The 72,089-nt window shown below is 41.6% G+C and overlaps 1 protein-coding gene across 3 annotated transcripts; it reads right to left on the bottom strand.

Moving 5' to 3' along the window:
- Positions 1–26,956: 26,956 nt before the first annotated feature.
- ikzf2 (IKAROS family zinc finger 2) lies at positions 26,957–52,235 on the bottom strand. Of its 3 annotated transcripts, XM_021597497.2 has the most exons (9): positions 50,955–51,845; positions 48,944–48,990; positions 45,067–45,223; positions 44,140–44,247; positions 35,899–36,087; positions 34,390–34,557; positions 29,395–29,532; positions 28,938–29,069; positions 26,957–27,852 (listed from the first exon to the last, which is right to left on the bottom strand). In XM_021597497.2, the coding sequence occupies exons 3-9, from the start codon at positions 45,122–45,124 to the stop codon at positions 27,032–27,034; spliced, it is 1,614 nt and encodes a 537-aa protein (XP_021453172.2). In that variant the 5' UTR covers positions 45,125–45,223; positions 48,944–48,990; positions 50,955–51,845; the 3' UTR covers positions 26,957–27,031. The 3 variants fall into 3 exon arrangements, with proteins under 3 accessions (XP_021453172.2, XP_021453174.2, XP_021453173.2); XM_021597499.2 differs by lacking the exons at positions 45,067–45,223; positions 50,955–51,845 and adding an exon at positions 51,894–52,235; XM_021597498.2 differs by lacking the exon at positions 45,067–45,223 and having other exon boundaries at positions 50,955–51,841.
- Positions 52,236–72,089: the final 19,854 nt, after the last annotated feature.

The following is a 72,089-nucleotide window of genomic DNA, read 5'->3' as shown; positions in this document are numbered from 1 at the left end:
AGCCAGTGTACTGTAAGGGGTACTTTCCCAAAAAATCCCAGGTTTTCCAGAACGGGAGGGATTAATAAACAGAAAATATCGAATCCTCCAGCCAGGACTTCTGGAAAATCTTTTTTTGGCAATCCTAGTATTGTATGACAGCGGTCATATATAGTACCGAGATAAAGCCTGTAGGATATAGGATGTGTCAGTGCTGCTGGCTTCTCTCAGTGGGAGGGGTTCCCCCATAATACAATAGACATCCTAATTAAAACAAGAAGAATTGATTCCACCACCGAGACCAAATTCTATTAGAAATTCATCTTGGCAAACATGTGCTGATGTCATTTACATTTTCCCTCAAAATCATTATACTCTGTAAAAATACAAATATGATAATACTTGACTTGAGAGACACACACAGGCATGAACACGTGCGTGCACACAGACACACATGCACAAGAACACACAAACACACACACAGATTCAGAAAAGGGGAAAGAGCATCCCTAGCACCCCTGGGCAGTATTCTTGGCTTTCAGCCCATACTCAGACACCCTGTAGTTAGTGTAAATTGTAATTCCTACACAAAGCCAGCTGGCACACTAAGACTGGCCATGTTGTGAGCATGTACCAGGGTAAATAATGAATAAAAACAAGATTTACTTTCAAAGAGAGGAGAGTGGAACTTCTGAGACCATAGACAGAGCATTATGAATAAGAGGAGAGAGGGAGATAAACAGAGACAAAAAGACTGCAAAAGAGGGGAACTCACAAGGCCTAATCAGAAGCACAGTAGTCTATTTGTCTCATGTAGCAGATTAAGCCGTAATCTCACATACATGATTTGCAATCTCATGTGCAGCAGTAGGCCTAAGCCACATGTGATGAATTACCAACATGTGATGAATTACCAACATGTGATGAATTACCAACATGTGATGAATTACCAACATGTGATGAATTACCGTCCAAACAAAGCGCTGTGGACCTCGGGCTTGGATGGTGCTCATAATTCTATGAAGAAATGATCATCCTCTGCCCCTCCTTGTGCGTCTAGCGACTGCACACGCAGTATATGAGTGTATATGGGGATCCAAATATCAGCTAGGCTACTGTATGTATGTCCTCTCTCTCTCGTGTCAACACTTACTGTATCTAATACTGGAAAAACAACCAACAAACATTATATCTATGCCCTATCACCCCCCCCCCCATCCCCCTTTATAAGCCACTTTATTCACACACACACACACACACACACACACACACACACACACACACACACACACACACACACACACACACACACACACACACACACACACACACACACACACACACACACACACACACACACACACAAACACACACACACACACACACACACACACACAAATGTATCCTGGTGTCACTGTTCTTACTGTTCTCTTCAGCTCTTCAGTTGTTTTGTGTATTGCATGTTCCTCATCTGATTGAGACACTTAACTCAGAGGGCAGAGAGAAGCTAGCGCAGAGCACCTCACAAGCAGCCCGCGAGTCTGCTTTCACTGAGCAGCCCGCTAGTCTACTTTCACTGAGCAGCCCGCTAGTCTGCTTTCACTGAGCAGCCAGCTAGTCTGCTTTCACTGAGCAGCCAGCTAGTCTGCGTTCACTGAGCAGCCTGCTAGTCTGCGTTCACTGAGCAGCCTGCTAGTCTGCTTTCACTGAGGAGCCTGCTAGTCTGCTTTCACTGAGGAGCCTGCTAGTCTGCTTTCACTGAGCAGCCTGCTAGTCTGCCTTCACTGAGCAGCCCGATAGTCTGCTTTCACTGAGCAGCCCGCTAGTCTACTTTCACTGAGCAGCCCGCTAGTCTGCTTTCACTGAGCAGTCAGCTAGTCTGCGTTCACTGAGCAGCCTGCTAGTCTGCTTTCACTGAGGAGCCTGCTAGTCTGCTTTCACTGAGGAGCCTGCTAGTCTGCTTTCACTGAGCAGCCTGCTAGTCTGCTTTCACTGAGCAGCCTGCTAGTCTGCCTTCACTGAGCAGCCCGCTAGTCTGCTTTCACTGAGGAGCCTGCTAGTCTGCTTTCACTGAGCAGCCCGCTAGTCTGCCTTCACTGAGCAGCCCGCTAGTCTGCTTTCACTGAGGAGCCTGCTAGTCTGCTTTCACTGAGCAGCCTGCTAGTCTGCTTTCACTGAGCAGCCCGCTAGTCTGTTTTCACTGAGCAGCCTGCTAGTCTGCCTTCACTGAGCAGCCAGCTAGTCTGCTTTCACTGAGGAGCCTGCTAGTCTGCTTTCACTGAGCAGCCTGCTAGTCTGCTTTCACTGAGCAGCCTGCTAGTCTGCTTTCACAGAGCTACGGAGGGGATCGCCTGGGAATCAAAGCTCACTATTCTTCCAGCTGAGTGCCAGAGACACAGAGGTCACATCATCTTTATAGCCAAAGATTTTAAAGGAATGAATAAGAGGGTCTTTGTGTGACGGTGGTGTATTGCCGTGTGGGCAGAAAATGACACCATTATTTTTTGCTTTGATAGAAAGAAATGGAGGGGAACACGTGTAATACAAGTGACGTAGTTGAGAGACTGTGAAAGCCACAAGCCAAATACATTCCCATTCTCTGCTGTCCAGACTCCCTGCTTGAGTCAGTCAGACCATGTAAACATTTAGATGTACTGTGAACTCAAGATTGGCGTAATAAGAAAAAACAACCAAATGTCAACCAAACAACTCGTCCTTGTCATTTCATCTACTGTCGTCTCTGTTTTTGGGGATAGTCAGCGTAATAGGGACTGCTCATATGGTTTATCAACATTGCTACTTGGTTGTAAATTGGTGATATGGTCACTATAACCCAATGTCAGAATATTGACACTATATGAACCAAAGACATCTTAATGCCAGACATTAAAACATGAAAACTTGAAATTACCTTCATGTTGTGTCCTTAATGTACATTAATTACAATGATATAGCTTTTCAAACATAATACAACCAAAATTACCGGGGGATATAGGCCTAGGCAAACATAAAATACGAATCATGAAAAATTATCAAAACATCCAAGCAGAGACTGCATTCCATTTCCCTTGATAAAGCTCCAAATTAAATGTGAGTTTTTTTGTAATTCAATAAATATTAATAGGACTCAGACTCCATACATTTTTACCTACTTTAATGTTAATTTCCCTTCTTTTAAAGCAAGCAAAAAACAAACAGCATCTGAAGGGAGAAAAAAGGGCAAACACAGCGTGTCTGAAATGGAAACCTAATCTATTCACTTGTCACGGAGCTGATCTCTTACAAGTAGGCCTACAATGTTGACAATAAGTCATATATTAAAACAACTTCGTGGAAATATGATTGCAACTATTTAGGCTACCTTTTCACTCATTAATTAAAAAAAAAAAATTATAGGTCTTTCGGTCCCCAGGACCAGGATGGAAAACCACTGGTCAATGGCATGAAGGCAAGAGCCTCCTCATAGCCTTGCAGCCTGTGATTGGTCTGTGTCAGCATGTGGTCCTGTTTGAAGACAAATGTAGTAGTTATAATGGATCACTATTTAATTCAATAGCCTATCTCGATTTGTAGCAAAATAAATGATTTAAAAGAATTCACCATAAGGATCGAACTTGATCATAATAAACATTTTAGAGCCCAAAACGTCCGTCTACAAAATATTTGGGCCGTTCTGGCGATCGTCATTTATATAGGCTTTCTAGGGCAGACCAGGGCTTTTGGCACTACTAGGTTGCTATGCAGTAGAGACCGTCAGAGCTTGTGACTTCACGCTCCAAACCGGATACTGCGGAAAGGATTGTGACAGAAAAATGGAGGTGAGTCCCATGTTTAACTGTGTTGTGGCGCATTCCCACCTGTTTATTGGTTGATTTCCATGACGAAACGCATCATGGATAAAGGTATTTCAACCCTAACTTTTTGATGCGGTCATTTGGCCTGACAGAGGACAGTCATATTATGAGGCCTGGTCAAGTCTGTGCTTGTCAGTAACGTTGCTCTTCGTCCTGTTTGTTGTTTTGTAAATACTGTGATGAGGTTAGACCTACGTTGTTTTGTAAATACTGTGATGAGGTTAGACCTACGTTGTTTTGTAAATACTGTGATGAGGTTAGAACTACGTTGTTTTGTAAATACTGTGATGAGGTTAGACCTACGTTGTTTTGTAAATACTGTGACGAGGTTAGACCTACGTTGTTTTGTAAATACTGTGATGATGTTAGACCTACGTTGTTTTGTAAATACTGTGATGATGTTAGACCTACGTTGTTTTGTAAATACTGTGATGATGTTAGACCTACGTTGTTTTGTAAATACTGTGATGAGGTTAGACCTACGTTGTTTTGTAAATACTGTGACGAGGTTAGACCTACGTTGTTTTGTAAATACTGTGATGATGTTAGACCTACGTTGTTTTGTAAATACTGTGATGATGTTAGACCTACGTTGTTTTGTAAATACTGTGATGATGTTAGACCTACGTTGTTTTGTAAATACTGTGATGAGGTTAGACCTACGTTGTTTTGTAAATACTGTGATGATGTTAGACCTACGTTGTTTTGTAAATACTGTGATGATGTTAGACCTACGTTGTTTTGTAAATACTGTGATGATGTTAGACCTACGTTTGGCACCTTGAAATTCCCACCTTGCAAATAAAAGTCTTCACGATGGAATACCTGCCTACCTTACGTCACCATATAGCCTAAATGGGATACTTTCGACAAGAGCCCTACCTCTATAGAGTACCGTTTCGGACGCAGCCAAGCAAATCTGGAGAGTGTAACCACCCTCTGTAAAGTGTGTCATGCCAGAGGTGCAGCTGTGGGACATCGGGACACCCAGAGGCACACATGGCAAAAGTGAAGTCAAGTGCTGAGGTAAGCCTCTCCCTCTCGCCTGTCCCTTTTGCCTGTCCCTCTTGCCTGTCCCTGCTGCCTGTCCCTCTTGCCTGTCCCTCTCACCTCACCTGTCCTTCCTGACTGTCCCTCTCACCTGTCTTCCCTGCCTGTCCCTCTGGCCTCTCCATCTCACCTGTCCCTCTGGCCTGTCCCTCTGGCCTGTCCCTCTGGCCTCTCCATCTCACCTGTCCCTCCGATTAACACTGATATTTGTATTCTTCCACCACCATGCAACCATTTTATGTTAACTTCTAAATGTCACAATACTGCTTGATTTAAATGCACAGCCCACTGCAACTTGACAGGATAGACATATCTTCCTTACGTCAAGCAGGATGTTGGATTTACTTGACTGAGACTGAACTGCATAAGAATAAGGCATTATGGATAACAACGCTCTCAGCAAACTGCAGCCGCTGAACCATCACATATATAGAAGCGCAATTGCCATAGGCCTACAACCTCTTTCCAATACAGAAAATATATGAATCAATCCGAGGGCTCCCGAGTGGCGCAGCGATCTAAGGCACTGCATCTCAGTGCTAGAGGTGTCACTACAGACATCCTGGTTTGATTCCAGACTGTATCACAACAGGCCATGATTGGGAGTCCCATAGGGCGGTGCAGAATTGGCCCAGCGTTGATCAGGTTTGCCAGTGTAAGACTTCATTGTAAATAAGAATTTGCCTGGTAAAATAAATAAATAAAACATTATAATATATATGTATGTAATTGCCTGGCAGGCTGGAGTGGAAGCTCGCTAGACAAAATTACTACACATGTTGATTACAACATTTGATTGTTATAATAGGTCTAATGTTCTAATAATTACTAATGTGAACGATAACATTTTAAAAGAACTAGGGCTATCCAATTAAACGGGTCTTATCAGGAATACAGCCGACGGTTTATTTCTTCTCTTCCCTGCTCCCTTCTCTTTGTTTAGTAGACAATTCAATCAACGTCTTGTCGCCCTGGGGCAGTGCGGGTGCGCTGTATTGCACCTTTAGCTCTGAACACACCGCATGCAGGTTGTATAGAATGTGAGGCGCGCGGAACAGAGTGGTGCTGTGGTGGATTGGTTACTTAGAATATGTGATTCGATATTAAACGAGAGTTGAAAAGACCAGCTGCGGTGTATATGCTACCTACTGGACAGAGACAGAAACCCTACACCCAGTGCACATGCAGAAGGGGATAAACACCTGCCAAATACTGTATGTTATACAACATGACAACTTTTTTGTTTTTAAAGAGTGTAAAAATCGTTCATAGTAGATATTGAACGGAAAAACCACTCTGAAATATCGGGGTGTGTTTGAGTTTGTGCGTGTGCGTGCGTCTGTGTATGCGTGTGTGTTGCGTGTGTGTGTGTATCAGCGCGCGCTCTCAGTCCCTTCCCTGACGCGTAGCGGAGAGTGTTTCTCTCTGGTTCATACTATAGACTACCATCATGTGAAAAGCTGCACTGCTCCAAGCACGGCGCACCAAGCGAGCGATTAAAAATCTGATCATAGTCAAATGTATAAAGTATTGTACGTTTGAGACGAGTCATACCCTCGTTAGCACACCACTCAACTAGCCTACTTGCTTTACTATAGGCTAGGCTATTTTATACTATTATGCCTAAAACTAGTCTACTATTAACTGATAATAATACTAGGCTAATAATAATAATACTAATAATAAAGACTAGGCTAATATTAGTATAATAATAATAATAATAGCCGGCTTTGTTATTACCTATGAGTAGAAAGTTAATAGATAGGTGAATTCAGAGAACAAATGTGCCCTTTCAAAGTGACAAAAGTACCTGCGACTTGTAAACCAAAGCCAACAAAACACGATTTTTATTTACCGGAATCGAATGTTGTCTGAGAAAACAAAAACACACACACAGAGACGGACGGACCAATGCCCACTATAAATGCCCACCACCCACTCTCACAGTGCGACGGACGACGCGAGATGAGAATAAAGCAGGAGCCAGGAATCTATGGTGGACTTGGTCTCAGTCTCAGTGAAGTCCGCTCTTTTCCAAGCCAACGGACACGTGTGTCGGTGATTTAATGCTCCTTATTCCCAAAAAAATGAACAGTGCCGCTCTCTGTCTGTGCTTGTGCTCGAGGCTGAGATCAGAAACATGTTGTCCGTTGAGATTCCTCGAATTTCGTTAGAGAGAAATACATAAGGAATTCAGAAATGTTACCAGCCAAACACACGTCACTCTTTCATTTCGGATGGTTTGTCATTGTGGGAATAGAATAACCTAGCTAATATATACTGATATTTCTCAATATTACCTCTTTAACTTAGAAGATAAGTGTATGGGCTACTTTAGGCTACTCTTCAATGTTCTTAGATAAAGTCGGGGTGATTTTAAAGCGGATATGAACGAAAATCAACATAGTGGGTATAGATAATTTGAAGGGCAACCCAGAGAGTTTGTAAACAAAACGGCCAAATTGTGTGGGGACTGTTGGAAGAGGCATACAACACACTACTTGTTCAGTGCGCAGCGCGCAGACAGTTGTGACAAGAGTAGCCACAAACCTCTTGCGCTGTGCACCAGCCAGCCAGACACCGAACTGTCACTCACCTGCTTGTGAAGAGATCCTCCGAAACAGCGCAGAAGTGAGCAGAAAGCCCAAGCAACACAGAACCGATGCTAGTAGCTTCATTTTCAGGGGTTCGCAGTAACTCCTTTGATTCACATGTCCAGAAGCAAGATCCCTTTCGGCTTGACAAATATGAAAATGTAGAAGCTTGTGTCAGTTTGCGGTTAGGTTATTGATTCGAGTTAGTAGTAGACTAATTAGTCCAACTCGGTCTTCTTCTTCTCCTTGTCTGGTTTATGCCTAGTGAATAAATGTGAATAAAAGTTCAAACCGATATTAGGTAGCGTATGTTCCAAGGTAGCGCATTGATATGGCTTGTCAAAAATAGTAAAGCAATGCTCATGCCATTCATTACTCTCTCGGAGTTGGATACGGTACTAAGCGACTGCGTACTGTCTAGAGACACACCCCCTTGCAATTTTGTCTCCTCCCACAGTCAACAGGATTGGTTGAAGGTATCGCTGATTGATGTAAACCCTCCTCCTAGAACCAGGGATTTTTAATGTTGCCATAATCCTTGAATTTGTTGCGTAGGTCCCTTGCAACTGTCTAAATCTACAAAATAATATTGCTTGTCAAAATGATGCGTTATATGCCTACCTGTTTTGGGAGACCTACATTTAAGCATAATAGGCTACTCTAGCATTTATTCTTACCACTTAAAATGTATTTAAATTGTGGACTATCCTTACATTTCTGGAGACATGTCTAAATGGGTCTGGAACCAACAGGACCACGAACAGCTTCTACCCCTAAGCCATATAAGCCTGCTAAATAGCTAGTTAAATGTGCACTATGCAGAAATTGCTCCGCAATTTCAAGGTGGTTTAAATGATTAAAAAATAGCATAATTTCAGTTTATGTGACACAACAAGCAACTATAGGGTAGAGAATCATTGTACCGTTTAAACAGCTGTGAAATATATTTTCCATAACCATGCTATGTTGTTGTCTTTAGGTCTCTCTTTATGTAGTTTTGTGGTGTCTCTCTTGTCATGATCTGTGTTTTGTCCTATATTTAAATTTTTAATCCCAACCCCTGTCCCGGCAGGAGGCCTTTTGATTTTGGTAGGCGTCATTGTAAACAAGAATTTGTTCTTAACTCACTTGTCTAGTTAAATGAAGGTAAAATAAAACAAATTAAAGCATTTAAATATTGTATTTTCTGCTGTTTGAAGCTGGTGTATAAACCCAAAAGTAAAAGAGTCAAAAATGAAACTTAAGACCAGGAAGCATAGAAACAGCACACATGGAAACTATCTACTGCTTCTTAGACTAGCTTTCAATGAGAATGACAGATCTATAACAGTTATAGTTAGTAAATGTTAGTTACTAACATTTTTCTGTGAATTTGGTGGGGTTGCCCAAAAAGTTACATATTGCAGCTTTAAATAGCTAGCTGGACTATCTGCAATGTCCCTTTTTACACTAACTTTGTTTGACTCGTCACAGACTGTACACTGCTGCTACTGTTTACCATCTGTCATCTTATTCCTAGTTATATGTACAGTATACTGTATATCTACCTCAATTACCTCTTTCCCCTGCACATGGACTCAGTAATGGTACCTGTTGTATATAGCCAGGTTATCGTTTCTCATTGTGTATCTACTTTTACTTTAATTATTACGTATTTTAATTTTCTATTATTTATCTATTTTCTTTTTCTCTGCAATTTTGGGAAGGGACGTAACTAAGCTTTTCACTGTTAGTCCACACCTGTTGTTTATGAAGCATGTGACTAATACAATATGATTTGAGTCAACAGACATTCCTGTTTTTAATGGCCTGCCCATCATTTTTATAAATGACCCTGAGAATAATGGGATGTTAATTGATTAAGTCAGAAACCACACCTGTGAAGCACCTGCTTTCAATATACATCGTATCCCTCATTTAGTCAAGTGTTTCCATTATTTCGGCAGTTACCTGTATTTTCATGTTGAAGCCAGTAAAAACAACTAGATCGGCTAGGCTACATATTTGTTATAACTAGGCCTATTGTAGTAGCTACTGTATACTATTTAATAAACTATCTTCAATGGATAGGACAAACATCCATGGCTCCTGCGGAAGAGCCATTAGGCCTACATTGCTTTATGCTCATGGAAAGAGAGATTTATGATATCCTGCTTCTGACCCTATCCTATTTAGAAATATTGTTGTTGTTAAAAAAAAAAACGGATTGATTGTTAGTCCACACCTGATGTTTACGAAGCATGTGATGAATAAAATTTGATTTGACACATATTAACATAATGAGGGCAGGTTATAGGGCAGGTTATTATTTTAGAGTAGGTCTATGTGTTGTCTAGAATTAAACAGAATACATTTTTACTCAACTTTGACTTTTGAACTTAAAAACAAACAAATTGCATCTTAAATTGAAGTGACCGGATAAAATATACATGTGTTGTGTCCACATCAGAACATGACAATGACCTACCTCTCAATAACACCCTCTCTCTCTCTCTCTCTCTCTCTCTCTCCCTCTCTCCCTCTCTCCCTCTCTCTCCCTCTCTCTCTCTCTCTCTCTCTCTCTCTCTCTCTCTCTCTCTCTCTCTCTCTCTCTCACACCCCAAGAGAGAAGAGAACACCCTCTGAGCTGCAATATGCCAAAACATCTGGTCTGAAAAGCACATTTTCTTATGTTTTGCATACATAGGGCGTGCATGGACACACACACACAAGCACACACACACACTCGCAGGCACACGCACGTACAAAGACACATACGCTCACTTTTAAGAAGCGTTGTAGGTCTACTGTAGCCTAAAAGCTTTCTGAACATTTTGCATGTTGTTTGCCCTTAATACAACTGTATTAAGAATATTGATGTTAAAGCGAACTGTAGAATCAAGGTAAACGAAAAGATAGACTGAATTTAAAACTTATGGAAGCCTTATGATCCAAATAGGAACAAGAGGATTAAGTAATGTGTTATTGCATGATTTGTTATTGCATGAAATGTTATGTCAACTAACACTATATTATTGCTTATATTATCATGTTATAGAGAAGCATTACATTTTATGGCATATCTTTTTTAGCATTGGCCTATAATGATGAATGTCATATATACACTATAGTTCAAAAACTTGGGATCATTTAGAAATGTCCTTATTTATGAGCGAAAAACACATTTTTTGTCCATTAAAATAACATCAAATTGATCAGAAATACAGTGTCGACATTGTTAATGTTGTAAATAACCATTGTAGCTGGAAACGGCAGATTTTTAATAGAATATCTACATAGGTGTACAGAGGCCCATTATCAGCCACCATCACTCCTGTGTTCTAATGGCACGTTGTGTTAGCTAATTCAAGTTGATCATTTTAAAAGGATTATTGATCATTAGAAAACCCTTTTGCAATTATGTTGGCACAGTAGAAAACTTTTGTTCTGATAAAAGAAGCAATAAAACTGTCCTTCTTTAGACTAGTTGAGTATCTGTAGCATCAGCACTTGTGGGTTCGATTACAGGCTCAAAATGGCCAGAAACAAATAACTTTCTTCTGAAACTCGTCAGTCTATTCTTGTTCTGAGAAATGAAGGCTATTCCATGCGAGAAATTGCCAAGAAACGGAAGATCTGGTACAACACTGGTACTACTCCCTTCACAGAACAGCGCAAACTGACTCTAACCAGAATAGAAAGAGGAGTGGGAGGCCCCGGTGCACAACTGAGCAAGAGGACAAGTACATTAGAGTGTCTAGTTTGAGAAACAGACGCCTCACAAGTCCTCAACTGGCAGCTTCATTAAATATTAACCACAAAACACCAGACTCGACGTCAACAGTGAAGAGGTGACTCTGGGATGGTGGCCTAGGCAAAGTTCCTCTGTCCAGTGTCTGTGTTCTTTTGCCTATCTTAATCTTTTATTTTTATTGGCCAGTTATTGGCTAGTCTGAGATACAGCTTTTTCTTTGCAACTCTGCCTAGAAGGCCAGCATCCCGGAGTTGCCTCTTCACTGTGGTTCCCAATGTAGAATAATAGTGAAGGCATGAAAACTATAAACCATATGGAGTCATGTAGTAACCAATTCAAACAAATCAAAATATATTTTATAATTGAGATTCTTCAAATTAGCCACTCTTTGCCTTGATTACAGTTTTGCACACTCACTCTCAACCAGCTTTATGAGGTAGTCACATGGAATGTTAAAAGTTAATTTGTGGAATTTCTTTCCTTCACAATGCGTTTGAGCCAATCAGTTGTGCTGTGACAAGGTATGGGTTGTATACAGAAGATAACCCTATTTGGTAAAATACCAAGTCCATATTATGGCAAGAACAGCTCAAAAAAGCAAAGAGAAATTACATTCCATCCATATTTTAAGACATGAAGATCAGTCAATCTGGATAATTTCAAGAACTTTGAAAGTTTCCTCAAGTAGAGTCGCAAAAACAGTCAAGAGCTACGATGAAACTGACTCTCATGAGGACCGCCACAGGAAAGGAAGACCCAGAGTTACCTCTGCTTCAGAGGATAAATTCAGCCTCAGAAACTAACAATTAACCTCACCTCAGATTCCAGCCCAAATAAATGCTTCACAGAGTACAAGTAACAGATACATCTCAACATCAAGTGTTCAGAGGAGACTGCGTGAATCCGACCTTCATGGTCGAATTTCTACAAAGAAACCACTACTAAAGGACACCGATCATAAGAAGAGACTTCCTTGGGCCAAGAAACACGAGCAATGGACATTAGACCGGTGGATATCTATCCTTCGGTCTGATGAGTCCAAATTTGAGATTTTTGGTTCCAACCACCATGTCTTTGTGAAAGGCAGAGTAGGTGAACAGATGATCTCCGCATGTGTGGTTCACAATTTGAAGCATAGAGGAGGATGTGTGACGGTGTTTTTTTTTGCTGGTGACATTATCTGTTATTTGTTTTTAAATGCAAGGCACACTTAACCAGCATGGCTACCAGAGCATTCTGCAGCGATACACAATCCCATCTGCTTTGCTCTTAGTGGGACTATCGTTTTTCAACAGGTCAATGACCCAAAACACACCTCCAGGCTGTGTAAGTGCTGTTTGACCAAGAAGTAGAGTGATGAAGTGCACATCAGATGACCTGGCCTCTACAAGACTGTTGGAAAAGCATTACAGGTGTCTACCTCATGAAGCTGGTTGAGGGAATGCCAATAGTGTGCAAAGCTATCATCAAGGCAAAGGGTCGCTACTTTGAAGAATATAACATATGAAATATATTTTTATGTGTTTAATTTGTTTACTAGATGATTCCATATGTGTTATTTCATAGTTTTGATGCCTGCCTATTATTCTACAATATAGAAAATAGTACAATTAAAGAAAAACCCTTGAATGATTAGGTGTGTCCAACTTTATGAGTGGTACTGTATAAATATTGGTTAATTTTAGAACAGCTACGGCTGAACACATAGTCCAAATAACATTCAGAGATTCAGAGAAAACACAATGAACTCATAATTCTAGAATGATAATGCTATGAAAATATGAAACCCGGGAGAGACTTGTGCCACCTAGCATAAGTGTTACACCTTGAGCCTCAGTTTAAATCCCCTACGCTTCATCTTAAATGTTAAAGCAAATAGCCCCTTTTTACTATGTATCCTTCGTCCGTCCTTTTTTCAAATGTTCCTTGATTTCTTCCCCAAAATGTAGAAAATGGGAAGTCTGCCATTTTTGCTTTTCAGGGTCACAATGGACAGTTTTTTGCTTGAGTGCAGAATAAATAACAATGCATTGAACTGTACGACACTAACTTTTTCACCGAAACTGTAGTTTTGACCTTTCACCACAGGGGAGAGGTAGACTATAACCTAAGAGGTTACCACATCACGACACATTTAGCATAAAGCTAGCAGTGGGATGACTAAATGTGTGCTTTCCAAAGGGTACCCTTTTCACTTTATAGTGCACACATTTTTACCACAACCCCTTGGGACCTGGTGAAAAGTCATCCACTACATAGGGAATAAGGTGTCATTTGGGAGAGTACCATTTGGGACACATCAATGACTCAAGCTGGTACCAACAAGTTTACTGGCTCAGTGCCTCTTAATTTGACACATTGGAGCATCTTATCATTTAGACACATTGTTATTAAAACACGACTTAATGTGACGAGCATTTAATATCGCTGACAACAAGTGATTAAGAAATATAATTCTTATTCCTCGCTCGAAACCATTTCCAATGGCTGCCTTTTATCATTTTCATAACACCTCAAATGCAATTCAGACCACTCTATTATGTTTGTTTGTGTGTAATTTCATTATTTTAAAGATCGCTCCTCTGACAGTATCTTCTTAATGCTGTCAATTACATCATTCTTTCCATGGATTTTTATGAAACAGAAACAGAAAATTATGACGTTCTGTGTGAGACTGTGTGTGTGTGTGTGTGTGTGTGTGTGTGTGTGTTTGTGTTCCTGCCTGGGCTCCCCTGGTTCCAGTGGTGTAGCTAATCTAATACATAAGTCCCTGATTTGTTTAATGGATGAGACTTTGCTGCATGAGGCGAGCCAATAAATCCATAGCAGCCTCCAGAGGGCTAATGCCTAATAATGATTCCACACACACAATGTTCTGCAACTTATGAAGCAACTTTATCATACTCCTCCTCACACAGACACAGTGCTTATTTGTTTCACTGCTACCCTGCAACCAAGGCAATCTCTCCCCCTGCAGCAAGGTTATTCAAAAAGGCCCTGCATCCAAAATATCATCCTATTCCCTACATAGTGTACTACTTTTTATGGGCCTGGGTCAAAAGTAGTGCATTGTATAGGGAATAGAGTGCCATTTAGAACGCAAAAACTGAGCCTGTGAAAAAGTTCCAGTACAAACATTTGTTATTGTCAGAGCTAAACTTTTCTTTCAATATACAGTACCAGTCAAAAGTTTGGACACACATACTCATTCAAGAGTTTTTCTTTATTTTTACTATTTTCTACATTGTAGAATAATAGTGAAGACATCAAACCTATGAAATAACACATATGGAATCATGTAGTATCCAAAAAAGTGTTAAACAAATCAAAATATATTTTATATTTGAGATTCTGCCACCCTTTGCCTTGATGACAGCTTTGCACACTCTTGGCATTCTCTCAACCAGCTTCATGAGGTAGTCACCTGGAATGCATTTCAATTAACAGGTGTGCCTTGTTAAAAGTTAATTTGTGGAATTTCTTTCCTTCTCAATGCATTTGAGCCAATCAGTTGTGTTGTGACAAGGTAGGGGTGATAATCAGAAGATAGCCCTATTTGGTAAAACACCAAGTCCATACTATGGCAAAAACAGCTCATTACTTTAAGACATGGAGATCAGTCAATCTGGAAAATGTAAAGAACCTTTAAAGTTTTGTCAAGTGCATTCGCAAAAACCATGAAGCGCTACGATGAAACTGGCTCTCATGAGGACCGCCAAAGGAAAGGAAGACACAGAGTACCTCTGCTGCCCTGGATAAGTTCATTAGAGTTTACCAGCCTCAGAAATTGCAGCCCAAATAAATGCTCCACATAGTTCAAGTAACAGACACATCTCAACATCAACTGTTCAGAGGAGACTGTGTGAATCAGGCCTTCATGGTCGAATATCTGCAAAGAAACCACTACTAAAGGACACCAAAAAGAAGAAGAGACTTATTTGGACCAAGAAACACCAGAAATGGACATTAGACTGGTGGAAATCTGTCCTTCGACGTGATGAGTCCAAATTTGAGATGTTTGTTCCCAACCGCCATGTCTTTGTGAGACACAGAGTAAGTGAACGAATGATTTCCGCATGTGTGTTTCCCACCATGAAGCATGGAGGAGGAGGTTTGATTGTGTGAGGGTGCTTTGCTGGTGACACATTGTCTGTGATTTATTTAGAATTCAAGGCACACTTAACCAGCTTGGCTACCACAGCATTCTGCAGTGATACACCATCCCATCTGGTTTGCGCTTAGTTGGACTGTCATTTGTTTTTCAACAGGACAGTGACCCAACACATCTCCAAGCTGTGTAAGGGCTATTAGACCAAGAAGGAGAGTGATGGAGTGCTGCATCAGATGACCTGGCCTCCACAATCACCCGATCTCAACCCAATTGAGATGGTTTTGGATGAGTTGGACCTCAGAGTGAAGGAAAAGCAGCTAACAATTGCTCAGCATATGTGGGAACTTCAAGACGTTTGAAAAATAATTCCAGGTGAAGCTGGTTGAGAGAATGCCAAGAGTGTGCAATGCTGTCATCAAGGCAAATGGTGGCTACTTTGAAGATTCTAAAATATATCTGGATGGTTTTTGATGTTTTTTTAGGGGGTTACTACATGATTCCACATGATTTCATGGTTTTGATGTCTTCACTATTATTTGACAATGCATAAAATAGTAAAAATAAAGAGAAACCCTTGAATGAGTGTGTGTGTCCAAACTTTTGACTGGTACTGTATGAATAATGAATTCAAGGTATTACATGTCCTCTCGTAAGTGGATTTTATTTTCACAGAAAAGCGAACACTTTCAATGACAATCGGTACTGTACAGTAGTGTACACTGGCTACATTAGAGTGTGCAGTAGATCAAGCGAACCAATGATGTAGGAGTGTTGCTGTTCACAGTATAAGCATCAGCATTCTTTATCTAAAATGAAAAATAAATACAAATGTGTGTGTGTGACTATAAGGTGCAGTGCCAGCAGTAGGCATTTCATTGTACGGTACACACCCCATTGTATCCTGTGCATATGACAAATAAACATTGCTTAGAATTTTTAGGATATCCCCAGAAGCTGTAGGGTTGGAGGTGTTAAATATTCAGATTAGGAGGAGTTAAAAACTAGTGATGATTCCTATATGACAGGGGTTAATAGTTCCCTCAGAGTCTGTCTCTGTCTCTATTTGCCTCAACTCTTTGGCTCGGCTCAGTGCTACAGCGATTCACTGAGCAATAAGCTGCATTACCACATTACACACACAGGATTACGTGGCCACTTCCTCAGCCAATGACTCTCATCAGAAGTCACTGAAGAACCCACTGACTGTGTAATTGTTTCCCATTAGGGGAAATGTTCACTCCTATCCCATCCCGTCTCACCATAGCTGTGTGTGCTGACAGATGCAGAATGCGCAGCGGCCTGGCAGTGAGTCAAGATGATTCTGTATAAGGAAGGGGTAGTGGGTTGTGGGGTTGTGGACTCTGTGTACAATCAGTGGGTTGTGGGGTTGTGGACTCAGTGTACAATCAGTGGGTTGTAGACGCTCAGTATCCAGTCAAAGGCAGGATTATTGTTTACAATATAGGGGCAGTGAGGTTGTGGGCTCCTTCTGTTTGAGGGGAAGTGGGGTTGTGGGCTCCTTCTGTTTGAGGGGAAGTGGGGTTGTGGACATCATAGTTCCCAATCAGTCCAACTCCTTGGACACCTCCTCCTTGAAGTTTGCAGTTGTATTTAAAAAACACTATTTTGCTCAAAACATATTTTTTACCCTTTAGTGTGTGTACTTTACAGTTGTTATACTTGCAATATTGCTTTTCAATACTAAATGTAAAAAAAATCACTACAGGATGTATTTAATGTGAATGATATTATTGATAGTTGTGAAATACGAGTAAGAGTTTGTACGATGTACACTGCTGCCATCTACTGAAAAAAAATAATAATTGTATCTCTGCTGTGTTGCTGTGTTACTTCTGCAAAATACTGCTATCTATTGGCACCTATATGAACTGCATTCACAGTACAAGTATGGCAAAATATCTCATTATTATCCCAACGACTTTCCAAAAGAGCCTAATCATTCCTATCATTACACTGCTGTAGAGTAATTCAATGACTTTATTCAGATGTTATCTTAATCACCTATCTTCTCTCTTTTTTGTGAAGCCCTTCTTCTCAATGTACTGCCACTGGAGGGCAGCACAAGCGTGAGAATAAGGTATTGGAATAATTCCCTTATTACAGGATTATTGTGGTCTTTACATGATTGTAAAAGTGCGTGTGTGTGGCAGGACTTGCCCACAGCTTGTGTTGATGTCTGCCCTCAAAATTAACCATCAGTGTGGAAACAAGATTGAATTACTGGTTTTATCTGAGCAATACTGAGAGTACAATCTTAATACCACTCTGCCCTTGATGTCAGCGTGTGGGGGTAGGGACCAGAGGACTTTTACAAAGTAGGGTTAGATAATATCAGATTGGTTACATTGACTCATCAATACTATCTGTCACCTGATGTGACTAAAGGAAACTTGATGATGTGAGATCATCTCAGGCAAACCACAGGCTTCCAATACCATAAACAATGACGTCCAGGAATTTAACATGATTATTGTACACATTTTCTTTGAATACGGTTATAGAAGACATGACCGAAACTAGAGGCCTTATAAGCCTACAGATCGATCGTCTTTGAGATTGTAACCCACCAATCCAGGCAAGTTTTACCAGGATCCCATCACTTATACCAATAGCAACAGCCCCACTACACCACAAGACACCTCACTACACCAGAGAAGACCAGTGAGTGGCTAACAACTTAGCTGTCAGTTTCTAGAAGTCAATCCTTGTCCTTGCATCTCTGCCCTGTACAATGCAGTAGATCTGCTCTGTGCATGCATTGAATTGATATACCTATAAAAAAGTTCAGAGGGCTTCATGGAACATCATTTTTACATCTTTCTCTGAGTGTTGTGTTGTATTTAAGCCCTATTCACTCCTCTCTTGACCCCAGGCCCAGCAACCGCAAAACTAACAAGAGCGTTGACATTTAAAAGGGGAGAAAATCTTGCCTAAGTGCTTAGTTGCAGAAATGGCACGTTTTCTATTTTTCTCTCTCTTTTTTTCCAGGGGGGTGTCTCCTTTCAGCAGCCTCAAAGAGAGACGGGTAGCTAGGTACAGTGAAGTCACAGACAGTCTATCTATTGTGGTATTTACATATATTTCCTGTTTTCACTTCAACTCTTGGCAGCTGTGCATCCATTTATGTCAGACATCTGTATCCCTGCATCCCCAAACCTACCTCCCAACTTAAACCCACAGCTCTCTCCAACATCACAACCTCTCTCTCTATCAATTCATTTCAATTCAATTCAATGGGCTTTATTGGCATGGGAAACATGGGAAACATATGTTAACATTGCCAAAGAAAGCATCTCTTTCTTTCTCTCTCTCTCTCTCTCTCTCTCTCTCTCTCTCTCTCTCTCCCTCTCTCTCTCTCTCTCACTTCCCAATAATACAGTAACAAACCTAGCAACCCTGCATCTGTACTTTGCTCCGCCATTTTCTCCTCTTATCAGGTGCACTAATTGCTCTCCTTTCTCATATCTCTCTTTATCTCTTTATCTCTTTATCTCTTTATCTCTTTATCTCTGTCTGTCTGTCTGTCTGTCTGTCTGTCTGTCTGTCTGTCTGTCTGTCTGTCTGTCTGTCTGTCTGTCACTCACACACACACACACACACACACACACACACACACACACACACACACACACACACACACACACACACACACACACACTCCCTCTCTCTGCAAGTTGTTTGGCCCACAGCAGAGGAAGGAAGGTGGAAGTTCCCCCACAGTCCAACATCCTCCCCACATGTAGCTCTCCACCCGCTCTTTGAGCTGCCTGACCACAAACCAGCCCAACATTACACAGAGGCCTTTGCACTGACACCAGGTCTTTGCATTGTTGCTTTATCATATCCCTAACCCTAGACACACAAACTCTCCCACGAAGAGGTTGGAGCACAGGGTGAGTCGCAGACTAGTGCAGCGCCCCTGGAGCAGTTTAGGGTTCGGGTTTAGCCCCTTGCTAAAGGGAACAATGGCAGGAGCTGGTGGCTTGGACACTATGAGTAGTTCAATACCCAGGTTAAATGTAAACATTCCACTGTCACTCTGTGATGGGTTCATTTTTAAACAATGACAGTCCTGTGACAACAGACAACTGTTTCCTGTTTAATCCAGTGTAGCGCCAGATGAATTCCCACACCTGTGGATTCCCCTAACAACGCTCCAACACTCCCCAGTCCTTACAGCTCCTGTCTGGAGGCCCCTCCCCGAACTACTCCCTATCCTTACTGACATGGCTCTGACACTGTGATGTGCTGTGACATCACCTCAGTTTGTGCCCAGTGGGTTGTCTTACGAGTTTGATGTTACAGTAGGAGGTTCCAGATATCTTAAGCCCAGATAAAGCCACTCAGTGGTTGTGCAATTTCTACCTGGTGACTCCTATTCCTGTTTTTCCTGCCTGGCTGTGGGGATGTTAGGGCTGGTCTGCTACACCATCTCTCTCTCTCTCTCTCTCTCGCTCCAAGACACACCCAGCACACATTACAAGACAATGTAGCAACAGGCTGTACACTACTAGAGAAATGGTGCGAGAACCAAAAATGGTTCTACGGCTAACCCAGGTTACTGTACCTCTCTCTCTGTGAGTGTGAGTGTGTGTGTTTGTGTGTGTGCGTGTGTGTGTGTGGTGATTGACTGATGTGATGTCACAGCACATCACAGTGTCAGAGCCATGTCAGTAAGGATAGGGAGTAGTTTGGGGAGGGGCCTCCAGACAGGAGCTGTAAGGACTGGGGAGTGTTGGAGCGTTGTTAGGGGAATCCACAGGTGTAGGAATTCATCTGGCGCTACACTGGATTAAACAGGAAACAGTTGTCTGTTGTCACAGGACTGTCATTGTTTAAAAATGAACCCATCACAGAGTGACAGTGGAATGTTTACATTTAACCTGGGTATTGAACTACTCATAGTGTCCAAGCCACCAGCTCCTGCCATTGTTCCCTTTAGCAAGGGGCTAAACCCGAACCCTAAACTGCTCCAGGGGCGCTGCACTAGTCTGCGACTCACCCTGTGCTCCAACCTCTTCGTGGGAGAGTTTGTGTGTCTAGGGTTAGGGATATGATAAAGCAACAATGCAAAGACCTGGTGTTTAATCAACGTTGTTTCAGCGTAATTTGTCAACGTATTGTGAAATGGAATTTCCACTATCAGAAAAAAAAGAATAGTCATGCAGCACCTCCAACTGGAAGTTGATCTTTCTACAGCTACCTTTTGGTCTCCCATCCAGGGTTTTAACTAAGCCCGGCTTAGCTATGATATTTGTCGCTGACTATAACCAATGAGCTATCGTGAGTATTATTGTTGACTTCCACTTAAAAACAAAATCATTCCAAAGGATAGGTTTAACAGCGCAAACTAAATGTGACCATACTTTAACACTCCTACCATCAATAATGCATGTTATTTAGGCCTATTTACCATTTGCAAAGTCATCAACAGCTATTGTTTAAATTCAACCCAGGATTCAACTAAACATAGACAATAGTTTCAAACTCTGGTTGATTTCAAATGTAACGACATTTGGTGATATCGAATTGTGTTTGGTTGTCAACGCAACCAAATATCAACATTTGAAGGAGATGTATTGTCTGCTCGGATAGTTCCATCTCTGCCACTAAGTCTGACTTTAATTCGAGCTGGTCTACAAATTGGATGTACTGCCAAATTATCAAAAAAGACATAGGAGGTGGCTTATGGTAGAGAAATTAACATTCAATTATCTGGCAACAGCTCTGGTGGACATTCCTGCAGTCAGCATGTCAATTGCATGCTCCCTCAAAACTTGAGGCATCTGTGGCATTGTGTTGTGTGACAAAACTGCACATTTTAGAGTGGATTTTTATTGTTCCCAGCACAAGATGCACCTGTGTAATGATCATGCTGTTTAATCAGCTTCTTGATATCAACACCTGTCAGGTGGATGGATGATCTTGGCAAAGGAGAAATGCTCACTAACAGGGATATAAACAAATTTGTGCACAACATTTTAGAGAAATCAGCTTTTTGTGCATATGGACAATTTTTCTGATCTTTTATTTCAGCTCATGAAACATGGGACCAACAATTTACATGTTGTGTTTACATTTTTGTTCAGTGCACATTACTAATTTGTAGACAAACTGGAATTAAAGCCAGATTAAATCCGTGGCACAGACGAAACTCTCCAAGCAGAAGATCTCCTTCAAATGTTGATATTTGGTTGCATTGACAACCAAACACAATTCAATATCAGTTTTGAAATACAATAAATAGTATACTAACTTGTCGACAAGCTAACATGTTATATGTTGGATTCACATCTCCAACTCAAACAACAATGTAAATTATAAAATGGGATTAAACCAGTGGCTCTAATCAAACTATCCAAGCAGTTTATAGGCCTACAGCTCCATAAAACTGTGATATTTGATTGAGTTGTAAACTAAACACCATTCAATATTACTTTTGTAATACAGTTCATAGACTAAAGTTAACGCTATCTTACAAACTGATGTAACATTCAAACTTAAAAATAGCCACATTTTGAGTTACTGTAACTATATATTTCTTTGTAATCATTTAAAGTGTGCATGTTCCAAAATGCATAGATCATCGCAGGTCTGTGGAGATCTTCACAATTGCTGTAATTACCTTTGCAGAATCTCGACCGGTCTTGATAATTTGCACCATGTACTTTTAATGTAATTTTAACTCAACTGCAATTTAGGTAGTTTGGTTCTGCTATTAGATGAAGCACAGGGATAACACAGTAATCTATTACATGAAAATAAAACACATCTGATATTGTATTTCCATTTGAACTTTACTGTGGTTTAAAATGGTTGAAAGCGCAGCGATAGAAATTTAGTTGACATCTGAACCAAAAATCTGACATTGTTTTTCCATTGGAAATTGGTTGTGCTTTTATGGTTGAAAGCAAAGTGATTACATTGGAAAATCAACTAACTTTTGGCTTTCTTTTTGGGTGGGTGAATATACTGTAGGTTATAATCGCAATGATCAACATCTCAACCAAATATTACCCAATTATCCATGTTGAAACTATGTGTTGTGCCCAGTGTGAATGACCTGCCATCCATCCAAACAAACTGCTGGTTATCTTCCAAGCTTAGACAAAGCCAACCTGCAGTATCCTTTCTGGGATGAGATGAATCAACAGGGTCACATCTTAGATCTGCTCAGTTTATTTGGACATTTCAAGATAATTCAGGATTGCGGAGGTCTTCAGTAGTGTTACTGAGCTACCTGACTTGATGAACTGTCATGGGGTTGATTCTGTCTGATCTTGGCCGAGCCTGACCACAGCACAAATGTGTGTGAATAGCTGCTGTGTCCCCAACACCTCTGAACAACGCTTACTGTACAGTATCTTCACACTGGATCTGCAGCGCATGAAGCAGGCCGCATGTTGCCCAAATGCCAGAGAAACGTCACAGAGGAAGTCTCTCTCAAACCCATGGTTCATCTTAGCACAGGGAGGCCAGGGGCCACTTAGTCTGGCTGTATGGGCCCCTACACACTTGAGTTGTAGCGCATATTTGGAACACGTGCGGCACAACACATTTGGAACAACAGTTGAGATAGAACTGAGGATTTTTATGCACAAACATAAATACTCAAGGGTTGTGGGGAGACACCACACCTTGATTGTATAACAAAAGAAATGTGCAGACTCTCCGTTGTCACATAAATAACCATCGTGTCGAATGTGATGAACATCAGTTGTGCAACCTGAGTGGGAACAGGGTGTGAGAGAGACAGGGTCACAAGTGAGGACCAAGAATGGGTTACATCTTTTTACAATCCTGTGTCCTCATTTACTGTATATGCAGAATTGCAGGTATTAAAATACATAGATTGTATGTGTATATAGTGCATTTTAACATATAGACAGGTAATGCCTTGCTTCATGATATTCAACTAGTACATATTGTAAACATCTTGACATCCATATCAGTCAAATCTATAGTTTAAAAGTGGGAAGCCCATGCCTTATTAACATATATTTAACTATTTCCGGCCCTGTATCGTCTTCTCATGTCAAGGATATTAGCAGCATTGGTTTTGGTAATACCTCAATATTCTCTAGAGGTATTTTAATTTTGTAACATTGTAATATCACATAATCCACCAAATTCAGAGATTGGCCTATTAATTAAAGCAATTAATATGCAATATTGTGTCATATATAGAATTAAAGGAGCAAGAGTCCTTAAGAGATGTATTTCAGCTTTCAATTAACATAATTTGAAGCTGTAAACGTGTGTGTATACTAGCAGAGTGGCTGGTGTTTCTATCGGCAACGTAAACGTGCAAGTTAAATGATTGTGATACAATTACATTTTTTATTTTTTTAAAGTAATACCCCAAATTATGATTTTGAGATTTTGTTGATAAAGAAATGATGTATTCCAAGATGTACTGGAAGAAATACAACAGTGTATAGAAGTACATAGAATAGAAATACCTGAGACCCCCACATGATAATAATTTCAACATCAGTGCATATCTGTGCACATTACAAACCCATTTTAATATAATGCCAGAATATTCACCATTCATTTTATGTATACAAAAGTACACAGCAACCCTCTCTTTTACCAGTATTGTTCATTAGCACTTGTTATATAATAATAATAAAAAACATCATTTTTACAAAACAATTCAAATTTTTACATTTACCAAGAAAAATTTAAATCCAGTGCAGTTTTTAGTACATATAAAATACACCACAATCGAGAGTGTCACTAATTCCGCTTCAAGTATGCTCTTCTTCCAAGAGTGTGGAGTCTGTCAATAAGATCACTTCTTCTTTGTGTTCGTATAGGCTCATATAAATTCATATATAGGTTGTAGCCTCCAGATATATTTACACACAATGCTTCAACATGATATTTATCAGTCTTTAACAAGGTTGTACAGTACTTACAGAGGTAAGACGGATCATACAGCTCCAACAACAACCCACTGGGCACACACTGGATGAATCAACGCCGTTTCCATGTCATTTCAATGAACCAACGTGGAATGTGTTGAATTGACGCCTGTGCACAGTGGGAAAGCACTTTATGAGCTAAGGCCTTTACATACACACATATAGATGTAGGATCTTAATTTGAGCCAGTTTGCTAAAGCAACAGGAAATGTGAATTATTATGTGGAGCATAATTAAATTGATATTTTTGTAGGGGTTGACACATTTTTCGTAAGGGAAAAACAAGTCTGACATTTCTAAGTGGAAATTACTAACTTTAGAAGCCTTTTTAACCCTCAAATGCATTGCAGGAAAGTTCTCTTGCAACAGGGTGAACAATTTAAGATCCTACATCTGTAGTAAAAAAAATTTGAAAAATAAATGTAACTGTACAATATCACTTTTCTTCCCGGTGCGGTAGTCTGACTTTTTGTTACGTAGAAAATTATTAAAAAATCTAATCTTGGTGCTCACATTGTCTCCCTCAATTGATGTACACATGGGACAAATCAGAATACAGTAAGAGTATCTACAATGACAAGTAAAACATGTAATGCCCCTACGGCAATTATTTCATTACAGATAGTAAAGCAATAGTGTGCACTTTGCTACAGGTGGGCTGACATATGTTTTTCAAATATCCTAAAACTATTTGTTAGCATCCATGCTTGCTTCATAAAGAATAGTAATGATTCTGGATTTGTTTAGAAAAACAATAGGCGGACATACAGAAGATTGAAGACAACTATACTGGTGCATCAGAACATCTATAGAAATATTAATGATCAAAGATAAAGGTGTGAGTAAATACAAAATAGAGGCTTTCATTTAAAAATAATAATGCACTGAGGGAATGCAGAATGCATGTAATAGCTACTACAATAGCTAAAAGATGTAAACAAATAACCATTGCCAATACTTTACAGTAACAATAAGCTGTACAGTATGTGTTTTGAAATATAAAGAGAAATAAGCTGCCACTTTGATTGGGGAGGTTACATACCGTGCCACATAACATACAGAAGGAGTGAAGAAGTTTGAACTGACCAGTGAACTGAGCCTGGCCATATACACATAGGGCCATTCCTATGGCCAGAGACCATCAGGACAAAAGACTGTGGCAATTCAAAACATGGTATATGCTGCATAATAAACAGAACAACAGCGACACTACATATTTTGCCAGCAAAATATTTGTTATCAACAGAGCAACATGTACATTGTCTTAAGCATTTGTCCAAGTGCACATAGATTATTTTATTTGATCCACATACATACCATCACCCTTCACTGGCATTATACTTCTAAAAAACCTTAAACCACACTGCTATCTATCTACTAAACAGTACCAGTGCATCAGCTTAATTGTACTGGGCACAATCCTTTCCACATCACATTCACATGCAATGTACAGCAGGGTTGGTCTCAATGCCATTCCAATTCTATCAATGTAAGAAATAAACTGCAAATCCAAATTCCAATTTTCCTCATAGATTTGTTTTTATTGACTGAATTGAAATGGCATTGATCCCAACCCAGGAGTAGAGCGCATGCACTGACATGGCGCTTGCAGAAAGCAGCCTGTCTACTATAAGACACATGAGTGGGTTAAAGGCAACTTGCGAGCTGGAGATTTGAAGTTACTATTGAACCATCAAAACAGGGACTGGCTTCAAAACAGGGAATCCTTTCCCGTCCTCCCCATCCGTCAAGGCATCAGTCTGCTAGTGAAAGAACAGGTTTAGGGAGGAGGCGGGTTGCAGTGCAGTGCTTTTCCTTTCCTCTGTGAAGTTCTGTGAAACTGAGAAGGTTATAGGAACTGTTCCACAGAAAGCAGATATTTAGCTAGGGTAATGAACGAAACAATAAACAAATCTGTAGACAATGTCTGAAAAGGTAAATCATGAGTAAGTTTCTCCGTCTCCGTCTCTGTTTCTCTCTCTCTCTCTCTCTCGCTCTCTCTCTCTCTGTCTCGCTCCTTTTCTCTCTCTGTCTCTCTCTCTCTCATCTCTTTCTCCCTCTTTCTCCCTCACTTTCTTCCATATTTCTCTTTTTTTTTGTCTCTCTCCTTTTCTTTCTCGCCCTCTCTCTTTCTCTCTCACTACTCTCTTTCCCTCTGCAGAAAATGTAATTTCATGTGGCTAGTGTGACAACACGCCTGTGCAGTTAGCAGTTAGAAAGACAGAGAAGATATACAGTCTGTTGCAAGAAATCATGCAAGAAAGAATATTATATTCTAAAGTATGGTTCAGTTGGTGGGTTCAGGGAAAGCCCCCTTGATAAGTTGAGTGGCAGTCTATGTGGCAACGAACAAGTCCAACAGTACATTATTCAGAAAGAAAGGAACAGTGATAAACTATAATAGAACTACTCACAGTATTAGCTGCTCTGTGACAATCTGAGACACACCATGACAAAACTGTCTAGGTGTACTACTTCTTTGTGATCTTCTTCACTCCCCAAAAACATCCCTCACTTGAGATACATATCTCAACCTCAAATTCTTCAAAACACCTTGCACAATTCAAATGTGTATTTGGCCCAGACCTTCATATATTTGTTTGGAATGATATATAGCTAGTATCATTATGCTGCAGCAAATGTTGGTTAGTTCTCTCTCTCCTGGTTGGTTGCATTGACCACACACAGTTAGTTCAACATCACTGTCCTGAGATGGGATGGGGCGGGGACCAGTGGTGGCTCCTGTCCAGTCCACCCCTCTAGTTGAAGGTGTGTTCCCCGCGGATGATGTGAGATGAGAATTCATAGCGGTCCTTACTGCGGTGGCCACAGATGTTGCACTCCAGTGGGTCCCTGTAACCATGACAACCCATGTGGATGGTGTACATGACGTGGTCCAGGAAGAGAATGCGGCAGTGTTCACACTGGAACACCCTCATCTTCCGCCCCTCTCGCCCAAACACACGCACTCCTTCCCGACTTATAGGCCTCTCTGCCGCCCCTCCCTGGGCCACCTCAGCCCCGCCTCGTCCCTCCTCTCTGCCGCCATATGCTGGGCTGGATCTGGGACGATGGTGGGGGTTGTTCCAGTGGTAACCCATTCTATCCTGTGGGCTGCTCCGGGCAGAGTCAGCCGAGTCCAGCCCACTGTTGCTAGGAGACTCTTTTTCCTCTTTGGTACCCTGTGGGTGGTGCTGCTTGGGTCTGGTGAGGGCAATGGGTCCGTTGGAGGAAGGATGGAAGTCAGGGGGAGGAGGGGGCAGAGGTGAAGGATGAGGTGGGGCGTCGCGGCCACCTGGTCGGTCCATACGCAGCCCTGACCCCAGAGGGTAGACGTGGTGGAAGAGGGGGTTGACCATGGGTACCACCTCGGCCATAGAAAGAGACGGCTGTGGACCGTGGGGACCATGGGGGTGGGGATGGTGGACCAGGGGTCTCAGGGAGTCAGAGCCCAGGTAAGAGATGGCGTTGTTGATAGCCTGGTCCATCATGTGAGCCTGCATCAGCTCTGCCTCCTTCTCATACTTCAGACCCATCTCATAGCTCAGCTCCGGGTAACTGTAACGCATCATCTTCTCACCTGCAGAGCACAGCTTACGTATTACCACAATGAAACTCACATATGCATAAGCTCCCCGTAAGAGAAACTGTCCGGTCGAATGACACCATTGGATAGTACCGAATACATACAACTCTAACTCTATAGAATATGAAAGAGTGCCTTAATTTTGTGTGCATGTCTAACCTTTCCAGTTTTTAATAAGATAAACACTATCAAAGTTCTCTTGTTTTTGTCTTATTGTATTTTCTCTTGTGTTGTTTAATAGTGGAAAGCCCCATCCATCTGAATGCACTGTTTAACCCCTCCAGAACAGGGAAGCGGTGAGCTGTTTTGCTCTTCTCTCGATAAGAGCTATTGCAGAGATACAGGTGTAACAAACCACAGAGTGAAAACATGTCCTCGTCTCTCTCATCCGCTCTCTGTGTCTCACTCGATCTTTTCCTCTATCTAATAGAGCAGTAAATAATAAAAACGAAATAATTGTCTTCCGCGCTAATATGCAAAAATTGGCGGTTATATGCCAACAAAATGTTTGCAACACCGAAACAATTGTTTCTTAATACAAAACCAATATATTTTTCAAATGTATGTATTAAAAAATGATCAAAATGTTAAAATGACAAATTATAAAGATTGAGAAATATTCAGAGTGGAACAACCTGATCTGAAATGTGAAATCTACATGAATAAAGTGTGCAGTATGTGAATAGCGTCTTCATTTCTGCCATTAAGTCAAGGTCATCTGTTAGATGCAAAACAACAGTATCATGTTTCAATGTACCGCTGCCCAGGCACGCAATTCAATTTCTTTTTTGCATGTATACACTCATTCTGTTGCAGTGACTGTATGTTGAACTGAACAAAACAAATAAACAGTTAAAACTGTAAACTGAATTTAATCCAACAGAACAGGTCAAATTCAATCCCAAAATGGGATTAAATAAATATCCTACTGATACCCTTAATACCATAATTATGAAAATGACAAATGAGTAATTTGTAATAATAATTATCTAAGCTACAATTAATAATTGTGAGTTAGTGATCCTTATGGTGAACACATTATGGTGCTCCCAGACAGGAAGTGATGCAATGATGCTTACCCACAAACTTCTGTGGAGTGGTACTCTTCCTCTTCCCTACATTACTCTGCAGTTTCTCAATGACAGGTGGCCGGTTTAATGTTGCCATGGCAGCGGCCTCCGCCAGGGGCCTCTGCTCTTTAGGGACCTCACCTGGGGGTCAGGGGTCAGAGCATGAGAGTGTGTGAGAGGTCTGCACCAAGGCTTGTAGGTAGTACTGTAGTACTGTAGGTGGCAGGTGTGTACAAGTAACATAAGTAGAGTTCACAGGATTCTCACACAAACCATAAAAAGGAAGGAGGAAGAGAAACTAAAATGATCTTTAATTTAACTTCATACCTAAATTATAAATTATTAAAGGTTAAAGTGCAAGGTGTAAAAAAGGTGCCAAAGAGAAAGCAAATGTTTCTGAGTCCATGCCATCAACAGAGATACCATATAGCAGGTCTCTGTACCAGAGTAGGACATTCACACTCACCTGGATAAGGCCCAGTGACGGAGGTGGGATCCATGCCAGCACTCTCAAGGTAGTTATGGCAGCGCTCTTTATGCTCCTCCAATGATGTCCTCTGTTTGTAGCTCCGCCCACAGTAGTCACACTTGTGTGGTTTACCCACTAAATTAGAGAAATGACATCAAAGGAAAAAAACTATTAATTTCATTCATTCATCAACTCACATAAACAGACCGGTAACGCAATTCTATGTGAACTCTCTAGGAGGTTTTAGTAAACACATAGAACCCGTGGAGAACACAGAAACTAGAGCAGGGCTATGAGCTCATGGAGTGATCATTTTCCATTAGTGGGATCCCACACACCATCATTGCCAACCAGACAGAGAAGGTGTGGGCAGGCGAGATATACCAAAATACTCGAATACACACATTTGCCTTTCATACGCCCTGGAACAACTGGTAAAGCCTACAACTCTTCCGGGAGCCCATCACTACTACTATGGTGCACAACTCAATTGGCTGCTGTACACAGACACAGATCCCGTAGAAGAAGGAAAATAACTAACGTCAGACCTAAACAACGTCTGTGTTTCTCCTCAGCAGCTGGAGGTGGGGAGTGATTCATGCTGCCAGTTTCATTCTGATGGAGTCTATGCTGGTGAGATTGTGCAAACCTCCTCTAGCTTTCCCCTAGAGAAGATCCATCCATTGATCCTTCCTTCCGTCCTCCCTTCCTTCCAATCTTCCACCATTCATTTATTCACTCATGAAGGAATTACTCATGAATGAATTAATACATTCATAGTGATTTGGCAACTAAAGTCTGAAACTACTGAAAAGTACTACTCAAAGTCTTCTGTAGTAGAAACAAGGCTCTGAAAGTCTTCGGGATGAGTCATCAAGGGGGAACTGTGGTCCAGATGACACCAAGCAGTGGCCCAGACACTGGCCCAAAATAGGTGTCGTTCACATGAGAAAATTTTCTCGTACCAGAGGTGACCCCAGTTACTAGAAACTACCTGACCTGTTACTATGGGAATAACATGTTTCAGTCTGACAAGTACTTTGAAAGTAAGACACAGATAGGCTTAGGTAACATTTCATTAAGTCTATGGGAATTGATTGGAAATATTGGTGAGTATGTGAACGTTTGGCTTACGTTTTTTTCAAGCTGATCTCAAATGACTGTATAGGTTACTTGTCTTAATGTAATTTTGTGGCCTGTGAATGCCAATTGGTTTAGCGCATTTGAAACTGTGGTTCATGAGTAAGCTTTATACTAGCAATGGCATTATCATTCATGTAATTTACAGGTCATGATCATCATCATTACAGAACACTTGCTTTATTTTACTTATGAGTCTCTCCATATGTAGCCTAATACAATGTCAGTGTAATTGAAAAACACCCTGAACTTTCTGTCTGCTCCAATGATATTGGCCACAGCACCTGCTAACTGTAGCCAGCCGGATGGGCAGTCACACTTTCATATTGGAATAGGCCACACACACACATTTTATGCTATTACTCATTTACGAAACCTCCAGCCATTTGCAGATGGTGGATGTATCACAAAAATCCCACTTTCAGCAGATATTCTTGAACATGCAAATAGCCTTAACTCTCTCTGCCTTCAGATACAGTCGGCTGCATCCAGTTGGGTGAGAAACAGGAACCTCTCTCAGAAACGTATTGTTGTCTCATGTAATGTCATTAGTGAGTGAGCCCATCACTCTAAGTGAGGCATCTAAAACATCTTCAGGATGAACAATTTGCAAATATTTGAACAGCAATTCAAAGAATAACTTGATATTTATATTTAACAATGTGTTTGGGAGGGGTTCAGATACAACACAGTCCATGTAGTGCCACTCTGTGTCTTGACAGGGGAAAGTATACTCTTGTCTTGCTCCTCGGATTGCACAATACATCAAAGCATTAACCTGTCGCTGTCTCTCTCTCTGTTTCTCTGTCTCTCTCCCCACTCAATCTCTCTCCCCACACCTAACCTCCCTCTCTCGTCACTCCACCTGTTTCCTGGCAGTGTGTCAGGGGGCAGGGAGAGAGAGGAGAAAGGAGGAGACGCCTTTCATCTAGAGAACGCCATTCCAACCAACTCTCTACGCCACAGAAGAGTTCCTAACATTCCTTTCAACCCTCAGGTAGTGTAGTATAGGCAGGCTGAGGGAATTCATACAGCACTACTACCTACTACAGGACTGCATAAGGAACTACGGTACACCTAAATGTGCCGTCTACACTGACTGGAGGAGGGTAAAGAATTAATTTAGCCTTACAAAACAGGAAGTGAAAATTAGAAAAAGGTCAAAAGAGAAAAAAAAGACACATGGAAAGAGTGTCTGAAAGCATTGACAGAAAAAGAGAGGGAGATACAAAGGACTCTATTTTAACAAACTTAACGCAATGGTAAATAAGAGACAATAAGGCCTCATTACCATAAAGCTGTTTATACAATAGCCTCAGTTATGAGGCTTACATCTAATTGTTGTACAAAATGAATGAGTAAAGATGATACTATTTGTGAAATGACGGATGCTATGTAATGATGTTGATGTGAGAGAATTGTATTTCTGTTTAAAGTTTCACTAAGTCATTGGCAAGCCACCAGGGGCACAGACAGGATCTGGCGTCATGAGACAGCCCTTTTCCGAATAAAACCCCCACCTGGGTTTTCTATCACCAGACCGAACTTACCTCAATTATGAGAGGGCTAAGGGTGGAGACGAGACCAGTACCTCTATCATAGAGGGAAATAAGGTTTAAGTAGATTGCTGAATCTTTGAACCATCCCACGTGATTAAACTCTTTGACAATCGATACCGACAGAATAAGAACAAGTCTTTGATATTAATTACTAGTCTGCAGCCAGGAATTTGGTATCATTGACGCGAAGACCGAAACATCTATTCATAACGACATGAATGAATGTCACTCTGAACCACCCGTTCTAACCACGACAGAGAGAGGGCGGACAAGCTCTCCAACAGAAACAAACTTTTCAACAGAGATCCCGACGACACACTGAGAGTAAATATATATATTGATTGCAATTATTCCCGAATGAGTGAGCGTTCATGTGCAAAGGATTAGCATTTCAATTGTTATAATTATCAACTCTGTCGTGTCTCCTCAGCTGACCCCCACTCCCCCTTTTGTCTAACAAGCCGCCATGCCGGTTTAGCCCACTAGGGCACACTCTCCTATTATTTCTTTGTAATCATATCTACTTTGCTTGTTTGTTATGCATTTCTGTGAGTACTTAGTTGGTAAATAAATGATTTTAAGACAATTGATGTATGGATGACTCATAGTGAAGACTGGGTTCGTGCAGATAACCAACAATTTACGATGTTTGGAATTAGACTAACGTGAGGTAAAGAATAATTCATTAATCAGAAGACTAAGTGATCAGATATTAAAATATCTGAAAGTTATATTAGGAAAATTATAACTTTGTAATTTGAATATTTTCCTTGGTGTCCCGACTCCCTAGTCAATTACAGTTCCACGATTAAGTAGTTTAATCACGTAATAATAATTACAGAGAATTTTTGATAAAGATACGTCTTCAGTTTTAATGATGCCAAAGACACAACAGCACCTAAAGGACTCTCAGACCATGGGAAACAAAATTCTCTGGTCTGATGAAACCAAGATTGAACTCTTTGGCCTGAATGCCAAGCATCACATCTGGAGGAAACCTGGCACCATCCCTACAGTGAAGCACAGTGGTGGCAGCATGATGCTGTGGTGATGTTTTTCAACGGCAGGGACTGGGAGACTAGTCAGGATTGAGGGAAAGATGAATGGAGCAAAGTATAGAGACATCCTTGATGAAAACCTGCTCCAGAGCACTCAGGACCTCAGACTGGGGAGAAGGTTCAACTTCCAACAGGACATTGACCCTAAGCCCACAGCCAAGACAAGGCATGGGTGGCTTCGGGACAAGTCTGTGAATGTTCTTGAGTGGTCCAGCCAGATCCTGGACTTGAACCCGATCGAACAACTCTGGAGAGACCTGAAAATAGCTGTGTAGTGACGCTCCCCATCCAACCTGAGAGAGCTTGAGAGGATCTGCAGAGAAGAATGGGAGAAACTCCTCAAATACAGGTGTGCTAAGCTTGTAGCGTCATACCCAAGAAGACTCAAGGCTGTAATCACTGCCAAAGGTTATTCAAGAAAGTACTGAGTAAAGGGTCTGAATGCTTATGTAAATGTGATATTTCAGTTTTTACATTTATCATTTCTAAAACCTGTGTTTGCTTTGTCATTAAGGGGTAATGTGTGTAGATTGATGAGGAAAAAACAAACAATTTCGTCAGTTTTAGAATAAGACTGTAACGTAACAAAATATGGAAAAAGTCAAGGGGTCTGAATACTTTCCGAATGCACTGTACATGTGAGTACTTCAAAGAGGACAACACTAGAGATGAGGTTATACTGTCGACTGTCCCGGATCTCAAAGAAGAGGCAGGAGAGAACACAGAGACAGAGGCCTATGACGCAGAGATAGGAAAGTGGGTTACAGTTAGAGCATGTTTCTCTGGTCGCCCCATACTGTATCTCTACAGATAACAGAGAGAGTTCCTCTCTGAGGAGACGTGAGCTGAGCAGGTTATAGGAACAGCATGTCCTGGGTGCCTAACCACAGCCCTTGTCTGTCTGCACAAAAATCCCCAGGGAGATGCATCCATCCCACAATACGAAACCCTGTCAGGTTTAGATATTTGTGGGTCTGTTGCTAAGACACAGGTCAGACCAGATCATGCTTTAAGTTACCTCGAGACAGGCCGGTTCTATAGCATCAACATATAGCATCGACTATTTTAGAAGTTATTGAAACCAGGATAAATACTAAGGAGTAACCACAGTCATAAAAAAGTTAAAGGAAGCATGGACCCAAGACAAAGGGAATAGGAAGACAAGGAGAAAAAGGAGGAAGAGGATAAGAACAAAGAGGAAGAAAGAAAAAAAGAGAGGAGGTAGAGGGGCTGACCTGAATGTGTGCGTAGGTGGCCTGTGAGTGCGTCACGACGGCGGCAGGCGTAGCTACAGAAGGGGCATTTGAAGGGCTTCTCCCCCGTGTGCAGCTTGATGTGTCTCAACAGATTGCCCTTCTGAGTGAACGACACACCACACTGGTTACACTGGAACGGCCTATCACCTGAGAGGGGCACAGGAAGTGTTACACTGGAACGACCTATCACTTGAAGGGGCACAGGAAGTGCAGGCTCTCATCTCTCACTCCCCCTTTTACATATAGCCAGAAAACACACAATACCCACAGACCACCAGCCACCTAGTCTTGAGTTTTCACTCGGCTAGTGGACCGAACAAACTTGAGAAAGACGGAAATGGAGGTTCACAGCTACTCAACAGCAATCAACACATTGCGATGGTAAAACATGGTTTGATTGGTAAAGGCAAGCAACACGCCTTAGCTGAGAACATTGTAACATCTCAAATAATGCAGAGAATATATTTATAGGAGGATTGTCAGTGGGTGGAAAAACACTAGCGTGTGGTGCCTGATGTATGCTGTGTACAATTGATTCATTTGAACTACAGCCTACTGCTACTACAGTAATAGTGTCTGGAGTGTGGTGAGATGAGGTGTTAGATCTCCACCCTAATAGCTCTGCTCTGGGTCTCTTCTACAGCTCCCTCTCGCACCACAAAGTAGGTGTAGAAATACAGTGAGTTTTCATCCTTCACCAGGCGCGTAGGGCTGTATGTGTTCTACACACAGATACACAAACACCACCAACACCACTAAGTTGGTATAAGTTAATAAGGTTTAGTGTGGCCATCAAAGTCTCTTCAGATAGTAAATGGTTAAGACTTAAGGAGTCTTACAGTGTGTCTTATAATCTTCCATTATGTTAAAGTGCTGTACATCTTTAATACCAGCTTTACCATGGAAGTATGTTTGTCTGTATCTACGCAAAACGTTTGCCCAGTTCACCAGTAAACTACAGTAGTCTCGATGATCATCTCGATGATCATCTCTTGATCTGCGGCCGAACGTTTGGAAAAGTGAAATGTGATCCTAAATCTGCGAAGACCAAGGCACAGTAATGGCGTCAGTTAAGGGCTCGGGAACAGGTTGTGGAGGATTCCTGGGATGTTATCCATGAAAATCATTCCAAGGCTAAACTATTGTATTCTACAAAACAGCAAAGCTCTCTAGCTCCACACCCGTAGAAACAATTTCTGACTCACAGAATAAAATAAAAAAAACATAGGATGAGTGACGTACAATTGCTTGAGTCTGTAAAATTCATATCTCATAGGGAGCTACAACGTGAAGGTTAATTTATTCATAATTTACTAACGTATAACTAATGTTTTTTTGCAGTTTGCTAGATGTTAATGGTAAAACATTGACAATCCTTAGATACATCAGAGAGTATTGAGTCATTGTTGTTCAATATAAAGTACATTAGGTTAGGGCAATATACTGTGAAAGGGACATAAGGGGTAGCAACTTTAGAGAAACATTTACCATTGGGCAGCCGAGTTTCTGGGTCACATGACCCATCTGACCCAGGGACCCCATCCTGTAGGTTGTTTGGGCTGTCAATTATGGGCTCTTCCAATCCCGATTCCTCTTTCCCACTTTGTCCCATATCCTCAGCTGTGGTCCTCCTGTGCCTTTCATCTTCTGTCTCTTCTTCTTGTTTGATGGTGTGTTCTGGAAGAGACAGGTATGACCAATCCAATTACAGTTTTTCAGACAATCACATGACAATCACATGACATGGCTTTAGTGGATGATCCTTGTTCTTCCAGTAAGAGGTGCAGTGGCTCTAGGTTACGAGTCTAACCTTGTAAATCTGTTTCTCTTTGAATGTAAACATCCACTGATTGGAACAAGTTCATCAAATCTGCATGTTATTTCCCCTGGAGAAATAAGTAATATAATGATGCTCAACATAAATTGCCAAAGTTAATGCTAACCCCTAGAGGCAGGGACTCATCAAATCTGACAAAAAAAATGGTTAGTTATTGTTAATTATATGCAATTATTTTGTATTTAACCAGGCAAGTCAGTTAAGAACAAATTCTTATTTACAGTGACGGCCTGCCCCGGCCAAACCCTGAACATTAGAGATTTGTGGAGGGAGAGCTGAGAAACAGAATGGTCTAGTTCCACTCAGTCCTTGGCAAGGCTGGGGTCAATTCTAATTGAAGGCAGTCAAGTAAACTTAAATAACAATTCAAAATTGAATAGAAAAATTGTATCTATTTTCAATGACTTCTCAATAAACTGAGAAGTAGAAGCTATTTTTTTCTTCTCCATTTTATTTCAATTTAAAATCACTTCCTGAATTGACTGCCTTTAATTCGAATTGACCCCAGCCCTGGTCCCTGGGGAGGAGGAGGAGGAGAGGAAGAGCGGAGTGCTGCGGACAGGTGCTGTTTAGCCCCTGTGGGTTTCGATTTGACTGGCGCTGGGAGACTGGCTGGATGGCTTGATGGGGGGGGGGGGGGGGGGGGGGGGGGGGAATTCTGGCTGACTAAAGGCACAAAGGCCTCAACTCTACTGGGTTGGCCACTAGACTCTCAGTATCCCTCATCCGACATTATAGGGAGACACAGACACACAAATATGGCCCAGATACATACTCCTCCAGTCTGGCTTTAGTAACTTTTGACTCTTGAGTCATTAGGGACACACACACATAGCCATAGAATAATTAGAGATCGTCCTCTCCCACACAACTTTTGAAGGTACAATATGCAGAAATTGTACTGGCATTTACTGGTTGCTTAAATTCAAATAGTTTTCCTAATTTCAGTTTGTTTCACAAAACAAGCAATCTATTGTGTAGAGAATCATTGTACCATCTGAAGTATATTTTCAATAACCAAAATGATTGTATTTTCAGCAGTTTAAAGCTGGTGTATAAAACTGAAAGTAAAAGACACAAAAATAAATCTTAAGAACGGGACGCATAGAAACAGCACACATAGAACATATCTACTGCTTCTTAGACTTACGTTCAATGGAAATGACAGATCTATCTCACGTTTCTATGTGAATTTGTTCGGTTTACCCAAAAAGTTGTATCTTGCAGCTTTAAGATTCTGGTATGCTTAGCATATACGTTGGGACCTTAATCTTGAACATTTGGAATTTGTTTTTTTATTAGGATCCCCATTAAGTGTTGCAGAAGCAGCAGCTACTGTACTTTTCGTGGGTTCCACACAAAACATAAAGTATGGCAAAATACATAACTCTATTAGACAAGAACAGAAACACACATGTTAAATAAGAACAATAGAACACATTGTTTTCCTGTACTGCATATACATACAACATATTCATATACAGCATATACAGTACATACAAGTTTTTAGGTCATACAAAGTCAGAGGCATCATACCGTGAGAAGGAGACTTCTTGCATTCCTCTACAGTAGTCTGAAGGAAAACCTGATACGGATGTTAATCATAACCATCCAGTCAAGCCTGTTTGTGATTTGTGACTGAAACCATAATCATAGCGTAGGTACGGAAGGAGCCAGAGCAATAACCCCAAACCTCTCACATCCATATAATCCATCCCCTGACCGTCCCTTCAGGCTCCTAGGCTCCGTTAAAGGGGATTTTGGCAATAAGGCCACTTACAGTTTCTACGTCCCGAGAGTCAGATGAAGTTGTGAGTACCATGTTTATGTTTGCATCCAGTATGAAGGAAGTTAAAGGTTGTTTTGTGAGCCAATGCTAACTAGCTTAGCGCAAAAACTTGAAGTCTTCCTTCATACTAGACCAGGCACTTGCACAGATGGAGCCCTAGGTGTGCTGGAGCACCTGCCCCTTTGCCGAACAGTTTGGGCAACACGTAAATATGACCCCTCTATGGAAAGATGAGACTCTCACGAACACGTACATGTTTTTCTCTAGGACTCCCACAAGTTTCCCAAGACTTGTCTGAAGGTAGCCTGATACCAGTTCAAATGTTGGTGCCTAAAATAAGGGGTTGGATATGTTTAAAAATATATATATAAATAAGTTCACGATCTTTCCTATATCTCTCAGACACAAACTTCCTTTCGATTTTTTTCCTGTTTTTCCATGTATGAATCTGTTATTCAACGTGTTTCTATGAGCTAATTGCAATAAGACCAAACTCAATATTTCATCCAATATTTATTTTATATTCAAGTGGAGTGTGGCGATAGCTAGGGTTGACAACAACTTTTACTATGGTGATTGCTATAGGGTTGACACTAAGTCATGGGGATTGCTATAGGGTTGACACTAAGTCATGGGGATTGCTATAGGGTTGACACTAAGTCATGGGGATTACTATAGGGTTGACACTAAGTCATGGGGATTGCTATAGGGTTGACACTAAGTCATGGGGATTGCTATAGGGTTGACACTAAGTCATGGGGATTGCTATAGGGTTGACACTAAGTCATGGGGATTGCTATAGGGTTGACACTAAGTCATGGGGATTGCTATAGGGTTGACACTAAGTCATGGGGATTGCTATAGGGTTGACACTAAGTCATGGGGATTGCTATAGGGTTGACACTAAGTCATGGGGATTGCTATAGGGTTGACACTAAGTCATGGGGATTGCTATAGGGTTGACACTAAGTCATGGGGATTACTATAGGGTTGACACTAAGTCATGGGGATTGCTATAAGGGTTGACACTAAGTCATGGGGATTGCTATAGGGTTGACACTAAGTCATGGGGATTACTATAGGGTTGACACTAAGTCATGGGGATTGCTATAGGGTTGACACTAAGTCATGGGGATTGCTATAGGGTTGACACTAAGTCATGGGGATTGCTATAGGGTTGACACTAAGTCATGGGGATTGCTATAGGGTTGACACTAAGTCATGGGGATTGCTATAGGGTTGACACTAAGTCATGGGGATTGCTATAGGGTTGACACTAAGTCATGGGGATTGCTATAGGGTTGACACTAAGTCATGGGGATTGCTATAGGGTTGACACTAAGTCATGGGGATTGCTATAGGGTTGACACTAAGTCATGGGGATTGCTATAGGGTTGACACTAAGTCATGGGGATTACTATAGGGTTGACACTAAGTCATGGGGATTGCTATAAGGGTTGACACTAAGTCATGGGGATTGCTATAGGGTTGACACTAAGTCATGGGGATTACTATAGGGTTGACACTAAGTCATGGGGATTGCTATAGGGTTGACACTAAGTCATGGGGATTGCTATAGGGTTGACACTAAGTCATGGGGATTGCTATAGGGTTGACACTAAGTCATGGGGATTGCTATAGGGTTGATACTAAGTCATGGGGATTGCTATAGGGTTGACACTAAGTCATGGGGATTACTATAGGGTTGACACTAAGTCATGGGGATTGCTATAGGGTTGATACTAAGTCATGGGGATTGCTATAGGGTTGACACTAAGTCATGGGGATTGCTATAGGGTTGACACTAAGTCATGGGGATTGCTATAGGGTTGACACTAAGTCATGGGGATTGCTATAGGGTTGACACTAAGTCATGGGGATTGCTATAGGGTTGACACTAAGTCATGGGGATTGCTATAGGGTTGACACTAAGTCATGGGGATTGCTATAGGGTTGACACTAAGTCATGGGGATTGCTATAGGGTTGACACTAAGTCATGGGGATTGCTATAGGGTTGACACTAAGTCATGGGGATTACTATAGGGTTGACACTAAGTCATGGGGATTGCTATAAGGGTTGACACTAAGTCATGGGGATTGCTATAGGGTTGACACTAAGTCATGGGGATTACTATAGGGTTGACACTAAGTCATGGGGATTGCTATAGGGTTGACACTAAGTCATGGGGATTGCTATAGGGTTGACACTAAGTCATGGGGATTGCTATAGGGTTGACACTAAGTCATGGGGATTGCTATAGGGTTGACACTAAGTCATGGGGATTGCTATAGGGTTGACACTAAGTCATGGGGATTGCTATAGGGTTGATACTAAGTCATGGGGATTGCTATAGGGTTGACACTAAGTCATGGGGATTACTATAGGGTTGACACTAAGTCATGGGGATTGCTATAGGGTTGATACTAAGTCATGGGGATTGCTATAGGGTTGACACTAAGTCATGGGGATTGCTATAGGGTTGACACTAAGTCATGGGGATTGCTATAGGGTTGACACTAAGTCATGGGGATTGCTATAGGGTTGACACTAAGTCATGGGGATTGCTATAGGGTTGACACTAAGTCATGGGGATTGCTATAGGGTTGACACTAAGTCATGGGGATTGCTATAGGGTTGACACTAAGTCATGGGGATTGCTATAGGGTTGACACTAAGTCATGGGGATTACTATAGGGTTGACACTAAGTCATGGGGATTGCTATAAGGGTTGACACTAAGTCATGGGGATTGCTATAGGGTTGACACTAAGTCATGGGGATTACTATAGGGTTGACACTAAGTCATGGGGATTGCTATAGGGTTGACACTAAGTCATGGGGATTGCTATAGGGTTGACACTAAGTCATGGGGATTGCTATAGGGTTGACACTAAGTCATGGGGATTGCTATAGGGTTGATACTAAGTCATGGGGATTGCTATAGGGTTGACACTAAGTCATGGGGATTACTATAGGGCTGACACTAAGTCATGGGGATTGCTATAGGGTTGATACTAAGTCATGGGGATTGCTATAGGGTTGACACTAAGTCATGGGGATTGCTATAAGGGTTGACACTAAGTCATGGGGATTGCTATAGGGTTGACACTAAGTCATGGGGATTGCTATAGGGTTGACACTAAGTCATGGGGATTGCTATAGGGTTGATACTAAGTCATGGGGATTGCTATAGGGTTGAGACTAAGTCATGGGGATTGCTATAGGGTTGACACTAAGTCATGGGGATTGCTATAGGGTTGACACTAAGTCATGGGGATTGCTATAGGGTTGACACTAAATCATGGGGATTGCTATAGGGTTGACACTAAGTCATGGGGATTACTATAGGGTTGACACTAAGTCATGGGGATTGCTATAGGGTTGACACTAAGTCATGGGGATTGCTATAGGGTTGACACTAAGTCATGGGGATTACTATAAGGGTTGACACTAAGTCATGGGGATTGCTATAGGGTTGACACTAAGTCATGGGGATTGCTATAGGGTTGACACTAAGTCATGGGGATTGCTATAGGGTTGATACTAAGTCATGGGGATTGCTATAGGGTTGACACTAAGTCATGGGGATTGCTATAGGTTTGACACTAAGTCATGGGGATTGCTATAGGGTTGACACTAAGTCATGGGGATTGCTATAGGGTTGACACTAAGTCATGGGGATTGCTATAGGTTTTAACACTAAGTCATGGGGATTACTATAGGGTTGACACTAAGTCATGGGGATTGCTATAGGGTTGACACTAAGTCATGGGGATTGCTATAGGGTTGATACTAAGTCATGGGGATTGCTATAGGGTTGACACTAAGTCATGGGGATTGCTATAGGGTTGACACTAAGTCATGGGGATTGCTATAGGGTTGACACTAAGTCATGGGGATTGCTATAGGGTTGACACTAAGTCATGGGGATTGCTATAGGTTTGACACTAAGTCATGGGGATTACTATAGGGTTGACACTAAGTCATGGGGATTGCTATAGAGTTGACACTAAGTCATGGGGATTGCTATAGGGTTGACACTAAGTCATGGGGATTACTATAAGGGTTGACACTAAGTCATGGGGATTACTATAGGGTTGATACTAAGTCATGGGGATTGCTATAGGGTTGATACTAAGTCATGGGGATTGCTATAAGGGTTGACACTAAGTCATGGGGATTACTATAAGGGTTGACACTAAGTCATGGGGATTGCTATAAGGGTTGACACTAAGTCATGGGGATTGCTATAGGGTTGACACTAAGTCATGGGGATTGCTATAGGGTTGACACTAAGTCATGGGGATTGCTATAGGGTTGACACTAAGTCATGGGGATTGCTATAGGGTTGACACTAAGTCATGGGGATTGCTATAGGGTTGACACTAAGTCATGGGGATTGCTATAGGGTTGACACTAAGTCATGGGGATTGCTATAAGGGTTGACACTAAGTCATGGAGATTGCTATAGGGTTGACACTAAGTCATGGGGATTGCTATAGGGTTGACACTAAGTCATGGGGATTGCTATAGGGTTGACACTAAGTCATGGGGATTGCTATAGGGTTGACACTAAGTCATGGGGATTGCTATAGGGTTGACACTAAGTCATGGGGATTGCTATAGGGTTGACACTAAGTCATGGGGATTGCTATAGGGTTGACACTAAGTCATGGGGATTGCTATAAGGGTTGACACTAAGTCATGGAGATTGCTATAGGGTTGACACTAAGTCATGGGGATTGCTATAGGGTTGACACTAAGTCATGGGGATTGCTATAGGGTTGACACTAAGTCATGGGGATTGCTATAGGGTTGACACTAAGTCATGGGGATTACTATAAGGCTTGACACTAAGTAATGGTGACTGTTATAGGATTGACACTAAGTCACACTATCCACTCCACTGAGGTGATGTGATTGACAACTTCCATCTATCTTCCAACACAGACCAAATAGAATTCTGGAGTCCTGCTATTGTCAGCAATGACATGGCAATCTCTGTAACAACATGGCAGTATTTTCTTAAGCAATATTTCCCCTTTTATCTCTTAGCCTTGTGTGAACTGAAAGAGCTCCTCTTTTACTAACAGCATGACATTGAATTTATCCTCCAGAGCAGTATCCTGGCAACACGGAGCTAGCAGATCTAGGGGTATTGTAGGTGGGGTATACACATTGAAGAGCTCGCCACTCTCTGTCGAAGCTGGCTGAACTTGAGATGGTTGCTGCGACAACAGCATTTTATAGAACCCAGATAAATAAAATATAAAGAAACTCCCGAAGCATGACGGGTCATGTTACCAAGGAGGAGAAACTACAGTAGGTATCCAAGCTAAGTGAAACGTGCTATCATAAGCTAATCTGAGTAAGGATACCTGTCCCATACCTGGCTGTGTATTGAACACCTCATAGTTTACATTACTCTAGGGTCAGAGATCAAGAAGATCAAGAAGAGCCACCCATAAGATATTTTGCTAGTGGAACTGTAGAGGTATTTTGCTGAAGTGAATGAAAAAATAATTGTAAATGCTATACCATATTAATAGCTTGATTCTAAACACAGGTGTATAGGCAAACATGTTTTGTAGTTTTGTACACACTGACACAACTGATTAATTTCAGTGTTGTGTTACAACAGCGGTGTCATGGCGTAGTGGTGTTAGGCAACCTCTGTGTCGGGATGACACAAGCTGTATCTGTGAGAGTCTCTCTCCCTCTGACACAGATATAGGACCAGGCTACTAATACTGGGGGATGCTGCGGGAAACAACTTCCCTTTTCTGGTTCAGCCACCTCATGGTGACATGTCTGAAGACAATGAGAAGAATGTAACCATGTCTCAGCTCTTCCTATTTCTGTTAATTTAAGGGAAGGGAACTACACAAGACCCTTCAGATAAGACATACATTTCTGATGACCCTTTGATAAAATAAAATGTGATGTGTGTGTGTGTGTGTGTGTGTGTGTGTGTGTTAGTGTGTGTGTGTGTGTGTGTGTGTGTGTGTGTGTGTGTGTGTGTGTGTGTGTGTGTGTGTGTGTGTGTGTGTGTGTGTGTGTGTGTGTGTGTGTGTGTGTGTGCGTGTGTGTGTATCCACTCACCAGTCGGTGAATAAGGACCCTGGGGCTGCTGTGCATTGGGTGTGTTTGCCGACAGGTCCACCAACATTCTAGAGTTCTCTGTCTTCCTGGGAGAGCAGTCTCCATTACCTGGGTGACAGACAACAAGAGAGCTGGGAACATCGCATTGCGCAGCATTGCACTGCACTGAACAGCATACAGATATAGTACATACTGTACATACAAACTCCATCTCTCCAAATGTAATGGCATCCTCACATAAATGCTTTGAGAGGTGTCAATTGTAGCAATCCCACCATCTAAAAAAAAAGTGTAAAAATGTCTGATGATACCCAGAGATACTTAGCCAGGGGATAATTTAATGCTGTATTTCACACGTCTAATTCATAACAGGAAATCATTCTGAACCACTTTCAGTAGCAAACAGATTCTCTGTGGATGATCTGCCAACCAGACCCAGCACTTGCTTGCTTAGCTTCTAGGTGCTAGCCAGTACGGTACCAGAGTGCAAGGTGGTATGGCTGCTGTCTGCTGGCTACTTTTTCTGTCAGCCTCGTGTCCTCTCCATACAGATCAGATCAGATTGCGGCCTGTCAGCACCCTCCCTGACACAGGCAGTGCTATGGGATAGCTATAGCTGTGTGTCCTGTCCTGTCCACTCAGAAGGAGAGCTGTACAATCCCTTATCCGGTTACAGCCTGGCCCCAGCACAGCCTCTCAGACAATACAGCAGCAGCAACACCCACAGCACCCCCACTGACCCAGGTGTCAAATCCCACAGGAGCCAGACCACAGCATAGACAACACTGTACCAGCTAGCACCTGGGAGTATTTTGTTAATATAGGTTTACAGGAAAGTAGATGAAAATAACAGTCTAACAGTAAATCTTCGCCAAAGCTTCTCTCATGGAAGCTAAAATAAAATGCTTGTATTTTATGTGGTGTTACATTGTTGTGATTGGCTGCTGCTGGGTGAGACACACTGGGAGTTGTGGTCCATGGCCATGATGACACAATCCCTGGGTCTGGTCTCCGATTACACGCCACGCTGGGGTTGGATGAAATCTCAGGTGACTGACGGGTGGCTATCCAATGGCAGTGGTGTCTGTTGTAGAGATAGGGGTGGCCCAGATTTGTTATGAAGAATTTTCCATTACTGTGCTAAGTGTTGATGCCTTGACGGCTGCCTAGCAGCTCTGTAGGGCCTCTCAGGTCAGGTAAAGGCTCAGTCTATCTCAAAGGTGGTGTGTACTCGTAGCACCTGAATGTTGATGTTCATATGGTTTATGTACTTGTAATTATTACTGAAACCCTTAAAGGCATTTCGCTGAAACTGGTTTCAAAGACGAACTGTGGTAGGCCTTCATATATACAGCTTGCTAACCCTAGTAAACTCTTTTACACCTTCTCCTCCCTCCTTAATCCTCCCCCTCCCTCCTTCCTCTCTGTGGACAACTTTGTCAACCACTTTAAAAAGAAGATTGACGACATCCGCTCTTCATTCACTCAGCTTATTGAGTCCACTGGTCGCACTCACACAGCAATACTCTACGCTTTGACCTCTTTCTCCCCTCTCTCTACAGATGAAATCCTGCTACTAGTGAGGTCAGGCCACCCAACAACCTGCCCGCTTGACCCTATTCCCTCCTCCCTTATCCAGACAATCTCTGGAAACCTTCTCCCATTCCTCACTTCCCTCATCAACACATCCTTGACCACTGTCGCACCCCTCCTCAAGAAACCAACACTTGATCCCTCTATCATCAAAAACTACAGACTGGTATTACTTCTTTATTTTCTTTCCAAAACACTTGAGCGTGCTGTCTCTGACCAACTCTCTCCCTATCGCTCTCAGAACGATCTTCTTAACCCTAACCAGTCAGTCTTCAAGACAGGTCACTCAACCAAAACTGATCTTCTCTGTCACGGAGGCTCTCCACACAGCCAAAGCTGAATCTCTCTCCTCTGTTCTCATTTTTCTAGATCTATCCGCTGCCTTCGAAACCGTGAACCATCAGATCCTTGGCAGTCTACTCCTACCAGGTGATGTGGAGAGGATCTGTATCTCTCACTACTCACTACTCTCACTACTGGTGTCCCCCAGGGCTCGCTTCCAAGCCCTCTCCTCTTCTCTCTATAAACCAAGTCACTCGGCTCCGTCATATCCTCACATGTTCTCTCCTATCATTGCTATGCGGATGGCAGTCAACTTCTTTTCTCTTTCCCCTTCTGACATCGAGGTGGTGATAAGCATCTCTGCACCACCTCAATCGCAATCTCAACAAGACGGAGCTGATCTTCCTCCTGGGGAAGGCCTGCCCTCTCCAAGACCTCGCCATCGCGGTTGACAACTCTACGCTGTCCCTCTTCCAGAGTGCAAAGAACCTTGGCATGACCCTGGACTACACCCTGTCGTTCTCTGCAAACATCAAAAGAGCTCACGTTCACTACAATACCATGGTTCTTGCCTATGGAGCAGCAAGATGAACTGCCACTCCATACCTTCAGGCTCTGCTCAAGGGAGGGCAACTCCAACAGTCCAGTCCAAACTTTTCTCTGTCTTGGGACCCCAAGGACATCAGATACCCTGCCCCTCTTCTGAAAACTTCTGAAACCCTACATCTTCAAAGAGTATCTTAAATAATCCCACAGCACCCCCCATCGCACCCCTTCCTCACACCTCCCCCACCAAAAATACTTAAATAAATAATAATAATAAATAAAGTATTTAGTGAACTAACACTCACACTTGGCTCTGAAATTTTTTTTTGTTTTTTTGTACTTTTACTCCTTTTTCTCCCCAATTTTGTGAAGTCCAATTGCTAGTTACAGTCTTGTCCCATCGCTGCAACTCCCCTAAGGACTCGGGAGAGATGAAGGTCGAGAGCCATGCGTCAGCCAAACCACGACCCTGGCAAGCCGCACTGCTTCTTGACACACTGCTGCCTTAACCTGGAAGCCAGCTGCACCCAATGTGTCGGAGGAAACATTGTCCAACTGGCGACCGAAGTCAGTTTGCAGGCACCCGGCCCGCCACAAGAAGTCCCTAGAGTGTGATGGAACAAGGAAATCCCGGCCGGCCAAACCCTCCCCTAACCCGGACAATGCTGGGCCAATTGTGCCCCGCCTCATGGGTCTCCCGGTCACGATCCCGGTTCTGTGACGCCTAAAGCACAGCGATGCAGTTCCTTACACCACTGCGTGACTCGGGAGGCAGATATCTACATTATTGACAAAAAATTTACTTACTATGACTGCGATATGTGGTTGTCCCACCTAGCTATCTTAATATGAATGCACTAACTGTAAGTTGCTCTGGATAGGAGCGTCTGGTAAATGACTCAAATGTAAATGTAATGGTTTGATACAGTCATATGTGTTCACTCAAACACACTCACTTGTTTATCATCTGCCATTCCTCATACAATAGTTAAAATTGCAGCTCGCTGCCCCCAAAGTGATGCATGCTGGAACCCGTGGGCCAGGTTGAGGAGACAGAGTATGGCCACATCAGCGACTGAGGCCAACAGCACACACACACACACGCACACACACACAGTCTGCTAAGTCAGAATCAGAGCTTTGATTCACACCACTTGTTAGCTGACTCAATACTGTATTTACCACCACACCATGGCCCAGATGACTTGTATAGACAGTGGAGGCTTCACTGGAAGAAGACAATGTATGTAACGCATCAGATATGGATTGTTCCATGTGTTGGCGTTGCCAAAAGGAAAATAAAATGTATGAAAATGACAAAAGAGAGAACAAGAAATCATGATATAGGCTACCGCGTATATGATTTATCTTATCAGACATGTTAGTTACTGCAGGTTGTCTCATGAAGTGAGATTGAGAACATGTGTTAAACTATCAGCAACAAGTGGTTGGCTGGTTATAAAAATGCCATCATTTCTGAGTGGGAGGACTATAATGAGCCAAAGAAATAGGAATGACACAAAGTAAGAACGATCAAGGGTTGGAACTGTGCAGGATTTCTCCCCCCGGATGACAGATGAACTATGTTGTGGCTTGTTGGAAACACACAGGCTGGAGCAAGGATCTGGTTTTTCCTGTCAAACTCTCAACCTGTGAGAGATCTCATTCACCAACTTGCCTATGAACATGTTAGTGGAGATATGGCAGTATACTTCCAACGTTAACCAAAATAGATATGTATCAGCAATGTGAATGAAAGCAGAAGGCACTATATCCTACTTCATCCTACTTTTTTCCTTCACACTATAACGTTCATGTTTTTGACCACTCATCCCAAACCTATTACCAACAAACACAAGAAGTAGTTGTCAAACTCCAGATTGTCAGTATGTTCTATAAGTGGGAATCTGTGAAGGGGAATGTAAAGAGGAGGGAAGTACCACTGTATACCTGGTACAGAACCACCCTACTAATGATAAGACATCTCTAGGAGAGCGAAGTTGGCAGGATCGTTTTACAGGATCAGAACACATGTGGCTTGTGAAGGAGAAGGAGGGTGGGAGAGGAGAGGGGATACCTCCTTCTCCTAGCAGGACTGTCCGCCCCTGCTCCTACACCTGGTCCATCTGCCCAGTATCCCTGTAGGCCTCTCTTCAGGGAACCAGAACAATTAAAAATGTACCATTTCTATGGATACGGACGGATAGGCTACAAACTTGATTAGAAAGACCAGCTTGTATAAAAGCATAAAATGTCAATTGAGAGACACATTCAGCATCTGCAATGTGGAACAGGATCTCGCTAACACAACTTTTCAAAAGTTTTAAGAATTAGAATAGGTCAGGAGGCTTCAGGTTAGCGAGTGATTGAAGAGTTGACTTACTTGCAGAATATCCATCAGTTGCCTCTGTTTCCATAGTTGGTGGAGAGCTTTGGGTATCAAAAGAAACAATAAATTAGAAGAGCACCTGAGCTGAACCACAATGCTTACTCACTGGGCACACAGAGGTGGAATCAACTTTGTTTCCACATCATTTCAATTCAATTAAGTTGAACCAATTTGGAATAGATGTAGATTTGACGTCTGTGCCCAGTGGGCACTCTCTTCCAAACCTCTTCTAAATCCTTATGAAATTAGCCATATTAGACTGTTTGGTTGGAGCGATTTATTTTTTACGCGATCATTGTACGTTTAGGCAACACTTCATAATACATTTAATTAATAAGCCATTATGAACGATAATAAATATTTATAAATGCTAAAATAGCCAAATTAGAGGATATTTTGATTTTGAAAAAGGCAAGGATTAATTTGAGATATTTCACTAATATATTACAATAAAGGTTGAGTGAAAATACATTAAACTTATTATGACTGATGCAATTATATGATGTGTAAAAATGATAGTGTTCAAATAAAACTGAAGCCGAAAAGTTCACACACCCAGTTTATTGTCTCGCAACATAAAACTCTATTGTTCAACTTCCCAAAAAGCTGCTGAAGGGCTGGTGGGTTGTAAAATAGAGCCTTTGAATAGAATGAAGTGGCTCATTGAAAGTTGCACTGTTAGAGAAGTAACACACATATTCAGCTAAAACTATAATATGGGCTATACATGTACATGGAGTGAGAACACACATTGCAGTTCTAGTAGTTTCACGTCCTCTAACAAAGGCCTTAAGCTAAAAATAAATGTGTCTGAGAGAACAGTAGTGAGGTGCAAACAAACCCCCACTGGCTAACCTAATGTCTGCTATCAGTATCAACGGAAATGTTGTAGACATGTATTATCTGTTCGTGGTTCAGATGAAATTGTGTAGTATTGATGTTTGATGCACAAGATAATTATGACCCACAAGAAGAGTACAGCTTCATAGTATGACCCCACAAGAGGAGATGTCCTCATAGTATGACCCACAAGGGGGCTAAGCCCTCATAGTTCAGTTAAAAAAAACAAAAACAGAAACCCAGAGTTGAGGACAGACCAAGCAAAACATTTTCTACTAGGAACTAGAATACAGATGTCAACATTTTGGCAAATGTCTTGTAAATGATTACCACTTCTTTCTACATACAATACAATACAAATCACACAAGACATATTCATAATCAGTCAATAAATAATTGCATGCACTTAGATTTTCCCTAATAATTGACTCTTCAATCATTTGGATATCTATTAGCCTACAATGCAAACGATTCATACATAAGACTAAGAGCCGTGATATGTTTATATTTTTAAGAGTATTTCCTCTCGAATTTATAGTCAGTCATTCATGGGTAGACTAGGCTATTCAAATAAATAAATACAAAACAGTTATTTTAGTGATAAGCAACCTAAGTTATTTGATTAATTCAATCAATATAATTTACCTTTATAATTTTGACAATTGAAATTAGAAGTGCTTCATTTGCAATAAACGGAAAGCCCATAAGAAGTATTTTCACCAGCTTTCCGCGCCTCGGTGGTGGACACCTGTCTCTACAAACGCTCCGCCGTGCACGTGTTTAGGCTAACTGACAGCCAACGATCTCCCTTCAGTTTAAGCAAAACTATATGGCTAGATTTTTTTCTCTCATTTATATGATATGAATCAAGGCATTGGATTGACACAATCGGCCCTCCCCTGATATTGTATGACATGAGCAATCAAATGGGATATACTGTTAATGTATCTATCAATCGCTCCTAAACAGTACGCAGAAGGAGCATCGTCGAAGTTGATATATTGCGTCCAGATAAGACAATTATGAAAAGTTATTATAAACGTATTACAAAGTTACATAACGTTGTCTTGTAAGGATTGTAGCCTAATCGTTTTCAGTGCATTATAATGTGTAGGATGCCTGTAACTTGATACATTGACAAAATGTTTGATTGGGCATTCATTACCTTTTGTGTCTCCCCTGTTCAAGTGATAATCAGTGATCTTCGTCAGCGGAAGCTGCACCTCTTAAAATTCAAATGCAAATGCTCAGTAGCCTAATATGTTTTTGATCGACAAAAAAATGAGGGGAAACTCTCCTCGAAAAAAGTGGGATGCCCCCCAAAAAAACTTCAGTTGAGTATAACACTGTCCTGTCCCGCATACAACCTGAATAAAGATTAGGAACAGAGCAGCGCACTCCTCAATAAGTAGCTTTGGTGGTTACTTCCTCTGTGCTGAACTAAACTGTCAACTTTTCCACCTCAAACGTGACCCCCGCACACACCTTCCCTGTATCCTACAGTGTTCTATGAAGTAAACCTTCATAAGCCTAAATATGGACACGTCAACATTTATAGACTGTGTATCACTGGATGTTGTTTTTACTACAGCAGCAATGAGGTCGAAGACTCAACTTGTTTTTAGACTAAATTAAATAAAGAACGAGAGGATAGAACTGGATCCACCGGTTCCTAAGGAATTAGCCATAGAAAAATGAGTAAGGAGACGCCTATTTTAAACCGAGGGGGGCTAAAGAATCAGAAAAGCATACGTAGTATATTCAAAAGGTATTGTATGAAATCAAGAGTGAGTGAGTAGGCAGTCCTTGAGAGATATGCCAGATAACATGCTGTCTCATACTAACCTGTCAAAATATTCACAGCTGCAGCTAGAAATACATTTCAGTAGAGACAGAACGTCTCATCAACTATAGTGCCCATTCAGTCTAATTCAAAAAGGTTACATAAGATGATAGAGTGTCTCTCTTGGCATTGCTGTTTGGGGAAAAAAAAAACATTTCGAATGGTGTCATAGAGACTTCGCAGAACCCCCCACTCCTGCATCAACAGGTATCGGATCACGGTTGAGTCGCGAGCCGTCTGGCTTTCTTACGTGAGACCCACCTGTCTCGCTGGATGTCGTGGAGACAGCACCACGCATCGCATTGTCTGGATGAATCAATGGTCGGATATTGAGCGTTTATCCACGGGCATATGTCATTAAAGCAGAGTAACCGTTATCCTTGTAAACTAAATATCATCACTGAGTTGCATTGTTTTTCTTTCTTTCTTTCTTTACTTTATAAACGCAGGAGATTGAATAATCCAATCACCTATGCTCAGAAATTAGGACTAGCCTACACATTTCACCCATTGGAATATCTTTCTTGGATCACACTGTAATATAATATAGTAGTGGCGCAGGCAGCAACAGTTAATCCGCCGATACTTCCTCCATATTAGAAAGCAAAACAGACGGGTCGGCGAGTGTCTATTCTGGGAACTTGGTCTAACACAGAGAAACGGATCTGTCTCTCTGACTGCCCGTCTGTGTTCGGCAATCGATTACAGGACTTCACAGCCTGTTTCTTTGGCATATAACATATTGACATTACATTTAGCTATAATAACACTAATACATTTAGATTCGGAGTAAATGGTGAAAACAATGATAGAATAGGATACAATAGGATGATAATAATAATAATAGGAGGATAATAAAGTGATACTGCTAATTAATAATTACAGTAGATACAATTCTTATAATAATATGAACTGTATTGGCCTATTAAACTGTTACTAAAAAGTGCATATCAACTAAGCCGATGGGCTATAAAGTAGGCTGTGACTTAAAATCAATATTTTGATACAACATGAACATATATTAATAACACTTAATTATTGTCATCTATATTATTATTATTGTTATTATTATTGTTGTTATTATTATTATTATAGGGGGGATTCGAGTTATTTTCAGATTTTTGACAGCACATTTGCCTGCGTATTGCCTAAGAGTTCTAAATAATAAAAACCATGGACAAAAGCAAAAATACATTATATACAGTGCCTTCAGAAAGTGTTCAGACCCCTTGACTTTTTCCACATTGTGTTACTTTACAGCCTTATTCTAGAATTTACTAAATTGCCCCCCCCCCCCCCCCTTCATACACACAATACCCTATAATGACAATGTAAAAACAAGATTTAAGGGATTTATGCTAATTTATATTTAAAAAAATGTCATATTTACATAAGTATTCAGACCCTTTACTCAGTACTTTGTTGAATCACCTTTGGCGTCGATTACAGCATCAATTCTTCTTGGGTATGACACTACACGCTTGGCATACCTGTATTTGGGGAGTTTCTCCCATTCTTCTCAAGCACTGTCAGGTTGGATAGGGAGTGTCAATGCACAGCTATTTTCAGGTCTCTCCAGAGATGTTAGATCGGGTTCAAGCCCAGAATCTGGCTTGGCCATTCAAGGACATTCAGACACTTGTTGCCAAACCACGCCTGCATTGTCTTGGCTGTGTGCTTAGGGTCGTTGTCCTGTTGGAAGGTGAACCTTTACCTCAGTCTGAGGTCCTGAGCTTTCTGGAGCAGGTTTTCATCAAGGTTCTCTCTATACTTTGCTCCGGTCGTCTTTGCCTCGTTCCTGACTTGTCTCCCAGTCTCTGCTACCACGTGCTTCACCATAGGGATGGTGCCAGGTTTTCTCCAGAAGTGAAGTTTGGAATTCAGGCCAAGGAGTTCAGTCTTGGTTTCATCAGACAAGAGAATTGTGTTTCTCATGGTCTGTCATGTGCCTTTTACTGAGGAGTGGCTTCAGTCTGGCCACTCTACCATAAAGGCCTGATTGGTGGAATGCTGCAGAGATTGTAGTCCTTCTGGAAGGTTCTCCCATCTCCACAGAGGAACAGGAAAACTCTGCCAGAGTGACCATCGGGTTCTTGGTCACCTCCCTGACCAAGGCCCTTTCCCCCCGATTGATCGGTTTGGCTGGGCGGCCAGCTCTAGGAAAAGTCTTGGTGGTTCCAAACTTCTTCCATTTAAGAATGATGGAGCCCACTGTGTTCTTGGGGACCTTCAATGCTGCAGAATTTTTGTTGGTACCCTTCTCCAGAACTGTGCCTCAACACAATCCTGTCTCGGAGCTCTACGGACAATACCTTCGACCTCATGGCTTGGTTTTTGATCTGACATGCACTGTCAACTGTGGGACTTTCTATAGACAGGACTCCAATCAAGTTGTAGAAACATCTCAAGGATGATCTTTGGAAACAGTAAGCATCGACACTGGAGACCTTAGAAAGCAGGTACAGGGAGAACATTTAAAGAACAACGGACATGAAACAGGATAGGAACAGCGTGTGTAACTTTCTGAGGAATTTGTTTAAATTAATCCATTTTAGAATGAGGCTGTAATGTAACACCATTTGGAAAAAGTCAAGGGGTCTGAATGCTTTCCAAAGGTATTGTATATATATATATATATATATATATATATATATATATATATACAGTACCAGTCAAGAGTTTGGACACACCTACTCATTCAAGGGTTTTTATTTATTTTTACTATTTTCTACATTGTAGAATAATAGTGAAGACATCAAATCAAAACTATGAAATAACACATATGGAATCTTGAATTAACCACAAAAGGGTTAAACAAATCAAAATATAGTTTCTCTATTATATTCTTCAAAGTAGCCACCTTTTTCCTTGATGACAGCTTTGCACACTATTGGAATTCTCTCAACCAGCTTCATGAGGTAGTCAGTCACCTGTAATGTATTTAAATTAACAGGTGTGCCTTGATAAAAGTTAAATTGTGGAATTTCTTTCCTTCTTAATGCGTTTGAGCCAATCAGTTGTGTTGTGACAAGGTAGGGGTGGTATACAGACAATAGACCTATTTGGTAAAAGACCAAGTCCATAATGGCAAGAACAGTTCAAAAAAGCAAAGAGAAATGACAGTCCATCATTACCTTTGAGACATGAAGGTCAGTCAATTTCAAAAACTATCAAGCACTATGATGAAACTGGCTTTCATGAGGACAGCCATGGGAATGGAGGACCCAGAGTTACCTCTGCTGCAGAGGATAAGTTAATTAGAGTTAACTGCTCCTCAGATTGCAGCCCAAATGCTTCACAGAGTTCAAGTAACATACACATCTCAACTGTTCAGAGGATACTGAGCGATTCAGGCCTTCATGGTCGAATTGATGCAAAGAAACCACTACTAAAGGACACTAATAAGAAGAAGAGACTTGCTTGGGCCAAGAAATATGAGCAATGGACCTTCGAACTGTGGAAATCTGTCCTTTGGTCTGATGATTTGAGTTGGTGAACGAATGATTTCAGCATGTGTGGTTCCCACAATGAAGCATGGAGGAGGAGGTGTGGTGGTGCTTTGCTGGTGACACTGTCAGTGATTTATTTAGAATCCAATCACACTTAACCAGCATGGCAACTCAGCTTTCTGCTGTGATACGCCATCCCATCTGATTTGCGCTTAGTGGGACTATCATTTGTTTTGTCAACAGAATAATGACCCAACACATCTCCAGGCTGTGTAAGTGGTATTTGACCAAAAAGGAGAGTGATGGAGTACTGCGTCAGATGACCTGACCTTCACAATCACCCGACCTCAACCCAATTGAGATGGACCGCAGAGTGAAGGAAAATCAGTCAACATGTGCTCAGAATATGTGGGAACTCCTTCAAGACTGTTGGAAAAGCATTCCAGGTGAAGCTGGTTGGGAGAATGCCAAGATTGTGCAAAGCTGTCATTAAGGCAAAGGTTGGCTACTTTGAAGAATCATAAATATAAAATATTTTTGATTTGTTTAACACTTTTTTGGTTACTACATAATTCCATATGTTTCATAGTTTTCACCATTTTTCTGCAATGTAGAAAATAGTAGAAAATAGTAAAAATAAAGAAAAACCCTTGAGTGAGTAGGTGTGCCCAAACTTTTGACTGGTACTGCATATATATTATTGTATATTTATTTTAATGTTTTCTTGTGAGACGTGGAATAAGCAGTAAGCTCTGTTCTGTACTGTAGATGCATTATTCGCCTCTGCTGCTCCCTCCTGTGGTAATGACCAGACTTGTCTGAAATGACCTAGCAACTGTTTGTCAATGTCGGTTCTAAAAGTTGCTGTACACTCAGAATGAAAATAAACAAAAAAATGTAATTGAGAGAGGTTTGACATTCTATGTTTTCATGTGATGCGTTGTTCCTATGTCACGCATGTGAACTTCTGGTCATGTTAGTCACTTCCAACAAGTGGTTAGATGTTTCACTCTTTGGATTTGAATACCAAAAAGACTGCTGATGTAATATGACACTTTACTTACTGGTAATAAAAACAAGATAATGTGAAGCACCTTTAGCCAACACAATACACTTCTGTCACATCAAAGATACATAACCAAATAAAATACATGTTCAACATTTAATTTCTACTATACAGAACCATATAAAGAAATTGATATAAAGAAATGAGTCACACTCTATTTGGATAGTCCGCATAGTTCATCTGTAGATGCTCTTAAGATGATCATGCTATCAACAGACTAACTGTTGATAAGCAAATGCTTGCTGAGGTTACGGTTAGGTTTAGAGTAAGGGTTAAGATAAGGGTTAGGGTTAACCCTTAGGGTAAGGCTGAGTGTTAAGACTTACAGTAGGTTTAAGACTTAGGGTTAAGATAAGGGTTAGGGTTAAGGCTAGGAATGAATCCCCAAATACATATACTTTTGAATGTATAAATGATAAGGATTATTATAATGCATAACATTAATAAAAGTAGTATATTACTCATTTATCAATAGTATATATAGTTTGTAATGCAGAATAAGTGTGGTATTTATCGATTGTGTCCTGAACATTTTTATTCAGTGTAAGATGAATTGGAGTGTTATTTGAGAAAAATGGAGGTGCACAGTACCTAGGATATTACACAGTCAGAGAAATAAATAAAATGTGTAAACAAATCATCAAAATTAGAACTCAAAAGTTTTTCAGAGCAGAGAAGAGTATGATAAATCGAAAAATTCACACTTTTTCAGTTTGAGTTTCTTTTTTTCCTGCATGATCACATTTGCACTCTTGGAAAGTGTTTACCTCAGCGTTCATCTTTTACAGTAGCAGCTCCTGGATTTAAAGGAGTTTGACAGTAGACACCCACCCTGAGAGTGAGCGTAAGGGAAGTTTCCACTGCAGGCTGGCGTTTGAAGTGGAGGGAAAACCGTTACAAGCCCCCAACCACACTTTTCTCTATTGCTCTCTCTGTCTCTGTCTCTATCTCACTCTCTCTAACTCACACACACACACGCACACACACACACACACACACACACACACACACACACACACACACACACACACACACACACACACACACACACACACACACACACACACACACACACACACACACACACACACACGAATGAAGACATCTTACTGTGGGTGCTCCAAGACAAGGATATGTTTGTGTAACAGCAGTGGTTTGGTGAACTATGCTTGAATAACTCTCAATGGTTGAAGGGATAGTTACCTTCGTCACACAGCATCTACACTCAGAAAAAAGGGGTTCAAAAGGGTCTTAGGCTGTCCCCATAGGAGAACCGTTTTATGGTTTCAGATAGAACCCTTTTTGATTCAAGGGATTAACTATTTTGGGTTCCATGCATAACTCTCTGTGGAAAGGGTTTTACATGGAACCCTAAAGGGTTATAGCTGGAACCAAAAAGGGTTCTTCAAATGGTTCTCCCATGGGGACAGACAAAGAACCCGTATTGGTTCTAGATAGCACCTTTTTTCTAAGTGTACGAGTCTGGGAGGATATGACTTCACACTGGTATAGGAAATACTGTCCCTGAAAACCATATAAAATCAAAAACATAGAGAATTGTGTCACAAAACCACTAATTAGAAAAACAGCCTGGGCCCTAAACCACAAGGCCATCTCTCTTCCTCGTGTTTAGAGCCTAGTCCTCTATCTCTAACTCCATTTTTTCACTTTCCTCCACAACATCAAACTAAAATAATTTGCCACACGAATGGTTGTCATTAACCTTATAGGCTTGGCTCTCTTTCAGAAGAGAGAAAAGTGAGAAGGCATAACCCCAGGGTAGAGCGAGTGCCTCTTCACACCCACGTTAAGGTCACAGATGATGTTGTGGCTTGATATTCTGCATGCTCCTGCAATGGATATAAGGACAGCAAAGGTGTGAAACTACCTTCAATACAGCCTCATAACAGCTTTGCACTTTTAAACAGGAAATGTTGATCTATAGAAGGTAATTAGCACGATAAAGAGAGAGTTCAGTGAGTTAAGACTTATAGCAGTGTACCTCAATGGGGCCATCCACTGTTCAAAACAGTGCCTGTGTACTGGGGAAGCACATCTGTTTGATCATGCTGTTGATATACATTCATGAATGTAACACACATTGTTATTCATTATTTCTCTATATCCAGTGGCACACAGTGTGGCAATTCACATCCAGTAACCATTACATGAATAAATATATACTTTAGGTATTATTAGGCTCAAAATAACAATAGGATAATCAGGCGATGGTAGAGGGCACTAGTGCTCTCCTAAAGGCTTTGTCTGGATACATCCCTGATGGAAAGAGAAAGTATTGTTCTTGACTCATAGTTAGTGATCTACATCACAGTTCATATGTCCGCAAGGCAATCAAATAAGCTAAGCGTCAGTATAGAGACAAAGTAGAGTCGCAATTCAAAGGCTCAGACACGAGAGGTATGTGGCAGGGTCTACATTCAGTCACGGACTACAAAAGGAAAACCAGCCCAGTCACGGACCAGGATGTCTTGCTCCCAGATAAACTAAACAACTTCTTTGCTCGCTTTGAGGACAACACAGCGCCACTGACACGGCCCGCTAACAAAACCTGCGGGCTCTCCTTCACTGCAGCCAACGTGAGTAAAACATTTAAACATGTTAACCCTCGCAAAGGCTGCCGGCCCAGACGGCATCCCCAGCCGCATCCTCAGAGTATGCGCAGACCAGCTGGTTGGTGTGTTTACGGACATATTCAATCAATCCTTATCCCACTCTGCTGTTCCCACATGCTTCAAGAGGGCCACCATTGTTCCTGTTCTCAAGAAAGCAAAGGTAACTGAGCTAAATGACTATCGCCCTGGGTCTCGACCATGCCTTGTGCAACTGGGTCCTGGACTTTCTGACGGGCCGCCCCCAGGTGGTGAGGGTAGGGAACAACATCTCCACCCCGCTGATCCTCGACACTGGGGCCCCACAAGGGTGCGTTCTCAGCCCTTTCCTGTACTCCCTGTTCAACCATGACTGCGTGGCCATGCACACCTACAACTCAATCATCAAGTTTGCAGACGACACTACAGTGGTAGGCTTGATTACTAACAACGGCCTACAAGGAGGAGGTGAGGGCCCTCGGAGTGTGGTGTCAGGAAAATAACCTCACACTCAATGTCAACAAAACAAAGGAGATGATCGTGGACTTCAGGAAACAGCAGAAGGAGCAGCCCACTATCCACATCGACGGGACAGTAGTGGAGAAGGTAGAAAGTTTTAAGTTCCTCGGTGTACACATCACGGACAAACTGAAATGGTCCACCCACACAGACAGTGTGGTGAAGAAGGCGCAGCAGCGCCTCTTCAACCTCAGGAGGCTGAAGAAATACGGCATGTCACCGAAAACACTCACAAACTTTTACAGATGCACAATCGAGAGCATCCTGTCGGGCTGCATCACCGCCTGGCACGGCAACTGCTCCGCCCACAACCGCAAGGCTCTCCAGAGGGTAGTGAGGTCTGCACAACGCATCACCGGGGGCAAACTACCTGCCCTCCAGGACACCTACACCACCTGATGTCACAGGAAGGCCAAAAAGATCATCAAGGACAAAAACCACCCGAGCCAATGCCTGTTCACCCCGCTACCATCCAGAAGGCGAGGTCAGTACAGGTGCATCAAAGCAGGGACGAGAGACTGAAAAATAGCTTCTATCTCAAGGCTATCAGACTGTTAAACAGCCATCACTAACATTGAGTGGCTGCTGCCAACATACTGACTCATCTCTAGCCACATTAATCATTACAAATTGATGTAATAAATGTATCACTAGCCACTTTAAACAATGCCACACATAATGTTTACATACCCTACATTACTCATCTCATATGTACATACTGTACTCTACACCATCTACTGCATCTTGCCTATGCCGTTCGGACAACACTCATTCACATATTTTTATGTACATTTTCTTATTCATTACTTTACACTTGTGTGTATAAGGTAGTTGTTGTGAAATTGTTAGGTTAGATTACTTGTTCGATATTACTGCATGGTCGGAACTAGAAGCACAAGCATTTCACTACGCTCGCATTAAAATCTGCTAACCATGTGAATGTGAACAAATACAATTTGATTTGATTTGATTTGATAAGGATTATGATGACCATAACAGCCATACATCCATTAAAAAAATATTTATTTTCAGCACCCTCAGTATCAAATGGTACCCCATTCCCTATATAGTTTGCTACTTTCATCTATAGCCCTTAGGGTCCACTGTAAAGGGAATAGGGTGCCATTTAGGACTCAGGCACAGACTTGGATGTGAAGGATGAATATCATCAGCTCCACTGAGGTTGGAGAGACTTGCTCTTCATGCATTGTGATAAGAATACCCTGGTCTTACTGCAAGCTCATCGGTGCAGAGATGGGTGTGTAGAGTAGAGAGAGAGGAAGAGAGAGAAAGGAATGGAGCTAGATGAAGAGAGAGAGAGGCAAGGTGAGAGAGCGAGAGAGAGAGGGAGGGGGGGGGGGTGGTCTGAGAGTTATTAGAGTAGGCCCGGGTGAAAGTCTGCGCCACGGCAGCATATCTTACACAGACAGCGGAGGGGATTGCATCGTATTTCACAACCAGGCGGCTATCGAGGGAGAGCAGCATGCCATGTAAACCTAACATAAGTTCGTCAAATGGAACATCCTCTTCCCCGCTGGGCACACACTGGTTGACTTAACGTTGTTTCCAAGTCATTTCAACTAAATTACATTGAACCAGCGTGGAATAGATATTGAATTGACGTCTGTGCCCAGTTGAACTCTTCTTGTCATGAAAACTGTTTTGACATGCTTTCAAAGCTGACTGTAAATTCATTTTGTAGAAACTTTCATTTCTAGACAACATGGCATCCTGATACTGGTATCTTTGTTGTAGTTGCGCTCTAGTCTCATTCAAGTCATCCTGACACACTCTGCAGTGTACATCCCCTGTGAGACAACACCTCAGATCAAACCATAAGTCTCTCTCACCAATCTGTATATGATTGTTTTTTACCCAATGTATGGGCAAAACAGGGTTGGGTAGGTCACTTTCGAAATGTAATCCATTACAGTTACTTGTTACCTGTCCCAAATTTTCATCAGTAACGTAACGTAATTACCCAAACTCAGTAACGTAATGTGATTATTTTCAATTACTTTTGGAACACTTTCCCCTTAAGAGGCATTAGAAGAAGACTAAAAGGATCCACCAATCATATTTGTGGTGTCATCATAGTTGTCTCTAAGTTGTGGGAATACTCAAAGAACAAATTTAAACTTGTGTCTTTTTTCAATGTCACGTCCTGACCTTAGTTATCTTTGTTTTCTTTATTATTTTGGTTAGGTCAGGGTGTGACGAGGGTGGTTTGTGTAGTTTTTGTATTGTCTAGGTTTTGTTTGTATGTCTAGCGGTTGTTGTATATCTAGGTGTTTATATGTCTATGGTTGCCTGGATTGGTTCCCAATCAGAGGCAGCTTTTTATCGTTGTCTCTGATTGGGCACCATATTTAGGTAGCCATGTTCCTTGGGTATTTCGTGGGTTATTGTCTATGTGTATTTGCCTGTCAGTACTCGTGTCGCATAGCTTGTTCAGGGTTTATTCTTCATTAAAAGAAGTATGCATTCTTATCACGCTGCGCCTTGGTCTCCTCGTTATGACGAACGTGACATTCAATGCAAAATCAAATGTTACTGAGAAAACAGAAAGGTGTCAAGGTATATATTTTTTCTCTCTCAAACATCCTTTCTACAATTAAAAGTAATCTAAGTAATCATCCAGTTTTTTAAAAAAGTATATGGAATCTGATTACAATATTGTTGCAGGTCATGTAAATTATTACAATTAATAATCAGATTACAAGTAATCAGTTACTCCCCAACCCTGGGGTAGAAGATAGTGCCGTCTGACAAATGTTCTCATGTTAGTATCTGAAGATTCACAGAAACCTATCCGTGATCCACTTTGATAAGTTATTTGTGAGATGCACATTTGCTATTTGCAAGATATTGAACATGTTGGCTTGATCTATGTTGTAAATTCCTAGTCAGTTGCATAACTGAATGGATTCAACCGCAATGTGTCTTCCACATTTAACCCAACCCCTCTGAATCAGAGAGGTGCGGGGGGGCTGCCTTAATCGACATCATTGGTGCCCAGGGAGAAGTTGTTGTAGGGGTTAACTGGTCTCAACTTGCTCAATAGCAGAACAGCACTTGCCGGCTTGGGGATTCATTCAAGGAACCTTTTGGTTACTGTCCCAACACTCAAACCGCTAGGCTACCTGGGTTGGCTGACTGAATGGTCCCATTTACCTGAATCCCAATATACACACACACACACACACAGATACGCTGATCTCTGCGCTGTCTGATCCACTCAGGCTTGTCTAACACACACTGTGGAGCCACAGCGAATCACAGCATGTCACTCAAAGCCTGACTGGGTTTCCTTTCAAATATATTTCTGAGAAACGAGACGAAACAAGATATCAATAGAATGTCCAACAGAGCAGGAACACACTATGGGCCCTGGTCAAAAGTAGTGCACTATGTTGGGCAGGGGTCTCCAACCCTGTTACTGGAGAGCTATCCTCCTGTAGGTTTTTGCTCCAAACCCAGTGGTAACTAACCTGATTCAGTTTATCAACCAACCAATTACTAGAATTAGGTGAACTAGATTAAGGTTGGAGCGAAAACCTACAGGACGGTAGCTCACCAGGAAGAGGGTTGATGAGCGCTGATGTAGGGAATAGGTACTAATTGGGAAGCAGTCATAGCCGCGGGAAGTAGTCAAGGCCGCACCCCCCTGAAAAATCGTTATAAAAAAATATAAAAAATGAATACAAAAGTAGTGCACTGGGCCTTTAATAGTCCCGTATTAGCGGGACTGTAACGCTCGTCGTCGGTGGAAGGAAGAGTGGACCAAAGTGCAGCGTGGAAAGTGTTCATGATATTTATTTACAAGAAACACTCAAACAAAAATAACAAATTCAAAAAACGAAAGCGAACAGTTCCGTCAGGCACAGACACTAAACAGAAAATAACACCCCACACAACCCAAACGGAAAATCACAACTTATAGCTGATCCCCCCCCTATCTGATCCCCCCCCCCCCCCCCCCCCCCCCCCCCGATAGACAGCTGCCTCTGATTGGGAACCACACTCGGCAAAACAACAAAATAGAAAACAGCTTTCCCCACCCTAACCAAACATAGAGAATAAATAAGGATCTCTAAGGTCAGGGCGTGACAGGGACTATTAAAAGTAATCAAAATAATCATCTAGTTTTTCAAAAGTATACTCAATCTGATTACAATATTCTTAGCAGGTAATGTAACTGATTACAATTAATAACCAGATTACCAGTAATCAGTTACTCCCCAATCCTGGAGCAAAAGTGCTGTCTGACAAAGGTTCCCATGTAAGTATCTGAAGATTCACAGAAACCTATTCGTGATCCACTTTGATAAGTTATTTGTGAGATGTACATTTGCTGTTTGAAAGATATTGAACATGTTGGCTTGATCTATGTTGTAAATGCCTTTAACAGTCCCGTATTAGTAGACCGATATTTCCGTCTGCAGCTCAGGCAAAAAAAACATCTACCACCCCCCACCCCTCCACCCCCCAAACTACTTCCCTCGGCTCGGGAAGCAGTCAATGACAACTCCAACTAAATTCTATTTTTACCAACATACTGCATCTTTATTATGATAGAGATTTGTGTTCCTTATTATATCTGATTTAGCTGGAGTTAGATGACCAACCGGTCAGGCTTTTAACCCTGAAGTAAACACATTAGTCGTCTTCTATTGCAGCGGGTCAGCAGTATGTCCAATGATCGGGTTCATTAATTATTAATAGAAAAAACCTGCAGCTAAAGATAAAGCTTTGTTACTAGCATCTGACATTCAGTAGAGCTGGAGAGAGCTCTTGTTGTTTTCAAGTAATTTATCATTTAAACGTAATAAGCTTCTTACGATAGAGTTAATCTATGTCTGCTCTTTCCAAAGCTGGTTCAAAATACTTTATTACAATTGGTTTATAACTTAGTTCAAAGTTGGTAACATTTGGTTCATTTTCATTTAGTTAAAGTGATTTTCAGATATGCAGACAAAGAGAGTGTCATTCCCTGGCCTATAGGCTTTTATTCTCTATTTAGGCCATGGTGTGACTAGGGTGGGCATTCTAGTTTCTTTATTTCTATGTTTTCTATTTCTTTGTGTTTGGCCGAGTGTGGTTCTCAATCAGAGGCAGCTGTCTATCGTTGTCTCTGATTGAGAATCATACTTAGCAAGCCTTTTTCCCACCTGGGTTTGTGGGTAGTTGTTTTCTGTCTGCAGTAGACAGAACTGTTTCGTTTTGTTCCACTTTGTTATTTTGTGTCAGTGTTCAGTTTGAATAAATGATCATGAACATGTACCACGCTGCACTTTGGTCCTCTTCTTCAGATGAGCGTTACAGAGAAACCCATGACTGTTTAATTCATTCTCATTTGTGTCTAAAGACATTGGGCTGTGAAATTGCGGAACAGCATTTTAAGAAAATAAAGAGATTATAAACAATCAGACATTCATTTCTCCACCCACACAGAGCAAAGACAAAGTCTCTGTCTCTTCCTAACAAGAACCTCCCTGTCATTTGTGTGTGTATTCGCACATGTCCATGGGTGTGTTTGTGTGTATGCGCGTCTGTGAGTGTCTACATTCTGTCTAGTAAAGTAAACCCCAATCCACCATTCCTGACCTTGGTCACTAACATTGAACAGATTATTGAGAGAAATGTTGCATAGACAACATGACATATCGTCTCATTTTGTACTACATCACAGTGCAATCACAGAGCAGCACTGCCATCGCTCCAACCAATCATTTCCTTCATTCTCTATGGTTCTTTGATGTCTTCTGTTAACTGATGTTTAGATAATCATTCCTATATGTGATGTGTCCTGTGAGGGCTGTGAAAACATAGATGTATTCAGAAAGCAAACTAACTAAGGCAGGGTCACAAATTCACTATACAAAGTATGTGGCCACACCTTCAAATTAGTGGATTTGGTTATTTCAGCCACACCTGTTGCTGATAGGCGTAGAAAATCGAGCACACAGCCATGCAATCTCCATAGACAAGCATTGACAGTAGAATGACCTTACTGAAGAGCTCAGTGACTTTCAACGTGGCACAGTCATAGGATGTCACCTTTCCAACAAGTCAGTTCGTCAAATGTCTGCCCTGCTACAGCTGCACGGTCACCTGTGCTGTTATTATGAAGTGGAAACATTTAAGATCAACAACGGCTCAGCCGTGAAGTGGTAGGTAACTTAAAGTCACCAAACAGGACAGGCGAGTGCCAAAGTACGCAGCGCGTAAAAATTGTCTGTCAAAGGGTTGCAACACTCACTACCGAGTTCCAAACTGCCTATAGATGCAACGTCAGCACAAGAACTGTTCGTCGAAAGCTTCATGAAATGGGTTTCCATGGCCAAGCAGCCACCCATAAGCCTAAGATCCTCATGCACAATGCCAAGCGTTGGCTGGAGAGGTGTAAAGTTTGCCGACATTGGACTCTTGAGCAGTCGAAACGCGTACTCTGGAGTGATAAATCATGCTTCACCATGTGGCAGTCAGACGGACTAATCTGGGTTTGGCGGATGCCAGGAGAACATTACCTGCCCGAACAAGGAATAATGGTCTGGGGCTGTTTTTCATGGCTCGGGCTAGGCCCCTTAGTTCCAGTGAAGAAAAATCTTCATGCTACAGCATACAATGACATTCAAGACAATGGTGTGCTTCCAACTTTGTGGCAACAGAAATGGTTTGTCGGGATCAGTGTGGAATAACTTGACTGGCCTGCACAGAGCCCTGACCTCAACCCCATCAAACACCTTTGGGATGATTTGGAACGCCGACTGCGTTCTAGGCTAATCAGTCACCCGACCTCACTAACGATCTTGTGGCTGAATGGAAGTCCCCTAAGCAATGTTCCAACATATAGTGGACAGCCTTCCCAGAACAGTGGAGGTTGATATAGCAGCAAAGGGGGGACAAACTCCATATTATGGGTTTTGGAATGAGATGTTTGATGAGGTGGTGTACACATACTTTTGGTCAAGTAGTTTAACACCGTATTCCTTATATAATGTACTACTTTTGACCAGAGTCTTATCGGCCCTGGTCAAAAGTAGTGAACTATGTCAGCTTGGGGAAAGGCTGATATTTGGGATGCAGATCAAATCACCATGTGTCTGAGATATTTTGTCTGACTAAATTTAGTCTTCCTATAAAGTCGTTCATTGAAAACAGGAGACATAACTTTCTCTCTCTGGCTGTCCCTCTGGCCTCCAGGGCTTAAGTAACCATAAAATAAACATGGTCAAGTGCTTCAATCAATACTGGAAAAGAAGAGACACTGTCAGTGGTTTGTACCTTCACATTTGTTGTAATGACTGTTTTCAAACTGCATGTAACCAATGAGGCTCAGTCCTGGTGGACTAGCTCATCGTGTGTGTGTGTGTGTGTGTGTGTGTGTGTGTGTGTGTGTGTGTGTGTGTGTGTGTGCATGCCACAAAGGTTTTAAAGTTTGGTAATGGTGGACTAGCTCATCTCATCACCTCCGTGTCCAGTGTGTTTGGGTGTCTGGTAGCAGCAGTGTAGCTCCTACAGAGCTGTTCATTTGACCATCCTCTAGATCTATTTCTAGGTGACTGGGTGGCCATTTTGTTTTGGTTGTGTTGATCACTAGTTGTTTCACTTCAGGGAGTTGGGGTTAGGGGTGTGATTGCTCTTGAGCCTGCAAAATCACAGGGGATCAACTCAACTGTATTGCTTTCCACTGATGGCTATCTATATTTATAGGAAACTGGAACTGCTGTCTGTTACAATGCCACAATTCAAGGAAATCGGAAAACAGTAAGCGAATGATTGAGACTTTTGGGATGTTACAGTATATGTTTACTGTAATTAAAACAATATCAAGGAAACAAACAGCAGATCTTAATTTAGGTAAATGCAAAGTGAAACTGCATTTGCAGAGTTCTGAATGAAATCCCATTTGCTATGCCAAGCTGACAATAAAAGCAAACCAGTTCCAAGGACATTGGATGAACTATGCATAGCCAATCATATTGGTCACAGCTTGTGTGTTGTAAAGTGATTTCAACATTCTCTACATGCTTATACTAGGTAGGAGGACATCAATCCATTCTCCTCTATAGCCTTAGAGAGAATAGCTGGCATAACTCTATTGGACATGCTAGGAAGGTTTTTATCATAGGGGTATTTTGTTGTCACGACAACCAGTGGAACATTTCTAGTTGTTACATATTCTGTTTTTCATGTTGACCAGATGTGTCATACTTACTCTTTCCTTTCTGAACTCTGGGTGAAGTTTAGTTGGGTATGAAAGAACAGTTTGTAGCCAGCTTACTGGAAATACTCAAAACAAGATGGACAAAGGTCTATGAATGCAAATCTTTTCAGAGAAGCCAACAGAATTATAGTAACTTTGGTTCTTAGTGGGTGAGCCACAATATATCTCCAGTGGTCTCTACCTACAGTAGCATGGATACTACAGTAACATGGAGACTGTGGGCTGGGTAGACTGTTTAGTGGTTTGGGATTGAGTCATCTGCCTCCTACACACTCTCTGAGTAAGTCTGGCTTAAACTCTCTCAACCTGGAGTAATTCCATTTACTGCAATCCATTCACTGTTACACAGCTGCACGTAGTAATTTTGATTTACGTAAACATGGGTTGCAGTAATTCTAAAAGATGTTTTATTTTTATTAAATAAATCATCTGTCAAATAAAGTAAATTGTCTGGAATTGTATGGCTCCATAAAGCCCCAACATTTATTTGCTGTAGAGACAACATTTAATAGGTTCATGATTGTGTGAAGGAGTTAAAATGGAATATATGTTGGCTTTGAGGTAGAAAGACAGTCACATAAAAGCATTTGGTCGAAAGATGTTAGAGGAAAGTGTTGGTTGAGGTTACCAGGTAAAGTGACTTGCGAAATTATTCACCCCCTTGGCATTTTTCCTATTTTGTTGCCTTACAACCTGTAATTAATATTTATTTTGAGGGGGTTTGTATCATTTGATGTATATAACATGCATACCACGTTGAAGATGCAAAATATTTTTTATTGTGAAACAAACAAGAAATAAGACTAAAAAAACGGAAAACTTGAACATGCATAACTATTCACCCCCCCCCCAAAGTCAATACTTTGTAGAGCCACCTTTTGCAGCAATTACAGCTGCAAGTCTCTTGGGGTATGTCTTTATAAGCTTGGCACATCTAGCCACTGGGATTTTTGCCCATTCTTCAAGGCAAAACTGCTCCAGCTCCTTCAAGTTGGATGGGTTCCGCTGGTGTACAGCAATCTTTAAGTCATACCACAGATTCTCAATTGGATTGAGGTCTGGGCTTTGACTAGGCCATTCCAAGACATTTAAATGTTTCCCCTTAAACCACTTGAGTGTTGCTTTAGCAGTATGCTTAGGGTCTTTGTTCTGCCGTAAGGTGAACCTCTGTCCCAGTCTCAAATCTCTGGAAGACTGAAACCGGTTTCCCTCAAGAATTTCCCTGTATTTAGCACCATCCATCATTCCTTCAATTCTGACCAGTTTCTCAGTCCCTGCAGATGAAAAACATCACACAGCATGATGCTGCCACCATCACGCTTCACTGTGGGGATGATGTTGATGATGAGGGGTGTTGGTTTTGCACCAGACATAGCGTTTTCCTTGATGGCCAAAAAGCTACATTTTAGTCTCATCTGACCAGAGTACCTTCTTCCATATGTTTGGGGAGTCTCCCACATGCCCTTTGGACAGATACTCCAATCTCCGCTGTGGAGCTTTTCATTTTTTAATTTTTAATTTTATTTTGGTGGGCAGCCCTCTCTTGGCAGGTTTTCTGTGGTGCCATATTCTTTAAAAAAATAAATAAACGGATTCTATGGTGCTCCGTGGGATGTTCAAAGGTTTGGATATTTTTTTAGAACCCAACCCTGATCTGTACTTCTCCACAACTTGATATGGTATGCAGCTTAAAACCATTTTGTTATTGTATGCTCATTATTATGCCAGTGAGGCAGAAGCCAGGTGTGAATGTTATGATGCAGAGCCTCTAGCATAGGTAAAGGTCAATGTTTTCTGCCCACACTTTTTCCTATAACCACATCTTACAGCATCTTACTGTGTAACTGACTCCAATCAGGTGGGTGGGGGAGGATCTCTCCATCTCTCCACTGGAAACCGTTGAGTTGAGGGAGGGAAGAGATCACACTAGAGAGGAAGGTATGGTGTAGCTAGCTACTAGAACCACAGAATAACTGGAGTAATATAGAGCTATGAAAAGGAAGATGCATAATATAGAGCTGAGAAGGATTATTACCACAGCAAGCAAGGTATTTGGAGTCAAACAGACAGGCCTGGATGAGATCTCTAAGGTCCGTAAGGCTCACAAAATAATTTTAGACCCAAGTCACCCTTCAAAGTACCTGGACTTTGAATTCCTCCCCTCTGGGTGCAGGTATAGGGCACCCCTCAGCAGGAAAAACAGAACGAGACAATAATTTGTGCCAGGTGTGATATCCCTCCTAAATAGCTCGGGCGAATGTTCTCATTGACTCCGTAAGGCCAGCAGGCTAGTCTTTTCTTATTTTTTATTTCATGTTTTATTGCTTATTTCTTACTATTATTATTTTCATTGGTGCGTAACTGTTATGAAAGTTGTATTGTCAATTTTGTTTTGTGTTTAAATGCCACTTTAAATGTGCACATGACACTGCAACAAAATTTCCCCATGGGGACAATAAAGTCAGTAAGTAAGTAAGAGCTATGAAAAGGAAGATGCATAAGTCCACTTAGGTCTCTGACTTTCTTCAAGTCTGAACAAGATTCATGTGAAATGCAGGATATTAACCAGCCAGTTACCCGCCACAATGACACACAGGTAGCAAAGGCAGAGAGGAAATTATATGTTTACTGTCAGGGTGGCACATTTGTGCATTCTGATGTGGTCTGCAGCATGCACCAGCTCCAACCAGACCACCTCAGCCATTCTGAGCAGTGTAGTGTGGTACCCATAACTCTTACTGTAACTACCCTTCCTGCATATGTGTCTTCCTTCACAGGATCGAAGACTCTGATTCAATGATGAACTTACCAACCTCACCACAATATGCAAAACAGAAGCTTTTGGAAGGAAACCGCTGGGTTTGGCAGTTAGTTTGAGGAAATCGTGATAATATCGCATTCGTCTGAATTTGTGAGAGAGTGAAATGTATGGGTCTTTTATGGTTAGACTTGAATCACATGTTTTACTCAGATGCTCTGAATAAAGCACTTGGTGGATGGTGCACTTAGAGGAAGCAACTTTAAAACATGTATTGGCCTGCTGTACAGGCAATGAAAGTAGTTTTATGACGGCTCTCTTACAGCTGGGGCCACAGTACCATCTGCCGTCTGCGATCCGTTAAAACAGACAGCGGTTTGGTTTTAGGTCGGCAGTGGTGGAAAAAGTGCCCAATTGTCATACTTGAGTAAAAGTAAAGATACCCTAATAGAAAATGACTCAAGTAAAAGTGAGTAAAATACAGTAAAATACTACTTGATTAAAAGTCAAAGTATTTGGTTTAAAATATACTTAGGTATCAAAAGTAAATGTACTTGCTAAAATATACTTAAGTATGTACAATGTCAAATTCCTTACATTAAGCAAAACAGATGGCTTCATTTTCGTTTAAAACATTTTTTATGGATAGCCAGGGGCATGCACCAACCCTCAGACATCATTTACAAACAAACCATGTGTTTAGTGAGTCTGCCAGATCAGAGGCAGTAGGGATGACCAGGGATGTTCTCTTGATAAGTGTGTGAATTAGACAACTTTCCTGTCCTGCTAAGCATTCAAAATGTAACTAGTACTTTTGGGTGTTAGGAAAACTGTATGTAGTAAAAAGTACATACTTATCTTTAGGAATGTAGTGAAGTAGAAGTTGACAAACATACAAACAGTAAAGTACAGATGCCCCCAAAAAAGACATAAGACAACTGTCTGACCATCCTGTTGAGACTAGTCGGTGACAGGTCACCTGGCAGCAGGTGTGTGTGTGCTACAGATTGAATATTTTAATTTGAGACTGTTTGCTATAGCAGGAAAATAATCCTGCATGTCCTGTGTGAATTTAAATATTCTCTCTCTCTCTCTCTCTCTCTCTCTCTCTCTCTCTCTCTCTCTCTCTCTCTCTCTCTCTCTCTCTCTCTCTCTCTCTCTCTCTCTCTCTCTCTCTCTCTCTCTCTCTCTCTCTCTCTCTCTCTCTCTCTCTCTCTCTCTCTCTCTCTTGCTCTCTCTCTCGTGCTCTCTCTCTCGTGCTCTCTCTCTCTCTCTCTCTCTCTCTCTCTCCCTCCCTCCCTCCCACCCACCCACCCACCCACCCACCCACCCACCTGGTGACTCCTGGCTGTGCTGCTGCTCCAGTTTCAACCGTTCTGCCTACGGCTATGGAACCCTGACCTGTTCACTGGACGGATGTGCTACCTGTCCCAAACCTGCTGTTTTCAACTCTCTAGAGACAGCAGGAGTGGTAGAGATGCTCTGAATGATCGGCTATGAAAAGCCAACTGACATTTACTCCTGAGGTGCTGACCTGTTGCACCCTCGATAACCACTGTGAACATTTGAACATCTTGGCCATGTTCTGTTATAATCTCCACCCGGCACCTCACCACTCGCCACCCCTCATAGCCTGGTTCCTCTCTAGGTTTCTTCCTAGGTTCTGGCCTTTCTATGGAGTTTTTCCTAGCCACCGTGCTTCTACACCTGCATTGCTTGCTGTTTGAGGTTTTAGGCTGGATTTCTGTACAGCACTTTGTGACATCAGCTGATGTATGAAGTTCTTTATAAATACATTTGATTGATTGACACATGTTGTATAATGG

The sequence above is a fragment of the Oncorhynchus mykiss genome, chromosome 3 (assembly GCF_013265735.2).
Source record: "Oncorhynchus mykiss isolate Arlee chromosome 3, USDA_OmykA_1.1, whole genome shotgun sequence".
Lineage (NCBI taxonomy): Eukaryota > Metazoa > Chordata > Actinopteri > Salmoniformes > Salmonidae > Oncorhynchus > Oncorhynchus mykiss.
Note: the sequence above shows the minus strand (reverse complement) of the source record. Positions and strands in the feature narration are given on the sequence as shown.

Coding starts and splice junctions, on each gene's coding strand:
- ikzf2 (XM_021597497.2), bottom strand. CDS start 45,124: ATGGCCATGGACCACAACTCCCAGTGTGTCTCACCCAGCAGCAGCCAA. Junction 29,533..34,389: donor CCACCTACGCACACATTCAG/GTCAGCCCCTCT, acceptor TCTCTAATTTAG/TGGGTAAACCACACAAGTGT. Junction 29,070..29,394: donor CGTCACTGGGCCTTATCCAG/GTGAGTGTGAAT, acceptor CCTGACCCCCAG/GTGAGGTCCCTAAAGAGCAG.